General features: G+C 39.5%; 3 protein-coding genes across 4 annotated transcripts; 1 reads left to right on the forward strand and 2 right to left on the reverse strand.

Moving 5' to 3' along the window:
- Nucleotides 1-22798: 22798 nt before the first annotated feature.
- Nucleotides 22799-34973, reverse strand: LOC121973679. 2 transcript variants are annotated; one of them, XM_042525067.1, is made up of 5 exons: nucleotides 34700-34973; nucleotides 34491-34613; nucleotides 25518-25787; nucleotides 25255-25419; nucleotides 22799-23237 (listed from the first exon to the last, which is right to left on the reverse strand). In XM_042525067.1, exons 1-5 carry the CDS (start codon nucleotides 34826-34828, stop codon nucleotides 22953-22955), a joined length of 972 nt encoding a protein of 323 aa, XP_042381001.1. In that variant the 5' UTR covers nucleotides 34829-34973; the 3' UTR covers nucleotides 22799-22952. The 2 variants fall into 2 exon arrangements, with proteins under 2 accessions (XP_042381001.1, XP_042381000.1); XM_042525066.1 differs by having other exon boundaries at nucleotides 34491-34616.
- A 1793-nt stretch (nucleotides 34974-36766) lies between these two features.
- Nucleotides 36767-41283, forward strand: LOC121971233 (la-related protein 1B-like). Its single transcript, XM_042522393.1, has 6 exons — nucleotides 36767-37313; nucleotides 37404-37947; nucleotides 38045-38174; nucleotides 38252-38342; nucleotides 40213-40284; nucleotides 40544-41283. Exons 1-6 carry the CDS (start codon nucleotides 36936-36938, stop codon nucleotides 40814-40816), a joined length of 1488 nt encoding a protein of 495 aa, XP_042378327.1. The 5' UTR covers nucleotides 36767-36935; the 3' UTR covers nucleotides 40817-41283.
- A 7944-nt stretch (nucleotides 41284-49227) lies between these two features.
- Nucleotides 49228-53100, reverse strand: LOC121971235 (nuclear pore complex-interacting protein family member B13-like). Its single transcript, XM_042522394.1, has 3 exons — nucleotides 52880-53100; nucleotides 50650-51013; nucleotides 49228-50564 (listed from the first exon to the last, which is right to left on the reverse strand). The coding sequence occupies exons 1-3, from the start codon at nucleotides 52940-52942 to the stop codon at nucleotides 49375-49377; spliced, it is 1617 nt and encodes a 538-aa protein (XP_042378328.1). The 5' UTR covers nucleotides 52943-53100; the 3' UTR covers nucleotides 49228-49374.
- Nucleotides 53101-67728: the final 14628 nt, after the last annotated feature.

Here is a 67728-nt window from a genome sequence, read left to right on the forward strand (position 1 = left end):
GCTCAACTTCAAGATGGAATTCCAAGATAGACTTGGATTCGATACAAGGACCGTTCACCATAACAAGCTTCGATTCTTGGAAATCAAGAATCGAGAATTTTTTTATGATGGAGATAAAGCAATGGTTTGCTCTCATGGAAGGCTTCAAGGCTCCAAGAAATTTAAAGGGCAAAATCCTCAAAAAGAGCAAATGGAGCCAAGAACAAATTCAAAGGTGTGAGGTGAATGGCAAGGTAACCAAATTATTGGTTAATTTATTGCCATGCACCATTCTTTGTAAAATTGGAGAATTTGAAGATGCAAAGGAATTGTGGAGCAAGTTGGCCAAACTTCATGAAGAACCCTCCACTGTACCAAATCAAGATAAATCAAAAGAGGGCAACTCATTGGAGCAAGATCAAGAGCAAGAGAACTCCGAAGTTGAGAGATGCTCAACTTCCAAAGAATAAGAAGTCCAAGAAGCCTCATCTACAAAGGAATGCAATGAAAAGGGAAAAGAGGGAGCATACTCTTTGTTCCATGTATAAGATGAAGATGATGAAGCCACCACCTCTAGGATTGAGGGGGAGCGATCTTCGTTGACACCGGATCAAGAAGAAGAAGAAGCTTCTACATCCGAGTCTAATGAAGAAGAAGACAATGCATCCTCCACAAGTCAAGTCAAATCTATTGGAGGAGCATTATTGTCAGATCAAGAGGAAGTTTCTACCTCCGGATCAAAAGGAGAAGATGTCATCCCTACACATGAAAGTATAAATGTCTCAATTAAAAATAAAAATCATATTATATGTTTTGAGTGTAGGGAACATGGGCATTATAAGAGTAAATGCCCCAAATTGGCCAAGAAGGACCAAGTGAGACTAAAGGGAAAAGAGAAGCCTAAGGAGACCGTTCCCAGAATAAAGAAGAGCAAGGAGCACATTGTGTACTTCTTTTGCAATCAAAAAGGACATTATAGAAGTCAATGTCCTAAGGGGAAGAAAGCGGTCAAGCCTAAGGGAGGAAGCATGAGTAAAGGGGAAGCCTCCAAGGTAAAACGAAAGGTATCATTTATTGAGCATATCCCTTTAAATAATAGTAAAAAACATGCTAATTCCAATTTTTATAATTTTAATGCTATTTACCATAAAAATAGGGAGCATGATAGTATTAAAGAAAAACATATGGCTCTTCATGCTAAGACTACCACACCTAGGGTTAGGAAGATAGGTAAAAGTTTAGGCAATAACACTAAGAACCATAGTTATAAGCCTAGAAATAAAAATGCTCAAGGATTTAAGGAAAAATCAAAATCTAGGGATTTATGAGAAGAAAATCAAGTCTTGAGGTCAATGCTTGATAAAATGGGAAATACCCTAAAAAGGATGGAAAGTATCCTAAAAGGGTAAAATGAGCAAAACCTAAGTTTAGCACAACAAGGGTCATTATATTCAAGGACCATAAAGGTTTGGGATACAAACCTAAGGATAAGAAGGATGCAACTTCTTACCATATAGTTCCATATAATTATGGAACCAACCCTAGGTCAAATGGTCAAGTCAAAAATATAAGGGAAGTTATCCCTAGAAATATTTTTGCAACAACAAACGTGACTAGAACTTCTAAGAAGTCTAAGAAAGTCACTAAAAAGGTCACAAGGGAGACAATCCTTAGAGTTGATCTAGAAAAAGTGACCAACGCTTCTAAGAAGTCTAACAAGGTCACTAAGAAGGTATCTAGGGAAGTTATCCCTAGTGAGTACCTAGAGCATCCAAGGAGTTCTAATATGTTTTGGGTTCCTAGGAGCATTTTCTCTACCCCTTAGATGGGATAGAGAGTGTCAATTCCGATTAGAAGGGTAGTTAATCCAACTTTAATGAAGTTGACACTTGGAGAGCATTTTCAAGGTTATTATTAACCTTTGAAAATGAAAAGGATTATCATTTACTTCCTAAATGGATTAAAATGTGCCATAATTTGAGTATTTGGATATAATTTTAATTGGCACAAGAAATTAAGTGTAAGAAATGTCAGGTTGGGATTTTGGCATTTTATTGGGAAGTTAAAGGCAAATCTAAGTCTTATTTTAATTTGTTACTCTTTAAAAGAGTAATTTGTGCCAAAATTTGAGGAATATGCTTAATTTAAATTGGCACAACATAGGAAAAGCAAAGGAAATGTCAAAATTGAGTTTTGACATTTTCTTGGGAAATATTGGGCAATGTAGGCTTAAACTTTAAGTTAGCTAAGGTTTAAGGATACTTAGATAGTTATTCTAGATATTTTACTTATGCTAATTTGTCATGCTTTGTTTGCCCATCATATGTCATGACATCATGTTTATTTTTGCATTCATGCCTTATTATGAAAAATAAAAAAATACCATATCATGTCATACATGCATCATGTAATTATAAGAAATTTTCTTTTGAAAATTATTTATTTTTGATGTATGCCATAACACATCATGAATTATTTTAATTCCTTACAAATCTAAGGACAAATGACATTCATTAACAAATAACATCCTTGGTGGATGTTCATAACCTCAAAATGCCTAGATAGATATGCATGATCCCTATATTAGGGCAAAACCAAAGTTTACATCTCACTAAAAACTATAAGGTGACTTGTGTTAGGATCGGTTGAGCTAGAGGGGGGGTGTGAATGGCTCACTTCGTTTTCTTGATAAATTTGATCTTTCGCAGCGGACACTTGAAGGCAATGCTAACTCTTGTATTTACTTGGTATCCACCTCCTCAAGGAGGTGACTAGTCCAAGGATCCACACCACCGTCACCCTTTCCACTATCAAACTTCTCCTTCTCGGACTAACACCGAAGGTGGAGAAACCTTACAAGACTTACAAGCCTCCCTTTTCAAGAGAAAAGATCACACTCACAACAATGAGGAAGAAAAGAAAGATTACAAACTTGAAATGCTTCTTCCTTGTGACGTGAATCTTGAAAACGTGCGGAGATGGAAAGCTTGATCTTCAATTCCTTGAACGATCTTGAGAACTTCAAAGATTGATGACACTAGAGCAATAGAACAGTAGTTTTCTCAAGGATAATCCGTTTCTTTTTCTTTCAGCTCTTTTAAACGATGTGAAAACTAGTCGTTTCTCACATAACCGTCGTCGTGAATTGATTGAGTTTATATCCCAATCGATTCACAATTATCCATTGGAGGCCATCGCGTAAAATCAACGGTGCAGATTCTTTCATTTAACTTGAATCGATTGGGAGCAGTGCTTGAATCGATTCAGACACCTGCTCGTGAAATCGCAGCTCGGTGAATCGATCGACCGATCGATTGAGTAACCTCAATCGATCGGTTGATCGATTCAGGGGAAATCTGTGCTTCATACATAACCTTCTTAGATCGATCGCTCGCTCGATTGATTACCCCAATCGATCGACTGATCGATCCAGAAGCATTCTGTGCTTCGCACAGAACCTTCTTGGATCGATCGCTCGATCGATTGGATTACCCCAATCGATCGGCTGATCGATCCAGAAGCATTCTGTGCTTCACACAAAATCTTCTCGATCGATTGGCTTACTTCCAATCAATCGGCTGATTGATTCAGAGGCATTCTGCCTCATAGCCATGTCTAAATCGATTTACCAATCGATTCTTGCTAAGTGAGCTTAACACGCATCCAACCTTCTGACTTGCAGGAACTTCTCTTGCCAAGAATCTGGTCCTCGACCTTCTTAGACTTCTCTTGCCTTGCATCTGGTCTTCTGACCTGCAAGGATTCTTTTGCTAAGAATCTGATCCTCGATCTTCTTGGACTTCTCTTGCATCTGGTCTTCCGACCTGCAAGAAACTTCCCCTGCAAACTCACAATGCATGTTAGATCCAACGTATTAACCTAAACTTAAACAATTGTCAACACATTGAAACTCCCAGGGCATGATTGCACCAACAACTTGTATGTGGATTCGTACACATTAAATACAAGTGAGATGTTAGGATGATGAACAAAACTCAAGATGTTGATTTAGTGCATTCTTTTGAGTTTTAAGTTCATCAAAATATATAGTTTTGTGTTTTCCAATCATTGGGAAAGCTAATGTACAAGTCATGTGCATTGAGCTCAAAGAACATGATTGGATATTGGTTTTGAAAATAATTTTAAAATACTTTTGGAAAACTTTGGTGAAGACTATCTTTTGATAGTAGTCATCATTGAAAAGTTAGACACAAACTAGAAGAAAACACTAAAGTTTTTACAAGTTTTCAAGTTTGTGTCAATCTTGGAAAATAAAAAGTATTTTCTTAGAAAACTATTTTACATAATAATATATGCCTAAATAATGTCTACAATGATTTTCATGATTTTTATAATTTTGTAGAATTTTCTAAGGGTTTCTGAAGTTGATTGAAATGAACTTTCAGCAACTTCAGACCTTCAATCGATCGCCCGATCGATTAAAGGATCTCAATCGATCGGGGGATCGATTGAGGGTGTGTTTCTCGCAATCAAAAGCTTGCTGGATCGATCCACCGATCGATCCACATGGTTTGAATCGATCCATTGATCGATTAAATCACTGATTTCAGCTGGGATAACTTATTTTCAGTGATTTAAACCATTTGTGGTCTAGGTAATCATTCCTAACCCCTTGGAACACATTTGCACTCATTTAGGGGGAGTTTTTATGATGAAAACTAGGATGGATTGGTTGAGGAAGACTAAGTAGAGGTTTAGGTTGAGGTTTGGTTTCAATATTGAATTTTTGAACCTCAAAACTTCTAAATTTGGATTTTCTAAAGATTTAGGAGTTCCAAGTCATTGTTGGTGCAATTGACAGAAGTTAAAGTCATGTCTTTAGGGGGAGTTACTCTTTAAGGACATGAAAATTTATTTTTCATATACCTTGGAAGGTGGTTAACCTTCTTTCGTGAAAATGCTCAAGGTTGGACATTTGAATACAATGAAGTGTGGATATCTTCATTATTCAAGAGGTATATGCTCAAGGATGAGCATTTGATGAAAATGAAGGGTATGAGACTTTTATTTGAATCGTGTGTGAACATACCAAGTGGTATATGCTCAAGGATGAGCATTAAGAATAATGAAGGGTATGAGACCTTCGTTATTGAGTTGTGAACAACGTTGGGTAACTCTTCAAGGGGAGAGTTTTTGATGTATGCTAATAGGGGGAGAATGTGTGGTTAAGTTAGGCCTTCATTACCTAAAGAGGAAGTTTGTGCCCTCTAAGAAAGGGAAAGAATGAAGGGAACCATCATTTATACATTGACATGAGATTAGCCTAACTTAAAGGTATTGTTAAACATCAAAAAGGGGGAGATTGTTGGTGCAATATTCCCTAAGTCAAGGTTGACCTGGTTGACTAAGCTTGAGTTGGCTCAAGCTTGAGTCTTGATGTTTGGGGTTCGATGTTTGACAATACATGGAGACTGACAAGTCATGGAGATTGTAGGTGCAATCATCTATGTGGGAAGTCCTGGTGAGTGAAGCCAGGCAGATGAAAATCCTAGTGAATGAAGCTAGGTGCAAGTCCCTGTGAGTGAAGCCGGGCAGTTGAGAAGTCCTAGTTGGTGAAGTTAGGTGAAAGTCCCGATAAGTAAAGCCGGGCAGTTAGGAAAGTCCTGGTGAGTGAAGCCAGACAGGTAGAAGTCCTGGTGAGTGAAACTAGACAAGTGAAAGTCCTGGTGAGTGAAGCCAGACAGAGGAAAGTCCTGGTGAGTGAAGCCGGGCAATGGAAAGATCTGGTGAGTGAAGCTAGGCACGAGGAAATTCAGATGGGTCAAGGGTGACCGGACATCTGGTAGAAGGAAGTCCAAGTGGGTCATGGAGGACCGGACACTTGGCACGAAATGATAAGTCCAAGTGGGTCAAGCTTGACCGAACACTTGGCACAAGGAGAAAGTCTAGATGGGTCAAAAGTTGATCGAACTCTTAGCGGTCGTAAGTCCAATAGGGAGTTGGCATGGAACTAGGAAGTTCGGACGTAGTGAGCTTCCGAAGGCCATAACTTTTGACTCGGATATCGGAATGAGGTGAACTCAGATGTGAAACGAAGCTAATTTCAAGCTCTATCCAGTTTTCTACTTTCCAATCGATTGGCCAATAGATTGGGGGTTCAATCGATTGATCAATCGATTGGTTGATGCGATTTTGTGCAGAAATGGGCTGAATCGATTGGGTAATCGATTGAAACTTTCCCAATCGATCGGTCAATCAATTGGGAGAGTTTTTGAGCGAACAGTGAGCTTCTGAATCGATCAGTTGATCGATTGAAACCTCCAATCGATCAGTCGATCGATTGGAGCGTTGGAAATCACTCAAGAAACCTTGAATCGATCGGGTAATCGATTCAGGACGATTCCAAGAGGACAAAGGCGCTCTGGATCGATCAACCGATCGATCCAAAGCCTCCCCAATCGATTGGGAGCAATCCAATCGATTGAGATTCGATCGTTGGCGCGGATAAAGCCGTTGGCGAGCGTTTTTCTACGCACGACTTCCTCTCTTATCCACAGGCGATCACAGCAAACCTCCACAGCGATCCTTTCTTCCTCACCGCCAGTTCTTGAAGGTTCTTGGAGGCACATCCAAGTCAAGAGGTGAGTTGCAACAAGAAGAAGAAGAAGCTAGGATTTCATTGTAATCTTGTAAGATTTACTTGTGTTTTACTTCTTTCTTTCTCATTATTGTATTGTGAGTTTGTAAGGCTTCTCCACCTACGGTAGTTACCGTAAAGGAGTGTTTTCATAGTGGAGGGTGCGTGAGTGGGTGGATCCTTGGACTAGTCACCTCTTCTTGAGGTGGATACCAAGTAAATCCCTAGAGTTAGTGTTGTTGTGTTGGTTCTTGTATTTTCCGCTGCATATCTTCACAAGAAGCGAGCAACAACGAGCACGAGATCGCGAAGAGCTATTCACCCCCCCCTTAGCTACTTTTCGACCCCAACATGGCAAACCCCAACCATTAATAGATTTGGTGTTGTCCTTACCGCGAGCCGTTTGTTGTGAACTAGATAGATCAATTATGATGGATCTATTCACCATCCTCTCCCATGCCTCCCAACTCACATCCTCTCCCTATAGCTACTGTGTACAAATTACAGTACACAACCTCACACTCTCATCCCAACCCATATGATCCCTCACTGTACAGATACAATCTGTGAAGTTCACTCCTTCCCCTATCTCAAGCTCTCATAGAAGTGACTTCACCGCACACAACAAATGCAACCCTCACAAGTGTGACCCGTACCCCTCCATGCTGGTGTAGCTCCATTCCAGTAGCTCTTTGCCAAGATGCTACCCCATGTAGCCTCATTCCAACAACTCCATGCCCAAGTGCTGCCCCAAGTAGCAAGTCATTTGAAGTTTCGTGCCATGCATTCCAACCCAAGCTCAATCTGTACATTAAACATGAAACTCAATCTGTACGTTTTTTTCCCCTTTTTTTTCTTCTTTTTCCTTCTTTTTTTCCCTCCTCCCCCCTTTTTTTTAAAAAAATGAATACATGCCTCACTCACACCACTCCTTACAAAATATAACAGGCGCTTTCTAGTGGCGCATCAAGGCGGCTAGTGCAGTACATGGTCCTAATGGGTGTCCAAAGTACGGTAGACATGAGTCTGGATCCTCCTGAAGACCTGGTCCATGTCAAACGGCTCGCTCTCGAACCTCAAGCGGCTGCGGGCCTGCCAGATGTAGTGTATTAGCGCAGTCATGACAACATGACGTGCGTGCATGAGTATCCCTGTCCCTCGATAACGGCGCACATAGATCCATAACATCCTCCTGTAGGTCGTCATCTCGTGAGTCATGCACAACCAATCTCTGATGCGGTCCCAAAGCTGGTGGGTATGTAGACATCCAAAGAAGAGGTGTTCCTGTGCCTCCTCCGTGATGCCGAAAAAGACGCAGACTTGCTCAGTATCTCCAAGGTACTCCAACCGACCTCTGGTGGGCAACCTATGGTGTGCGAGTAACCATAGAGTGAATCTATGGTTGGACTGAATATGCTTCTTCCATATTGTCCCTGCCCACGGTGCACAGGCTCTAGTATTTCGGAAGAAATCGTATGCCTGATTGATACCACATCGGCTCAGACTATGCTGGCTAAACCAGCTTGCCAAGGTCTGCTGTGCCGTCACTATGGAACCAACTGAACTTATTATCTGATCTCGTATCTGGGCTATCCACTTGAGAAGTGGGGAATCAATGTGCTTGACCCTCCATCTCCATATATATGTGTCCTGTAAGTATGTGTGGTGAACCCATTGAATTCAGAGGACATCCTGCTTATCATGTATGCGTCATAGCCCCTTCGATAATAAAGTAGTGTTCCATGCCTTTAACTCTCTAAACCCCATCCCTCATTTTTCTTTGGGTTTGCACATGTCAAGCCAAGCTTTGGGGGGGGGGGGGGGGGCTTGGATGTCTAAAGAAAATTTCGACATAAGCTATATATGCGCTCAACAACTCCAATCAGCAAGGGCAATATCGACATCTAATAGCATTCAATCCTCTACAGAATAGACTGTATCAACTACGCTCTACCCACATAGGAAAGTGTGAGCTTCGGCTATACAGTGATCCTCCTATGCAAAACATCAATCAAGGGGCTATAGTATGCAATCTTCATCTTCTCTGAGGCCAAGGGAATTCCTAGGTATCTGTAAGGCATATGTCCCTCCTAGAACCCCGTGGTAGTGAGCACGTCCTGCCTCACGTCCTCCGCCAGTCCAACCATGTAGATACATGATTTGCTGAGATTCGGTTGCAAGCCACCATCATCCCAAAATTTTCCAAGCAGCCCATGAGAATACTAGCAGAGGATCGGTCACCCCTAGAAAATAGTAGAAGGTCATCATCATATGCAAGGTGGGATACGCGGAGTCCATGACACTTAGGGTGAAAATGAAAGTCTGCACGCTGTGTCTGCTGACTGGGCATCCGGGCCAAGTATTCCATGCATATTCAAAAATGTACGGGGAGAGAGGATCACCCTGTCGTAGCCCTCTGGTACCTCGAAAGTGGCCATATATGCCATCACTGATTGACAAGGAGAAACTGGTAGTAGTGATGCACTCCCGTATCCAAGCAACATAAGTGGGTGGGAACTGTAGTCTTGCTAGTGCCTCCAATAAGAAACCTCAATGTACTGTGTCGAAAGCCTTCTGGAGGTCTACCTTCATGATGGTTCGAGGAGAGATCTGCTTCATTGTGTAGTTTCGCATAAGTTCCTGTGCCAAATGTATATTATTCGTGATGATTCTCCCTTTGACAAATGCAGCCTGCGTCGGATGAAGAATGTGCCCAACAACATCGGCAAGTCGAGAGGCTAATAGCTTCGAAATTATTTTGTAGAACACCATGTAGCATGATATGGGTCGAAAATCCGCAAGTCTACTGGCCGAGGATACTTTCGACACTAATGAAATGAGTGTGTGATTCCATTGCTTGAGGAGTTTCCCATGTCTAAAGAACTCCTGTATTGTAGCCACCAAATCTCCTTTGATAGTGTCCCATGAGTGCTTGAAGAATTTGGATCTGTATCCATCCGACCCTAGGGTTTTTTGGTCTCCAATGCTAAATAGGACTTTCTTGATGTCCTCTTCCGTAGACATGAAGATCAAGACTGCTTGTTGTTCAAAATTTAAAGTTTTCCCAAATGTAAGGCATTCGTCTTGGAGATGTATTCTTGGGATGCTAGTGCCAAGTAGCCCGTTATATGTTTCCAAGAATTCAGTTACAATCTCATCCAAGTTAGTTGTGGTACCCCCATCTCTTTTCTCAAGCACCACTATTTCTCTCCTCCTATTTGTTCGTTTGACTAAAGCATGAAAGTAAGTTGTGTTCCTGTCCATGACTAAGAGCTCTTTCACGATGGCATTAGTGGTGGTGTATGGTCGTTCTTAGTTGGTGGAGTGATTTATCTGGTTAATTTTGTTAACGAACGAGACCTCAGCGTGCTAACTAGCTACACAGATGCATCCTTTCGTGGCCAGCTTCTTAGAGGGACTATGGCCTTTTCTTCCCTTTTTTGCATGCATACATAACGTATGGATAACATTTTATAAGATTTAATTAATTTTTTATAACATTTTAATATATTTGGAGAAGTCAAAATAAATAATGGATAACATATTTGAACTCCTTGTAACACCAAAAATTCATAGGAACTGAAGTGGATGAAATCTGAGATCTCTAGGTCCATAAGTGAATTTTGATCGAAATCCACTGATGGACTTAAAGAACTCCGATTGCACCCATTTTAGTTCCTGTAAAATGTAACAAGGAAGAATCATAATAAATCTCCACGTTAAGTCTGATATGGTATTATATTAGACCTAATGTGGAGATTTTTGACGATTCTTCTTTATTATATTTTAACAACTTCGAAAAGCTAAAATAAATAATAGATAGCATATTTAAACTCCTTGCAACCCCATAAATCCACAGGAACTGAAATGGGTGCAATCAGAGCTCTCTATGTCCATTAGTGGATTTTGGTCAAAATTCATTGATGGACCTAGAGAGCTCCGATTGCACTCATTTCAGTTCTTATAGATTTTTAGGGTTGCAAGGAGTTTAAATATGCTATCCATTATTTATTTCGACTTCTCAGATTTATTTAAATATAATAAAGAAGAATCATTAAAAATTTTCATGTTGGACTTGATATGGAATTATATCAAACTTAACGTGGGTCTGATATGAAATAATATCAGACCCACGTGACCATTTCAGCTCTTGATTTTTTACTTTCAAATTGGTGCAAGGACGAGGTAAGTGATGGAGGTTTGCAGCAGAACTTTGATTAAATTCTTAGTTTTATCTAGTTAACAATTAATAGCATGAAGCTCTCTGATCTTTTATTCTTCCTCTTCTTTAATTTTCTACCCTTTTGTAAAGAATAAGGTTATGAAATATATAGATTTTGTCATCCCAAACAAAAAAAAAATGGTTCCAACTTAATTATATAGTATTATGAGATTTTGTAAATAAATTCCAACATTGTTAATGATGAATTAAAGTTGGAGGAGTTGTTGATTCATTCACTTGCTGATCATTGTGCAGATAAATTCATAGTTATTGTTTTTGATTTTTTTTTTCATAAACAACTAGTTTTGGGAACTTTTAGTAAAAATTCTTGATTCTTATAAATATTTAATTTGGTATGGTAGAATTATTATTCTATTATTAAATTAATGAAGAAAAATGTCAACTCTATTTTTAAATATTTTTTTAATATAATTCTTTAATTCATTGTCAACTCAATCATTGGACTAAATTTTATTATATTATAAAATAGTGTTAATGCTTTATTTTTAGAAAATATCATTACTAATTTAGTATCAGATTTTGATATATAATCATTTAATAATTTATTTAATTGAAAGTGTTAATGGGTTAAAACAATAGTTCCGCTACTACTTGATAACAATATTTTATTAAAAATAGTTGTTGACAAATCGAATTACAATAATAAATAGCTATTAATACTTTTATTCCAATTAATTAATACATTAATGCTTAATGTATTTAAATATGATTATTAATTTTATTTTATTTATTCTTCATTAATTAAAATTGCATCCCATTTAATTAATTTACTCTCTTTTGTTGGTTGGTGTCAAGCATCAATGCAGTTGTGTGTGAATGTTTCAATTTCAACGTTAATATGTTTCATAAACACCGAATTTAAGTAGTGTGCTGATTGAGATTTAGACCAGTAAAAATATCGCCATGAAACAAACTCATGAGATGGAAGTTTCTCTAAGTTATTAAATGAAGATTGAATACAACACGGTTAATGGTCCTTTCCAGGGTAGATTTTTTATTTTCTTGAAAGGAAATTGATCCATGAGCCTGATATGAATCATATCAGACCCAATGTGAGCATAATATGATATATATCAGGTCCAACGTGAAAATTTTTGATGATTCTTGCTTATTACATTTTAACATCTTTAAAAAATCGAAATAAATAATGTATAATATATTTAAACTCCTTGCAACTCTATAAATCCACAGGAACTGAAATGAATACAATCAGAGCTCTCTAGGTCCATCAATAGATTTTGGTCAAAATCTACTGATAGACGTGAGAGTTCCGAGCGCCCATTTCAGTTTATATGGATTTCTGGGGTTGCAAGGAGTTCAAATATGTTATCCATTATTTATTTTGACTTCTCAGATATGTTAAAATATAATAAGAAAAAATCGTCAAAGTTTTTACGTTGGACCCAACATTATGCCTAAATTTTTTGCTTGATACATCTGATGTATCTGTTAGTTTCAGAAAACTCTTAATTCTATAGGCCTTTTGCTCCAAAGGAGAAGAGGATTCTCTCTCATTAAGATAACAACCAAGAAAGATTGTGACTAGAGACATTAAGATAAATGCACTAACACTACAAAAAAAAGTCGCGAATAACGACTGAATATTCCGTCAGTAAATGCGTTTTCCGACGGAATACCGACGGAGTTTTATCTATCGGAAAGAAGGCGGTCAATTTACCGACGGAAATATAAAATCCGTCGGTAAGTATTACCGACAGAAAAGTTTCCCGTCGGAGAAAGGGCCAACGGCGGGTAACGGAGTTTACCGACGGATTATTATTCCATCGGCAATATATCGACGGAATTAATAATTCCGTCGGAAATATACCGATGGAATTCATAATTCCGTCGGCAATATACCCACGGAATTATGAATTCCGTCGGTGATGTATCGTAAATGAGTATTGGGAATTCGATAGTTTCCGACGGAATAGTAATTTCCGTCGGTGATTGTATCGTAGATACCTGTTGCGATTCGATAGATTGCCGACGGAATGAATATTTCCGTCGGTGATTTCCGACAGAATTTAAATTCCGTCGGTAATATCCAGTAAGTTTTGAAATGTCTGCTCTGCATTTTCCAATTATCATACATACAAATTTTATACAATAAAAACCATCACAAATGATGGTAACACAAACTCAAATCATATATAATAACAATCCATACAATACACAATCAACACAACATACAATATGCTCACAAACAAATAATAAAACTGTCTAAAAAACAATACAAAACATAGTAACAAGTGCCCATATCTCCAAAATTCCAAATATCCAAAACATACTGACAATCAAAAATATCCAAAAGTACTAACAAGTTAACATCAAATACAAAATATCCAAACTTACACTGATACATCACCTACACATATATCCAAAATATAATCCTGTAAAAGTCAAATATAAAAGATTATAATCAGACCGAATCGATATAAATGTAATATATACCTCAAGAATTGTAATATATAAGTAATTTTGCATGTAATAAAATACCTGGATTATATTGTAGATATCCAATGATAGTACGGTGGTGATTGTATCAATACGAACTCCTGCAAAATGTAATACAATTTAAGATAAATATCTAAAACCTAATAAGAATATGAAATTGTTATGACTACTCTATCTTATAAGAGATAAGGAAACAATTAATCATATTCAAGCATTAGTGGAAAGCAAGATGTATGCAACATGCTCATGGTAGTGTCAGATTTATTTTCAGCATGCATTTGGTATTTGAAACTTGAAAATACACAAGACATAGCAAAAACTTGGAAGTATGTATCTTGATACAATAGTGCTATCATTAATGAGTAATAATAGCTTTGTTAGCAACTACTATATATACCATAAAGCAATTGAATAAGCTTACTATAAGTTTTAATAGTTGTGTTATAATAAGAGCAATTTAACTTTACAGATATTTTAGTTAGAGGTGATGGGATTTTCAAATCCTTCCTTTACAACAATATGCAAAACTGAAAGTGATATAAATTAAACTCATGCTTTAACTAAAAATGAAACTTAAGTTGTACACTACACATTATTGGAACATGAGAAGAAAAATTAAAAATACAATAAATAAACATTAGAATAAGACAAATGACAGAAAAAATACTATGATTTAAAAATATAAACAATTAATCCAAATGGTTATTAAATGTTTATGAGAAATTTTATGATGGGGAAAATAAACCATATGTTCGGTTCACAATCAAACAACACTAATATTGAATTAATAACAACTAGAATGATTGCACTAAGAAAAAAATTTAGTTGTAATTGATTGAATACCTCAGGAAAATCTAATCATCAGCAGTGTCTAATGGATCTCGAGTCTCCTGTGACTCAATACCATGCTCTGACTGGGGATCCTGTGACTGGGGCGGCTGTGATCGGTCCCATCTAGCAATGACTGCTCGCATCTGGGACAATGCCTGCTCCTGAGCAGCCCATCTCTCCTCCCACCTCTGATCCATGGTAGTCATCTGAGTCTTCAATTCTTTATTTTCTTTTCTTAATGACTCCACCTCAGATGAAGAAGAAGAAGAGGAACTGGCACGACCCCTAGGAGTCCTCAAGCGATCAAATACTACCTTGTCCTGGGAGCCAAGACCGTAGTGGGAGGAGTTCTTTGTCCTTCCACCCACAACATCATAATAAATTTCATTTATTTGCTGGGTGGATAGATCCTGTGACTCCCCTCCCTCTACTGGTGGCTGAGATGCCTGAGCAACCCTACTTGTCATTTCCTCCTGTTTAGGAAAAAAATATACAATTTATATATTGTACACAATTACTAGAGTTATTTAATAATGAATAACGATTAATTATAATAAAGTTAAAAATTCAAACCCCAATGTTCTTCGATCGAAGATCTACGTATGTGTCATCCTTTCTCTTGTGAGTCTTAAGAAAGACCTCCAGGCAAGTGGGTTGTCTTTCTAAAGAACGCTCCTGCATGCACAAATAAGTTGGTTCACATATATACAAGCTTGTTAATAAATAAAAATATAATTTACAAAATATTAAATTCAATTCACCAGATCCATGGCGTGCTCAACAATAGATCGAGATCCTGATGTATGGCGAGCAGATCCGGTACTCGGGCCACATGGCTCTGTATTCCTATTTTCTCGATCTTTTAGAGCCTTTGATTGCCATTTTTCTGCAGACCAAGTGGCTGTCCATGCACTCCAAATCTCCTCGGATACATAAGCTGGTCTAGTGCCATCCTTTCTCATATAATATAAAAGGTCCTTGTATAACTTGGCACAGTAAATATTCCAAGTCCCTACAAATTTTCCCTCCTGTCCTTCCTCCCATGTATATTTTTTCTGCAAATAGAAGTTAAAAATTTAGTATATTAAAGATTAAATATATTGTACATATTCAACTTACTTACCAGAAATTCATTAAAATAAAAATCTTTAGTCGCATTATCTACATGTCTCCATGTAGTACCAGCAATGCAGACTCTTTCTTTAAATTTTTTTGTAATATATGTGGATACTCGATGGCCGTCAGGAGTAAATCTGCATATAAACAATTTTAAAACATAAGCTATATGTTTAAAAAAAGAAAATGAATTAATAATAATTAAAAAAATACTTACGTCTCTCCAACAACCCTAAGAACTGTAGATCCACGAAGTGGTGGTGCTGGATGATCTGTCATGAGTATCTACAAAATAGCATACAATAAAGTGAACAAACATGGTAATCAGACAATAAAACAGGATTGAATCATAACTTACTTAAAGATCAATAATGCTAAAATTTAATCAATGTCAGTCTCTGGAAATAGTTCTACTCAACATCAACAGTTTGTAAGTCGTCGTCGCTAGACTCTGTTATGTGAGCAAAATCCTCACTGCTAGATGTCTCTACATCATCTAGCTCCTCGTCACTGGCATTAACATCTACAAGTAATTGTGATGTAGAAGGGAGCTGTGAATCAACTGAATGTCTCTCTACTCCATCATTCTGAAATGCATCATGGTTTTGAGCAGTAATGGTGTTCGACATTTCTATGATCGAACGAGGCTTCATTCGACAAACAGACAACCATTCACTAGCTCTTCTTCTCTTCGTAGGATATTCAAGATAAAAAACTTGACCCGCTTGTATTGCAAAAATGAAAGGTTCAAACTTATTGAACCTTCTATTTGCATTAACCTCAACTAAATTATAATTTGGATGTATTCTGGTACCTGTTCTTGGGGTCGGATCATACCATGAACATTTGAATAACACACACCTTTTTATAGGTAATGCTGGATATTCAATCTCTATAATTTCCTCAAGTCTACCATAGTAATCAAACTCAGTGTTATTTGTGTCGATAGATCCCTTTACACAAACACCAGAATTATAAGTTAATCTCCGTGAATCTCGTTGTGTCACATGGAATTTTAGACCATTAACATAGTAACCAGAGTAGACCATTATTTGGCGAAGGGGTCCTGATGCAAGATTCAATATTCTATAATCTTGCACATTTGATATTCTGCTGTCTTTCACCTATCAAAAGATGTATGATATAAATTAGCTAGGATCGATCTTAATTTTATGAAGAATTATGAAAATTTCTCTAACTTACATAAATTTGAAACCATAATGCAAATTCAGTCTCTAACTTGTCAGCAACTTGACTTGCACTCATTGATGGATTTTGTAGATATAATTGTTGTTCATACAAGCTGTGAACAACAATGGTTAATTTGAGGCATTTCGGATATTAAGAAAACAAATACAGCAAGATTAAAGTTTGAGTGGGTAAGTTAACTTACTTGATGTATGGTTTGACTTCATCACAATTTAAGAGTATGTATGTTCTTGCAGCATGATATTCTTGTTGAGTTAACCATCTAGAAACAGATGCACCCATTGGTTTACCAGCAAATTTGAAAATAGAAAGCATCGATGGGTCAATATTCTGAGTATCATCGGAATTTCTAGGACATTTGTTCCTTCTGGTTTTAACATGATCAGCAAAATAATAGGAGCAGAAGGAAGATGCTTCCTCAACCAGATAAGCATTACTTATTGACCCTTCAACTTTTGCTTTATTACGGACATTATTCTTTAATTTTCTCAAAAACCGTTCAAATGGATACATCCATCTGTATTGAACAGGACCTGCTATTCGTGCCTCATATGGTAAATGTACTGGCAGATGTTCCATTGAATCAAAAAAACTAGGTGGGAATATGCGCTCCAGCTTACAAAGTATGAGAGGAATTTCTGTTTCTAGCCGAAGCATATCGGTCATCATAATACAGCTCGCTGTCAAATCTCTGAAAAACAGACTTAACTCCGTAAGTGCTTGCCAAACATTATTGGGAAGTAAATCATGAAAAGCTATTGGAATAAGTCTTTGCATGAACACGTGGCAGTCATGACTCTTCATTCCAAACATTTTTAACTTGTTCATATCAACACATCGAGCCATATTCGAAGCATATCCATCTGGAAATTTAATTTCTTTTAACCAACTACATAAAGCTCGTTTACTATCTTTGTCCAATGTATAACACGCTTTGGGAAACTTATTGGTTGTTTCATTCTGATGTAACTCTGGTCTGTTGACTAGTTCTTTTAATTCCTCACGTGATTTTACAGTGTCCTTAGTTCTTCCAGGTACATTCATCACAGTGTTGAAGATATTATCAAAGAAATTTTTCTCAACATGCATCACATCTATATTGTGTCGAATGAGTAGATACTTCCAATAAGGCAACTCCCAGAATATGCTCCTTTTTTTCCAACCACACTTGCACATCCTAACAAGATATTTATTTATCTCATCAGAATTAGGCTGAGATACTGGGAGAAATCCATAACTATCTATTTGTTCAATGATTTCTTCACCTGAAGCATGGACTGCTGGAGGAGGTTTTCTGACTACAACGTTCTTTAGAAAATTTTTCTTATTTCGCCTAAAAGGGTGATCCAGTGGTAGAAATTTACGATGATTATCAAACCAAGATACCTTCCCACTGCAAGGTAATGAAAATGCATCGGACTCTGTCATGCAATGTGAGCATGCTAATTTACCCGCCGTGCTCTATCCCGACAACATTGAGTATGCTGGAAAATCACTGATCGTCCATAATAAGGCAGCATGCAATGTAAAATTAGTTTTACTTGCAATATCATAAGTCACCGACCCTACATTCCATAATTCATTCAGCTCAGCAATTAGAGGTTGCATGAAAACATCTATCTTATCTTTTGGATTAGCTGGACCCGGAATAAGCACGGTAAGGAACATAAATTCATCTTTCATGCACATCCATGGCGGTAAGTTGTACGGTGTTAATATAACTGGCCAAGATGAATATTGTTGTCCCAACTGGCCAAATGGTTGAAATCCATCTGCAGAAAGTCCCAATCTCACATTACGTGGTTCCATTGCAAAAGAGGGAAACACAGTATCAAGATGTTTCCATGCAGGAGAATCACAAGGATGACACATTATACCTCCATCGTGCTCATGCTCATGCTCATGATGCCACAACATGTGGCCAGCTGTAGCTGCAGATGCATACAAGCGTTGCAGTCTAGCAGTTAATGGAAAATAATACATCACTTTCCAAGCAATATTTTTCTTTTTCTTCCCTGGTATGCGAGTACGATGCTTAAAACGCGGGTGAGTACATATTTTACATTCATTCAAATCACTATCTTCATTCCAAAATATCATGCAGTTGTTTATACAACAATCAATCTTCTGTACAGGCAAACCTAAACCTCTGATCAATTTCTTTGTATCATAGAAGCTATCAGTCATTATGTTATCAGCAGGGAGCAACTCTGACATCAATTGACAAATGTCATCGTAACACCTTTCTGAGAAATGATGTTCTGCTTTCATATTCAATAACCTTGCAGTAGCTGATAGTTGAGAATGACCAGAAGGAATACCTTCCCACACTTCTCTTTCACTAGCCTGTAACATTTCATATAGTTGCTGATATTCAGGGGTTGGTATTTCATCTATATTTGAATAATCAACTGCATTTATCGCATCTTGAACCATTGATTGCATTGAAATATCAATATTATTTGATGTTTCAGGAGCGGTAATAGTAGTCCCAGAAGATGAACCAGCAGAAGGCTCAATTGGTTCATATAAATAAGTCTCTCCGTGACAGTACCAATTGTAGTAATTTGACACAAAATCATTTCTACATATGTGCATTTTTACAGTATCTTCATCACGAAATGCTCTATTTTGATATTTTTTATGATTGCAGGGGTACCATAACTCAGCACCATTCATACATTCTGGATGACTTTTAGCAAAGGTCACAAACTGGTCAACTTCAGCAATAAAATCCTCTCTAATAAAACCATTATCTAATCGATTGTACATCCAAGCTTTGTTCATATACATTGTTATAACCTAAAGAGAATATAATTTGAAACATTATTAAACTTATATCACTTGAAATAATTTTAAATTCGCACAATTTCATCTCACAATCATCGTATCATATTACAATAAATCTCCTCTACACTAAAGCAAATAAATGAAACTAATATATCTCCGAAATGCAAACTATAAAGTAATGGCCGCTTCGTTCAAAACCAATAGGAAGGGACTTCTTATTGTTGTTGAACAACTAACATATCATATATCCGAATTCAAAGTGAAAGTTTAAGCAACATTTTCTTTCCAAGCATTAGAACTTTATACAACTAAAGAAAGAAATAAGGGCAGGTTACAATAAAACACTAGAACCAAGGAAGAGAGCTAGTGATCCAGTGATCCATTACATAAGCAGAATCAAATGATATATCATAGTGCAGCTGAAGATTTGCTACAAGACAACTTTTTCTAATTATAACATTAAAAGAGAATACAAGCTTTTGTGTACATATCAAGTTTGCATCAATTTCACTTGGTTTGTTCAATAGCAGGATAATTTAGATATGGAGGAGAATGAACAAAGTGCTTAACAGTTAACACTAACTTTATCAACTTCACTTGGCTGGCCGCGATTAGGCAGCGAGCAGGTGCCTGCGACCGCTGGGATGCCGCAAACAAGGGAAGCTGGGCTGCCGCAACTGGCTGCCGCGAGGACCTGCCTGCGGTGGGTGGCCTGCCGCGAGCTGCCCGCGCCGGCCAGCTGGCCGCGAGCAAGTCGCGGCGGCCAGCTGGCCGCGATCAGGCTGCGCCGGCCACCTTGATGCTTCCCGCGATCAGGCCACACTGGCCCCGAGCTGGCCGTGGCACCCCGCTCGCCGCGAGCAGGCCGCGACGCCCTGCTCGCCGCAAGCAGGCTGCGGCGGCCGCCGGCTGTGTGAAAACAAAGAGAGAGAGGGGCACGGAGCATACCTGACTGCTGGTTGCAGATGCCGGTGAACGGGAGGAGAGGACGCGCTGGGAAATCGCCGAGTCGTGGACGGAAATCGCCGAGAGAGGAGGAGGAAGCAGATCGCGAGAAGAGGAAAGTAGCCGATTTGGTGCCCTAATACTGAAATACCGATGGAATTATAATTCCGTCGGTAAGCAGTAAAGCTTATCGGTATAAAATTTTAACGGGTTTAAAATTAGCGGGTGCGGGCGAAACCGAATTCTAGGGCCGTCGGTAATTCACGAAGACCGCTAACCCGGATCTTCCAGATCCGTTGCCTATCGTTCGTATTCCCGACTGAATTACATTCTGTCGGTAATTGCCGACTGATTATTTATATCAGTCGGTAATTACCGACGGAAGTTATATTCCCGTCGGTAATTACCGACGGAATATGAATTCCGTCGGTAATTACCGACGGAGATATATTCCGTCGGTATGTTCCGACAGAATTTAGTTCAGTCGGAAAATACCGACGGAATATAAAATCCGTCGCTACTCCCGTCGTTAATTACGGGTATTTTTGTAGTGTAAGTTGGCCTCACATGTGTGTGATCCTGCTCATCAAAAACATCTCCTTCAGACCTCTGCAATGCCACAATCAATTGCAATAGTAGAACACCTATACATATTCCTGATGCAAGCTTATCTCATACTTCTAAAAAGTTGATTTCATCTCTTGGTATCAAATTATTTGAAGAGCACAATTACTACCCTTACCCTATCTAAGCATCTTTGTTGTAATCTGATAGTTGTTATGGATGAAATTTATTAAAACTTGTATTAATCAGCACTCCTTTGAACCATTATTCAAATTCGCTGAGATTCTTATATCTTGTTTTACAAAGCTAAGTATTTGTGCTTTGTACTGCTGCTTCACAATCTAGTGTGATATAGTTTTGAGACAATATGAGCTAAAAGGTAATTCCAATGAAGAATAGAGTTATACTTTGAGGTTCATTTTATGATTGAATGAATAAAACAATGAGAGAATATAGGATTTATTACAATAGCCTATCTCCTGAGATTCAGTTTATAATAATCTAGGCTTGCTAGAAATAGTATAAATAAACAAATGAAATTGTTGCTAGTATTTGATTAAAAGTTAAAAGTGATCAGTTGTCCATCCAAAGCCCTGCTGGATTGCTATGTACCATTAGGACAGACAAACATGAATGTTCTTCATGTTCATTTCAATTTCATATTGAAATGATTATGCACTTGGTTTGCTATGTGGAAATTGCACTTGTTCTTACGCCTCTTGATTCTAAAAACTGGCAAAATATGCAGGTATTCCATTACAAAAGCTTACTGTGTTGCGTTTGTATTGACATTCTTAGTGTGCTTGACGTGCCCGTGCTTTGGCCTATTTTACTCCTTTACTAGTTAGTGCTCTTCGCAGCCACAATGAAGAGGCAAATTCTTCACATGATTAAGTACAAATATGTCCCCTTAACCTTCGAGAAGCAAGTAATCTTGAAACATTCAACTATCGAAATCACTTTCATCTTTAGTTGTCTAATCAGTAGTCTTACTTATCTCAGCGTTACACTTGCAAGAAATCGGTTGAAGATGCAGATCTTTCTAATAACTGAATACATGATTACTTCTAAAAGCCATGTTAGAAGAGGACCCTTGTTTGAATCTTTCTATTAGACCATGCTCGAAGAGCTAATGCAGGTTTGCTGCCTCAGACCAGACTGAGTGAAAAAGATGCTTTTGATGTACATTAGCAACAAAAGTTAATTATCATTTTTCTATATCAAGTGCACGTTGGACTTGATATGATTACATATTAGATCCATGTTGGACACATATCAGGCCTAACGTGAAGATTTCTATTATTCTTTATTATATTTTAACATTTCCAAGAAACCAAAATAAATAATTGATAGTATATTTGAACTCCTTGCAATTTCAGAAATCCATAAAAACTGAAATGAATGCAATCAGAGTTCTTTAGGTCCATCGATAAATTTCAATCAAAATCCACTAATGGATATAGAGATTTTAAATTACATCTATTTTAGTTCTTATGAATTTCTGAGATTATAAGGAGTTCAAATATACTATCTATTGTTTATTTCAGTTTCTCTAAATGTTATAAAAAATCAATTAAATCTTATATTGTTATCTATATTTTATGTATGCATGCAAAAAAAAAAAAAAAAGGGGGGGGGAAAGAAGAGAGGAAAAATAAGTGAGAAGTTGCATAGGAGAGAGGAAAAAGAAGAGAGAGAGAAAATGCTAGAAAAAAAATTTCAAAAAATTAAATTTGTTAAGAGGATAGAATAGGAAGTACATTTGAAAAAGTATACTTGATAAATACCAAAATAGTATGTAACTTTTAGTCAATTCAAAAACTTGGATGCTTCATTTGGTATATTACTGAAAAAAAAGTTATAAATGATCAAATTTAAAAGCCAACAAAGTAGCCCCCAATAAAAAATATGTAAAATTGTTATAAACGATCCTAAGCGATCCTAATGATTGTGTTGACTACACCACAAAAGACGATTTCTAACCATCCAAAAGCAATTGAGTACTTCCAGATCACGATTTGCAAACCATGGAATCCACTGCACGCCTCAACAATATGAAAAAACTTACATCAAAAACAATTTGAGGCAATAATTTACTTTACAGTTCTGAAAAAACTGTCAAGTTTATGCAAAAGCAATGGTAATCATCAAAATGATCGTGTAAAACGAATGATATATTTTCAAAAGGAATAAATTCTGTAGCAGATTAGTAGCAACACACTAAATAGTGCTAACTAATCTCTTGTTGGAGTCACGGGAGTTTCGCACTTTGCAGTCACTGTGAGCTTCATCTTCCAAGCCACTCTCTGACCTTGCCTGAGGAGATGAGAAATCTAGGCACATTCCATGTGTATCTAGTTCTTCGTCCGATGTCGATAGATCCTGAGATATCAATTTGTGATACTCGATCAGCTGGTGAAGGCACTGGTTCTCCCTCAGTAGATTAGCATTGTCATTTGCCAATCTGGACTTTTCAGCCAAAAGAGTCTCCAACTGCAGTCTAATCTACAAATGAGTAAAATTACATGCTGAGAATAGAGCTTAAGATTTCATATGTCAGGACAGATACAACTGTTAATCGAGCATGGAAAGAAAAAATTTTAAGTATCAAAACCACATTGGGGATAGCACAGGGTTCTCCGATTTAGTCCAATAAAAAACACAAGCAAAACGCAGCAAAGTGATCTGGATCTGACCTCCATTAGATGCAACAAGATACATTAATGTGACAGTAAGTAAAATTTGCATGAATACATTCAGTAATAAAGAAGAGTTCTTTCTTTCTGATTCTATGTAAGAAAAAGATTGACAAATCCTCACCCACTAGAACATTAGCTCTTGCAAGGTCTCATCTTCTTACCATGTAGACCATTTAGGTCTCTCAAAGCCAAACTGTAGGTACACTCATTCCTCTCCCTATTGGTCTCCACTCCTTATGTTATCAGGCAAGTGGCTTATGCTCATCAAACTCGTTCCTCCTCTACCTAGCTTCAGTAATAGCTAATTTTGTTTGAGATGGTATTGAACAAGCTTGAACATTTTTATGCTCAGTAAATAAACAAGTTTAACACATAAACCAAACTCTGATTAATTAATTCATGAATGAACAATGTTGGGGAGTAAATCCATCTAAATTTGTCATTAGTTTGAAGATATATTTAGTAAGCATCTAGGATGTCATTTGAATGATGAAGCAAAGACATCTAGCATCCAATAAAGTCAATCAGTTGACCAGGCTTTTCACAAACAGTAAGCAAAAGTCAGTGGGCTGGGTGAAGCCCTCCGTGATTTACCTCCTTGCCAAATCGCATGGGGAAATCTTGGAGGGCCCCCCGGTGGGGGTTATCACCTTTTGCTGCAACAAATAGTTAGCATTTTGGTATGCGATTCAACCAAGTAGGTTGATTAGGTGATCAGGCTGACATTGCCCTATATCAATTGTCTTTTGTGTGTGTCATATCTCCCTTTTTCTTAATCCTTTCAAAATTGTAAATTAGCATTTTGCTATGTTGTGCCTAGATATTATCATGGAGTTGCGTTTGCACTTAGATCAAGATGCAATAAGTTGACCTTTTGCTATACGTATAGCATCAAGTTGTTTTCTAGTATTTTTAAGTTCAAAGAGTTGTCATCATCATCAAGCCTCCGAGATTGAGTTCTATACAAAGCCAAATCCACAGAATTCTATAATCTGCCATTGACTTGGATCCAAATGGCGTCACTTTCAATTTGGCCCATCTAAAATTCCTAGTTACATGATGCAACGCTTTTGAGTTGGGTGCTTCATACTAGGCCAGTCCTATTTCATTTGGAAAACAAAGTTTGTGCTACATTTATCCTAATATAACCAAGAGTGTGAAACCTTATTTGGGTCAAAAGTAGGCCTTCCTATTTTACTTTAAAAGCATATACAGAATTCGTTAATCCACAAAAGTTTGTAAAGCCTCCAATCATTTTGACCTATATATTTTAGATGTATGATTTCTGGGGATTTCATTTTATTGCTGAAAATTCTTAGGACCATATTTGTTGATCATATGGGAATTTTAATACCAAGAAATTTAATAGATGCAATAGAATGTAGTCTACAATAGCATGAATGGCAATATATTGTCTACCATCCTGACCAACAATATATTTTATTCTTGTACTGCTACTAATGAAAAATGAAAGTAACGGGTTACTGTCTTTCTGAGGATGATTTACAACATCGTCTACACTTGCATGTATGGCAGTATATTGTCTACTATTCTGCAATATATTTTATTCTTGTACTGCTACTGAAAAATGAAAGTAATGGATTACTAAGGATGATTTACAATGAGCATACACTGGTGCAGTTAAAGGCTCACAAGGCAAGATAATTAACTAGTGAAATTAAAGTAGAAATTGAGAGAGATATGCTGTCGTAATCAATCAAAGAAGTCAAATTAAAATGACTAAAATATGGGTGAATCTCCCAATCTTGTTGCCAAAGTTAAATTACAAAGTTAAAGCAAAGGAAATATCAGTGAAGTAGTACCAGGTCATCATCTTCAAGTCTAGCACCATTGTCAAATGACTCTCGGAGTCGTATATTCTCCTCTTCAAGCATATTGCATCTTTCCTGCATCAACCATAACTCCAACTTCATGTTTTTAAGTTCGCACAAAAGGTATGATGTTTTAGTGACCATAGAAGTTGCAAGCTGCAAATGAGAAAAATCAAAAGAAGCTGATAAGAAGATGGTTCGTGAAGAATCTTTAAGACAAACTACACCAAAACTCAAATTATCTGTCCACTGACAGTTTTTGACTTGTCTAGTGCAGCAGTTTGGATCGCATTTGAAGAAATCTTGTCATCTTTCTCATCCAAAAATCCACAAGAATCTCCTACTTTGTTGTTGTTGGCATAGCTTATCTCATCGCTTGATTTATTACAGGAAATAGCTTCACGCTTGTTCAAAAGTTTATCAGAACCACAAAGTCTCTTAGCCTTTGGCTCCTCACTTGTTGTCTTTCGACTCTCTCTTAGTTGTTTTTCTGAAACAGTGATTTTGGTAAGATCACTAGCTCTCTGTTGAACAAACACACTGGATTAGTCATGATTAAAAGAATTTGCATTCTATTGTCAATCTAAAGTAGCCAATCTCATTATGAAGAAATGCTTGACATCTAGATTGCAGAAATTAATATTCTGAAGTACCACAATAATAAATATATCTACATGACAGGAAGACAAAACTATAATATGCAGTTGGTAAACATGCATAACCACTGATTAAAATGAAAGAATAGTACTCTAGTGCATTGTGATTTTATCTCCTTAGTGAGAAGGCAGTGGATTGATAATCTCATGAATAGTAGTTTTCAAGAAAACTATTTAGTCTTTTGTATAACAAAGTGTCCATTTGTTACGTCCTAGTAGAGCTCTGCTAATGATAGACAAAGATTGTTATGTTGTCTAGAAGCTAACTGGTCCTGTCTGAAATTAGAGAAGATGGTGCATTGAGCAGGTGGCTTTGGTGTTGATCGCGAGAAGACTATGGGCTGGAACCAGAAGACGTGTTGAGCGATCATGTGTGTCAAAAACAGAAAGTAGGGAAAAAAGCATCAGCCACCGGGCCAGGGAGGGGTCCCTAGCGCAGATACTCCGACACTCAAGTCAAACAGGTGGTCGAGAGGAAATGCAATGAATAGTGGAATCTGAGTGCCTTAGGTTGCCTAGTGTTGTGTTGCGTACCCACGCCTGTAGATGGAGACCCCTTATATAGTATTACTTTTCTTTTTTGCATGAATCTCGATGTATTACAAAAATAAGATCGACCCCTCTGACATTCTTAAACATTTCAAGAAAGGGACCCACCATTTCTGTGATTTGCAGAGTAGAAGCTTCCTTCATAAAGACAACACAAGAAATATTTATTTGTTTCTTTGATAACCATTACGCGAATGCCAAAAGGGAATATTAAGCTATTGGATTGATGAGCCCTTAATATTCTTTGCTAGCAGACTGACCGAGTCCCCTTTGTAGCCCGATTGGCTCTTGTTTGCAGGCGTGATCGAGTCGGATAAAGGATGGATGTAACTCTTAAGGACTTGGCCTGCGCTCGACCTCTACACTTGGATAAAGAGTCTGGTCCGATCAGGCCGTGTGTCTAGCGTTTCTGATCAGACCTCCGGTCCAGGTCAGATCGATCAGATCATTGACTCAGCTCTGAATGACACTAATACACCTCAAGGTTTCGTCGACTTTGAGGGACTCGAAATCCGATTGGACCAGCGGTTTGATCAGATAGATCACTCGTCCAAGACAAGTGATCGTGCTAGCCCCGACCTCCTTGACTTTGATCGCTAAGTTAGCCGACTTTATTGACTTCGACCCCGACCCCGGGGGCCCCACCTTATTCGCCATATCACCAACTGCTAGAGATGCAACACTCTTTTTCATCCATATTAGGACGACAATTGATCTGTTTACACCTTGCAAAGGTTAGAAAAAAAATGAAATGTTAAGAAGAGAAAACAAAAAAAAGGAATACAAGATTTTAGGTGGTTTGGTTGGCTTTGTTGCCAGTAGAAACACACAGATAAACACTTATTATGTCATTGTATTTGAGATGGTTAACCTCCCCTTCTATAACCCCAGAACTCTAAGGCTCATACACATAGCAGATCCTGTGTATTTTGAATCATGCATATATCAAAGCATATACACTATAATTAAGATTGGTCCTTAGCTTCTAGCTGGCTTAGTGAATATTGGATCAGTTCTTAAAAATCATATGACATCTTACATGGACCAATCATCTATGTTTCTTGTTGATCTTGCTCCGAGAAGCTCAAGGACGACTTCACAGGTGCACTAGCAAGAGAGTTGACACGACTGTAGCGATGAGTGAACAAGTAAAGGTGGAGAGGAAGAAGAATAACCAAACACAAGGAGTAAAAAAAAAAAGGCAGCCCGGTGTACGAAGTTCCCGTCATGCGAGGTCCCGGGGAAGGATCCATTGTACGCAGCCCTACTCTGCTTTTTGCAAGAGGCTGTTTCAAGGATTCAAACCCGTGACCTTTTGGTCACAAAGCAACAACTTTACCGTTGCGCCAAGGCTCCCCTTCAACTAAACACAAGGAGTAGAGTATTCCAAATTTTTTATCTATCCTTTATCTTCTTATCCTTTTATACATTTTTCCTGGACTTTTCATCTTCCTCCTCATTTACTGAGGCTATATTTATTAAAATGGAGTTAATGAACTGATGATTGGTATACTAATTACACAGGAACTTCGTTTTGTCTTCCTTTAGCTTTTAATGCAGCCTCATTGATGAGAACATCATAATTGAAGTAAATTCCCCTGACGATTCCTATTTCCCATGCATATACCTGTGATGGGCATTTAATATGGGTGACACTGAGAATTTATTAAGGTAGGCAGCTTAAATGTCCATTGCAGTGTTCCTCCTAAGCGATAGCTTGATAGCTCATACACCTGAGCGATTATGTACTACTTAAGTGGGGATGTTATCTGCCATAACCTATAAAGTGTACCCAAGCGGTATCATGGAGGGTTGCCCAAGCAGTGCAGTGAGGGCAAGGCGAGTGAGTTCCCATTCTCGACTGGCTTGATTATCCCTCGAGTGGTACATCTTCCTTCACCGAACTTGATTTTGACTGACATACCACTTGCTACGTTGACCCTTAGACGCCACGGGTCAACCTTCTAGAAACGGTTACATAACAAGCCTCCCCCTTTGGTCCAGTTGAAGGAGGTGCCAAACTGACTGACTAGAGGTATGACTAAGTAAAAAAGTACTGAATGTTGTTGCCATGTGGAGGGAAAGAGAAGAGAAAATCTCTAGAATAATCTTCATAGATTTGGTCATTTATAAGGCGTGGCGCTCATTAATGATGCATTCCATGTTCGATGACGTGTACCCATCATTGGACTAATAGCATAACGGGCCGCCTCGTGTTGAGTTAAGATCATATCGCTTGTTACATCAAGTGATGTGACCGGCTACTACACATGTCACTCGGTGATCGTGCTAGATCCGACGGTTCAAACTAAATCCTACCTTCCGTATCATCTTGCATCGGACGACAATTACAGAGGACTTGAAAGTATACCAAGGTTTTTTTTTCTTTCTTCCTCTAACGTCCACCATTGTCGTCTTTGTCTACATTGTCGTCACACTCATCTTCTCTTTTACCTTTTGTGCTTTGCGTTTCCTCCCTCTCATGTAAGTCCTCTCATGTAAGTCCTCCTTTCTATTTACTCTTTTCTACATGCCTTTTAGGATTTAGATTCCTCCTCAACCCCAGTGTATCTATAACTCCCATGGCATTTGCTCCTTGGTATGAAACCATTCTCGATTGTAACTGGGGAGCTTAGAAAAGAGCTTAGGATTGACTATGGTATTTTAGACGATTGTACAATCCGAGTACCTAGAAGGGATCAGGTACCTTGATGCCTCCTTCCTGTTTTACCACTTTTTTCATAACCAAATCGAGAGTGGTCTCCGATTTCCTATCCTTGAGTTCTTCAGGGATATCTGCACCTATTTTGGGATTTCCCTACACCAACTAGCCTGAATGCCATTAGGATCCTGTGTGGGATGACTGTGGTTTTCCGTCTATATAATATTCATCTTACCCCACTTGTTTCATTACTTCTTTCATCCCAAGAAGGTCAAATTAAGAGCCTTCCACTTCATGTTCTGAGCGGGATGCAAGTTCTTGGAAGGCAACCCATCATTGCATAAAGGTTGGCAAAGTAATTTTTTTTATTTGAAGCCGCTGATGCCCTTCATATTCCCGACTGACTGAATAGGAGAGCTTCCGAATCCACCACCGCTTGGGAAGTACAAGAAGAAGCCCGAGCATCTCCAGGCCTCAGAGATACTTGTTGGCATGTGCTTCGACTGTACTGTTATCATTCAAAATGAGGATCTTCTATATCAAGCCCGTCTAAGCCCCATCGCTGCCGAGCTGAAAAAGCCACTCGGCAAGTTCTTCTTCTTCTTCTTCTTCTTCTTCTTCTGTGAGAATTGACTTTCCTTCTTGCTTGTTGGCAGAGGACACTATGTTGGGCGCTTCAATGAGCAAGCTTCTGAAGGCAGATCAAGCAACCTTTTAGACTTTGGCCACTCCCGAAGTTTCTTCAGACGTTGCTAGAGCGGCTTCTACTGAGGTTGATCTGCCACCCTTGAGAGTCCTTAGGTACCGTGATAGAAATAAGCTCCTCCAGCCAAGTGATGCCAATAACTGAAGGAGCATCCCAAGCGACCTCTACTACCCAGCAGTCGAGTGGGTTAACGATCTTGCTACTACTGAGGATATGTCCAACACTTCGATCGGGGAGGCTACTAATGACCCGGTCGGGGAAGAAGAACCCGAGCCACCGACATCCCCTTTACGGATAAGGAGGTGTAAATGCCCCGAGCCACCTATACTAGCAGGTCCTTTGCCGGAAAGACCCGTCTCTCGCCTAAGAAGGGGCGTTCTGATTACTGAGCCTCCCAGGGTGTAGTTAGTGGGTTTCTCCTTCGCCTCTGAAACAACGTCGAGCATTCTGACGACCCTTACAAGAGGAGAATCGACACCCGAATTGGAGGTTTCTGCATGTTCTGCCTTCCCTCAGAGTCCTCCCAGTCCCAACCAATCGGAGTAGACCGCTTGACAGGCTAGCCTATTGCAACTGATAAAGTCCGGTAATTATGCTAAGTTGCTGCATAGTTTAGAGGTGCTGGAAGTCAGCCGACGTACCAACACCTCTATGCTTAAGGTGCGTAATTGTATGTCTGTTACCTCTGCTTTACCACTCGTGAAATTAGATTTATATAGGATTTTTTTACGCAGCTATGGACGGAGCATATGCACGTCCATAACCGAATCCCTGCTCTGGTGAAGCAGAACAGGCAACTACTGCAATAGGTCATCAATCTGCAGGTGCACATATCGGAGGTTACTTGTGCAGCAGATGAGGCTACAGCAGAAGTCGCTCGGGCTAAGGAAGAAAGCCTTCTACAAGCAAACTTGGCGACTAGGTTGCGTAAAGATTTGGAACTCTTCGGGATACAAGTATCCTCCATCTAGACCGAGCTGAACAAAGCCATATAGAGACAGAAATCTTCACAGTTCCAGGTCCACTCGCTGGAAGTCATTTGGAATGAACTTTTCCTACACCTGCAGATCATCGACCTATTACAGTAGTTGCACGATTTGCTTCACTAGAGCGGCGATTCGGTTATGAATGCGCATATGCTCGGTCCATAGCTGTGTAAAAAATTCCTATATAAATCTAATTTCATGAGTGGTAAGGCAGAGGTAATAGGCATACAATTACACACCTTAAGCATAGAGGCGTTGGTACGTCGGCTGACTTCCAACACGTCTAAACTATGCAACGACTTAGCTTAATCGCTAGACTTTATCAATTGCAGTAGGTTGGCCTGTCGAGCAGTCTCCTCCGATCGACTGGGACTGAGAGGAATCCAAGGGAAGGCAGAACCTGCAGAAGCCTCCAATTCGGGTGTCAATTCTCCTCTAGTAGGGTCCGTCGGAATGCTCAGCATTGTTTCAGAGGTGGAGGGGGAACCCACTAACTACACCCTAGGAGGCTCGGTAATCAGAATGTCTGTTCTTGGGCAAGAGACGGGTCTTTCAAGCAAAGGACCTATTGGTATAGGTGGCTCGGGGCGTTTATGCCTCCTTATCCGTAAAGGGGATGTCGGTGGCTCAGATTCTTTCCATGATCGGTTCATTAGTCGCATCCCTAATCGAAGTGTTAGACATATCCTCAGCAGTAGAAGGATCGTTAACCCGCTCAACTGTTGTGGCAGTAGAGGTCGCTCGGGATGCTCCTTCAGTTACTAGCATCACTTGGTTGGAGGAGCTTATTTCTATCCCGGTACCTAAGGACTCTTGGGGGGTGGCAGATTAGAAGCCGCTCTAGTAGCATTTGAAGAAACTTTGGGAGTGGCCAAAGCCTAAAAGGTTACTCGATCTTCCTTTAGAAGCTTGCTCATTGAAGCACCCGACATAGTGTCCTCTGCCAACAAGCAAGAAAGGTAAGTCAGCTCTCACATAAGGAAAAGGACTTACAGAGTGACTTTTGTAGCTCAGCGACAATGGGGCTTAGATGGGCTCGATATAGAAGGCCCTCATTTTGAATGATAACACTACAGTTGAAGCACATGTCGACGAGTATCTCTAAGGCCTGGAGATACTCGGGCTTCTTCTTCTACTTCCCGAGCAGCGGTGGGTCCGGAAGCTCTCCTATCCAGCCGTTCGGGAATGTGAAGGGCACGCGGCGGATTCAAATAAAAAAACTTACTTTTCCAACCTTTGTGGAATGATGGGTTGCCTTCCAAGAACTTGTATCTCGCTCGGGGCATGAAGTGGAAGGCTCCTAACTCGACCCTCTTGGAATGAAAGAAGTAAGGAAAACAAGTGGGGGTAAGAGGAATATTATACAAACGAAAAACCACAGCCACCTCACAAAAGATCCTAATGGCATTCGGGGCTAGTTGGTGTAGAGAAATCCCAAAATAGGTGCAGATATCCCTAAAGAACTCAGGGACAGGAAATCGGAGACCACTCTAAATTTGGCTATGAAAAAAAGTGGTAAAATCGAAAGGAGGCATCAAAGGTACCTGATCCCTTCTGGGTATTTGGATTGTATAATCGTTTGAAATACCATAGTTCATCCTAAGCTCTTTTCTAAGCTCTCTGGTTACAGTCGAGTGAATGGTTTCATACCGAGTAAATGTCATGGGAGTTATAGATACACTGGGGCTGAGGAGGAATCTAAATCCTAGGAGGCAGGTAGAAAAGAGCAAATAGAAAGGAGGGCTTACATGAGAGGGAGGAAACGCAGAGCACAGAAGGTAAAAGAGAAGCTGAGTGCGACAGAAATGCAGACAAAGACAGCAAAGGTGGGCATTGGAGGAAGAAGGAAAAAAAACCTAATATACCTTCGAGTCCTCTGTAATAGTCGTCCGATGCAAGATGGTACGAAAGGTGAGATTTAGTTTGAACGGTTAGATCTAGCACGATCACCGTGTGGCATACACAGTAGCCGATCACATCACTTGATGTAACAAGCAATATGACCTTAACTCAATACGAGGCGGCCCGTTATGCTATTGGTCTAACGATGGGTACACGTCATCGAACATGGCATGCATCATTAATGAGCACCACGTCTCATAAATGACCAAATCTTTGAAGATTATTCTAGAGATTTTCTCTTCTATCTTCCTCCACGTGACAACAACATTCAACACTTTTTTACTTAGTCACACCTCCAGTCAGTCAGTTTGACACTTTCTTCAAATAGACCAAAAGAGGAGGCTTGCGGCCGTTCGTAGAAGGTGCCACGTGGAATCTAAGGGTCAACGTAGCAAGTGGTATGTTAGTCAAAGTCAAGGTCGATGAAGGAAGAGATATACCGCTCGGGGATGGTCAAGCCAATCGGGAATGGGAACTCACTCGCCTGGCCCTCACAGTTCCTTAACCTTCTCGAGCGGCTATAATCACTGCTCGGGCAATCCATCGGGATACCGCTCGGGTACACTTTATAGTCATGGCAAACAACATTCTCAGTTAAGTACATAATCGCTCAAGTGTATGAGCTACCGCTTGGGAGGAACTCTTCAACGGACATTTAAGTTGTTTGCCTTAATAAATTCTCAGTGTTACCCATATGAAATGCCCAGCATAGGTATATGCATGGGAAATAGGAACCGTCAAGGGAATTTACTTCAGTTAGGATGTTCTCATCAATGAGACTACATTAAACGCTGGAAGAAGACAAAACGAAGATCCTGTGTAATTAATGTACTAATTATTAGTTATTAACTCCATTGTAATAAATATAGCCTCATTAAATGAGAAGGAAGATGAAACATTCAGGAAAAATGTATAAAAGGATAGTAATAAGAAGAGAAAAGGATAGATAAAAAATTTAGAATACTAAGTCTACTCCTTGTGTTTGGTTGTTCTTCTTCCTTTCCACCGTTACTTGTTCACGCATCCCTATAGTCACGCCAACTCTCTTGTCAGTGCACCGGTGAAGTCATCCTTGAACTTCTCGGAGCAGGATCAATGGTGTTGTCCGAATCACCAGTAAAATGATAAGACCCCCTCTGCACTCTCAGGACATCAATCCCGAACGTCTATATAGTACTTGAATCAAGCTGACCCTGCATTATCATTGTCAGGAACTCGTTCCCAGAACCATTACATAGCACATAAATGTAAATGAGGCTGCACTCCGGGAGAGCATATTTCTCTACCAATTGCTATTTCTTGTTCATTGTTACAATTACCCATTCTGACAACCAATGCCCACATGCCTTCATGATTAGCAACTTACAATGGTGGTTCGAGGTTAGTACATCAAGTCAATATTAGGAGGCAATGGTCTGTTGATGTTAAAAAGACTAGAAGAAGTTCACACAGCATTTTCATATTGGTTATTGCTCTTAGGACATTACGAGGATATTTGTGGTATTCCATTTCAGAGAGCCTGACAGTTTTCTGAAAACAAAAGTCAAGAAACCACAAATGAGATGTTGAAACTATCACGTCATGAGTAAAAAGGCACGAGAATCTAATTACGTGCACGCCAGAACTGAGTTAAGAGATAATGTATGTAGCTTCTAGCATCTGCTAGATCCTGTTGTCCGATTAAATCTACTACTTCTAAGAATGCACAAAGAAAAAAAGATATTTTGCTCTCAACAAAGGTAACTAACTAAAACAACAACTCTTACCTGTCGCATGGTGATTAGAGTGCTAGAAAACTGGGACAAGGACGAGGAGACCGAGTCGAACCCGCTTATCAGAAGCTCAGAACCCTCCCGTAACCTCTTCCCACACTCGGATTCAGCCCTGAACTGCTAAAATCTCAAAAAAAAAAATGTTTCCAAAATTATTACTCACTGAAGAATCTAAAAAACAAAGAAGATGGAGAGATCCGTACGCGCGAGGAAGGCGAAGAATGGAAGTCAGGATTCCGATCCAGGAGAATGCAATCGATGCTATCGTTGAGTCTGCTCCACAGCCGCTCGTCGGAGGAGGGACTGAGCGCAGGAGTTGGAGAGGCTGCCATGGATGGATGGATTGATCGGAAAGGGGGGGAAAAATGCGGCGAAAGATGAAGATCGAGAGGGGTTACAAGTTACAACGGCTAGCTGAGAGGCTTTAAATGGATCTCGGTTTTCCAACGTCTCGTCGCTCGCTGAGGTGCTCATCAGGCTGGACTCGTTATTGGGTGACGCGTTGCGGGCCCTACTGAGGCTGGGAAGACTGTCTACGTGAATCGATTCGGATTTTTTTTTTTTTTTGGTTTTGAAAAAATATGATTCGACCCAATTTGATCGAAGCCTGAATAGGTCTGGATCGATACGGTATACCGTATCCAAAATCGAATACCGTATATCGTACCGAAAAAATCGGTATTCTAAAAATTAATACCGATACCGTACCGATATTTCGGTATACCGAATTTCGGTATACCGAAATATCGGTACGGTATCGGTAAAATACCGTCATGCCGAAGTTATATATATTACATATAATATATAAAAAAATAATTATCTTGTAATGAAGGGCAGTGATCATATAAGAATAAGAGTTTGAATTTCGGACCCAAATATGTAAGATTGAAGATTAAACCAGTAGCTAATGGTCTCAGGGTGGTGACTCGCCGGAGACTCGTCGAAATTTTGCCAGAAATAACTAAATGCTAGCTGGAAAAATAGGGGAAGTATATAGGCTTCAATCCCTACTAAAAATACCATAAATCCACCAAAGAAACAAAAGCTAAAACTCACTGGAAAATCGGACAAGAACTTGCGCAAGCATAACTCTCATAACAGAGCTCGGTGATTAGATTTCTTCAGATTCAATGAAGGGAAAAAATATTAGGGCTGGAGAAGAAGTTTCTAAGTTGTTGTGCATCTTCTCCGGCGACTATGTGCGGTGGTCGACTGTGGAAGGAAAGACTCGCGAGTCGCGACGTGTGCGCCGACGGCGCAAGGAGAGAACATGGTTTGGGGCCGTTTAGGGTTTGGTTTAGGCTTTAGGGGAATCTAAATTAATCATTTAATCTATAGTTATTCGGTATTTCGGTATACCGAAATATTTTAAATCCTTACCGTTACCGTTACCGAAAATTTCGGTACGGTATGATACCGTACCGAATTTTTCGGTATACCGAAAATTTTGATATATACGGTATTTTTTCGATACGATTTTTCGATATTTCGGTATTTCGATATTTTTTTCCAGCCCTAAGCCTGATATCGATGCTGAGTTGTTTGTAAAAGTGCAATACTAGGGGGCGCTTTGTTTTTACCGAATAGTAAAGGGCTTTCTATATTGGTTATTTTTTTAATATAGGAAAAGGACATAAAAATAATATAATTATTCTCTTTTTATTATTATCCCGTCTCTTATTTAATAAATCAGATGCATAGTCGTTTTAAAATCGTAGGTAATATATAATTATAAAAGTTATGATTTTATAATATTTTTTTAAAAGATTATTTAAAACTTTTAAAAAAATTTAAATAATATTTTTTAGTTGTAAATTTTTAAATTAGTTCTAATTTAATATATTATGTGTTTCGTGATTTAATTTGAATTAAATTTATGATAAATCAAAATTTAGGATTTAATATTATTTTATAGTTGCTACATGAATTGATGACCGGATTTTAGGTTAAAAATATTATTTAAAGCCCAAATAGTTTGTTTTAAAACAATTTATGCGGGTTGTAACTATGATTCCTATTTGCTATAGGATGTAGATATAAAATTAAGAGATAATTATGTCATTTTACACCGATGAGATATTTTTTTTGATAAAAAAATAATATAAGCCTTGGACGATCCAGTAAAAAAAAAAGGGACATCTTTCTTACTTTTGCCCTTTTCTTAAAATAGGCCTTGATAGAGCTTCTCCTTAAAATAAAATTTTATTCTGGATGAAAATAAAAAGGTGTACAATTTTGGAAATGACTAGTAAAATTGGCTGTCTAAAAACATTAGGGAAAGCAAACAAAGAGAGTGAGAGACAAAGCGACGGCCACCAACAACGAGGACAGGCGACGGCGTGAGGAGGGAGCGGGCGATCCTCTCTCTTCTCTTTTCTTCTCTTCGCTTCGCTCAACCCACTTGCTCTCCTCATCGCCATCGCTCCTGCTGCTGCTGCCATGGCTGCCGCCGCCGCCTCCTCCACTGATCCTTCACCCTCGCCTTCCCCGCGCGCCGGCCGGGCCGCTCGCCAACCCTGGTCCCACGTCGTCCGCGGAGAACCGGACGGATCATCCTCCTCCCCGCCCTTGATGCCGTCGCCGGATACTTCCGATCGCAAGTCTTCCCCTCCTGGCGGAGTCACAGCCGAAGCCGCCGCCGCTGCCTCGCTCGGGAAGAAGCCCGCCTGGAACCGACCTTCCCTCAATGGCTCGACCGAGCCGGGCCCTTCCGTGATGGGAGGCTCCGCCTCCTGGCCTGCTCTCTCCGAGTCCGCCAAGCCCGTTGTCAAATCTCACGCCTCCGCTTCCGATGGAGTGCCGCTCGCTGCATCACCGGTGAGGGCTTCCGGATTAAAGAAAAAAATGATTTGAATCTGTGCGATCTGTTGTATTAGATTAATCTTGTTTCGTTTTTTCTGTGCTCAGGATCCTGCGACTTCGAGTTCTTTGCCGAAGCAGAACTTGATTCCACCTGGCAGTCCAAATTATGGGGCCTCTGAACACCAGAAATCGATTAAACGTGGCGGAAATATCAGCAATGGCGCGCTTCCTGTCGGTGTGGCGGCTGTCCCTTCCCCGCCACCAACTTTGGCAATCACTCCCCAGGCAAACACGGACGAGAAGACTCCTCGGGAGCAAACTCCCAAGATCACTACCAGTTACGAGCATAATTCCAGGGGAAGTTGGTCGGATTCACAGGTCCATGATGGTGGTGGTGACCATCGTAGGACCTATAGCGGCAACAGGAGGTGGAACAATGGTGGTGGTCATGGATCTCACCATGGCAACTACAGTAACCGCCGCGATCAGGAGAATGATAGATCTCGTAGGAATGCTTTCGGAAGAGACATCCAGATGCAGCACCAAGGTGTCCGACCCTACCTCAGACCTCCACCGCCACCAATGCCACCTCCATTCCCTGGACATATTCCACAGGTTCGGCCTTTCGGGAATCCCGTTGTTTTCCCGGGTAAGTTTTATGGCTTTATTGGATGGATTGTCTACAGTTTCGTTTGCTCTTGACTGAATATTCATTTTTCATGAGGAGTCTCTTAATCTTCTTTCAGATATGCAATCTCCTTTCTTTTATTTTCATAACCAGCCACCTCCTGGCCCTCTTCCGTTCCCTGCTATGTATTTCCCAGCTATGGATGTGCAACGTGCTACTTTACTCAAGCAGATAAATTTCTATTTCAGGTGACTGAATGAATTGCTATGCAAGCATTAGTTATAAATGATGATCACATTGTGTTTAACTTTTTGGACTTTCTCAGCGATGAGAATCTGTGCAGAGATGTTTATTTAAGGCAGAACATGGATGAACAGGGATGGGTTCCAGTGTCCTTGATTGCAGGGTTCAATAGAGTAAGTTGGTTTATCTGCTATGCTCTTGTATGCTTATCCAAATTTATAATTGATGCTTGAAAATTGTCTGAAGAATGTCCTCTTAACATCTGGGTAAATAAAATATATATTTTGTTCTCTTGTCTCTTTCTGGTGTTGATCCAGAGAATATAATTGACATTAAGAGATATTACATTTATTTCCCATCTAAATCTGTAATTTTAAATTTTAAATTTAAATTTCTTTGATCCACTTTGCAATGTTGCAGTTGGAACTATTGTTTGGTAGATTGTGAAAATGGCATTTTTACTAGTTTTCTATAGTATTGGCTTTTAATCAGTCACTTTGGTCTGTGCTCTGTGTTTTAAATGTTAGTCTGTGGACACATATTGGTGTAATTTTTGGATGCCATAACAAAGTTTGTGGAGATGCTTTTGGTTCATAAATTATGACCATCTAAACAATTATTTGTGTCATCCAAAAATAGAGAGAACAAGAACTATGAATTTGAATTATAGGACAAGATATTACATGGAAGGGGCTGGAAAGCATGGAAAGATTTTATTTCCTTATTCTGTTATAACCTCTACTGTGTGTTGAACTTCAATTTCTTTGATGCTGCCAACACCAATGACATTCACGATAGCTTTTGCTGCTTCTATGCCATGCTACATTACAGCACTTTTGCACTACTATAACTTTTGTATCTGAACTTTTTTCTTCTAGGAATAGGACATTGCCCAGACTAGATGACAGTGCTATTTTTGTGGGAGTGAATTCTCTAAGTTGAGCATGTTTTGAAAACAAAGGCTCTTGATCCTTGTCACTTCTTGTAAATCAGTTAGTTATCTTTGTGACTTCATCTCCTTTTCCCTCAGTTTGATACTCCCAACACCTTGTAGAATATAAGATGTATTATCAATTGACATGAGCTAAACTGAAAAGGATAAGGATCAAGTTCCAGTAGTTGTCTAAAGATTCTCTTGGAGGTGTATGCAAACTTATGTACAACTAGTTTTTTCTTTCTTATAGTCATTGTTGGACAATCATGTAAACTTGCAGCTGTTTTGATAATTTGTCCCATGCTTCTGTGAAGTATTGAATTTCAACAGCAAATATTTCAAGATGCACCAGGCTGTTTGTTTTCTAGTTCTTGTGGTCACATTATGGTTATGCATTGACAGACTTTGATTCGTGTTTGAAGTGGGTAATGATGACTATCACTCTACAATTATCTTACCATTTTGTGAATGTCCATCTTGGATAATAAGTAGTTTTAAATTGCAATTATGTGATAGGGCAGAATTTCAACCTTGGATTGCTAAAAAACTGATTAGCCAATTCTTATTCTTCACATTCTCCTTCGATCCACAGAGGATATTATTCTTAAAGGTGAAGGGTAGAGGGCGTTCGATGAATGTCACTCAATAAAACTTAAAATTAATTTGGATTATCTTGGGCAGTGGACTCTTGTTATTACATGTGATACAGTTTTATGCAGAGTTCATTGGGAATATGGACTTTTATCTGACTCCAACTAGGTTGGACACAACTTCTCGTGATAGGTACTGAACTCTGATAAAGTTGCAGTGATATTCAGATACATAACTGTGTGTATAGATTAGATATCTCATGCTTATAAAGTCTAACTAGAGAGGCATTAGGAAATACGTTGATGTTGATATTGATGCTTCATATACATCTCGTTTGTGACGATTACTTTCTTGCCACATTGGTTGTTTCAATGGTGGATCAATCTTTATGATCTAGTATCGCTATTGTGGCTCATAGTTTATATGAGTGCCCATTGGCTTCTGGTTTGTCAAATCTTTCTAATTTAACTATTGAAGTATTATAGTTCAGTATGGTAAATTCTCGTATATATTTACAGGTTCGACAGATAACAAACAACATAGATTTCATACTAGACACATTGCCACTGTCCCCTGAAGTTGAAGTACAGGTACCTTGTCAATTTCTTTTTGGAATTTATCATCTGCAATGCTAAATGGAATAATAAAGTAGGTGACGTTTTCAGAATGAAAGATGAAACAACATTGTTGAGCCCCCAATTGTTTGCAACGACTAATTGGAACTGTAAACTATTTCAAAGTTTCTTAGTGCCCTATGAACTTAACAAGTTAAACCCATGAAATCACACCGACTTATTTGTATGCTTTACTCATAGTGCAATTCATTATTACTGACACTACTTATCACAGGGCGATAGGATAAGGAAGCGTCAAGGCTGGATGAGTTATCTTCTCCTACCAAGTTCCAATCGGGCTGCTAATACTTCTGGTCAGTCACCAGTAGCACTGACACCTGATAATCTTGCTTCACAGTTGCAAGCTGTTGACTTGGAGGGGACAGCGTCACAGCCGAGAAGGACAATGATTCTCAATCAGTCTGCAGCTGGTGCATTGAATAATGAGTTACATGCTGCTACCGATCTTAGTGGCAGTGTTGATATTGAGCGAATGGGTCAAGAGTGACTTGTTTTTGAGTTCTTCACTAATGGAGAATCGAGAATGGAGAGAAAGCATTCCTTGTTCTGTGGGAGATTGCATTTAGCAATTGCTGTGCCATGCCAGAATCTCTAAGTACCATCTTAGGTTGCAGATGAAAGAGGGTGAAAAACAAAAACAACAGAAGAAAAAAAAATTAAAATCAAAAGAAAAGGCAAAGAAATCAAAAGTAAAGAAAGAGAAAGATAGAAGCTACAATTATGAGGTGCTATATAGATAGGCAGGTGAGATGAGCAGTTCCATGCCAATATTTATTTCCTTCGTGTTTATTTGTGGGTTTCCAGTTGTTTACTTTTGCGTACTGTTTCTTAGGAGCGTCTGAATTGTTCTCATTTTTGCATTTCGAGGATGATATTTGTCACCCTGAGAACTTGTCAAGTGGGTTGTTTCGGTTTTGTTTTCGTTCCTTGAATAAGAGACAACATTTCTCTTCATTTACTTGTGAGTAAATATCGCTTTGCGTCTCTGATGGATTGAGGTGCATGTTGGGTTAAGTAGGATGAGGCAGTAGGACCTTTTTGCCTTTCTTGAAGCTATTTATTGGCGAAAAAGTGCTATTTATTGAATTTGAGATGATGAATTTTAGGTTTTTGCAAATTTATCATGATTTTTTGTTTTAATAAATATATAATATATTTTCATTTAAAAGATAAATGATATGTTTTTTTAATACATTTTGCATATTAATGTCCTCGGACTATAATGCGACGGTAAAAAAATGGGATGAGCTTTCTTGGCAATGAGAGTTCAAATCTCATATATATTGGGGAAGTTTAAATTTTTTTCATGTTTTATCATAAGTTAGGATCCATCTGCTTCTCAATTTAATCAATAAAGATAAAAGATAAATGGTACATTTTTGAATACATTGTGCATTTTAATTCGATGATTTCAAAAGTATCCTTTTATTCGTAAATATATATATTGTACCATTAAAAAATCTAATAATGTGTCAAAAAATAAAATATCATGTGAATAACTTTGTGAAGAATTTAATCAAAACTTGATCAATCATTTTTCTAAATTATGCATAATGGAAAAGTGTATGATAAATTTATTAAAAAGTGAAAATATAGATATGTCAAACCTTCAACCTCTCCCTCTTCATTTGTTTTCAGATAAACAATTAAATAGATTATTTTTGTCCGAGAGTCAAGGTGACGGATGCTGAGGATGTGATATTCCTGTTGATCATACGCGGACCTCCGATGAGACTAGCCTGTAAGCACAAAGCGTCAGTGTCGAGCCAGGGAGTGGTTCCCCAGCGATGACCTTCCAATGTTCAAGTTAGATCTATGGCGAAAGCAGCAAGCAAACAAGCAAAGAAACGAAAGTGGTAACTTAACTGTAGCTATAGTAGGATGAACATACATTCGTCGAAGCTTGGGGGGTCCTTTATATAGGGCTCTTAGGGGTGCGTGTGCATGCTTCCCGAGGCGTGCACACATCTCCAAACTTTCCCTGATAGAACGTGTCAGAAAAGTGTACCTGACACCATACCTCAATAGTTCGAACATATCCTGACAAGACAGTGGAAACTTCCGTCGTACGATTCTCTGCTTGATCATGCCGCTGACTATGCTGTCTGTCTATGGCACGGGTCTCGAGGAGGATATCAATCGATCCTGCCTTTGTCTGCTAGTGGGCCGAGAGGGTGGGTCGCTTGGCTAATTCTGCTGTCTGGGCCGAGCTGGGTGGTCGCTCGGCTACTTCCACTGTCTAGGCTTGTTGGGTCGTGTTTCCGTTTTGTTGGCTGCGATTTGATCTTTGGCCGATCGGGATGTCCGCCCGGCACATGTCCTGCCGCTCGGCATATGCCTGGCCGCTCGATGCCTGATTTGGTGATAGCCTTTTGAGCGTCAGAAGCTCGGTGTGAGACCGAGCTGTAATAACGTCGGACTAACCTACAAGCACAAAGAGTCAGTGTCGAGCCTGGCGATGACCCTCCGAAGTTCAAGTCAGATCTCTGGCGAAAGCAGCAAGCAAGCAAGCAAAGAAATGAAAGTGACAGCATAACTGTAGCTACAGTAGGATGAACATACATTCGTCGAAACTTGGGGTCCTTTATATAGGGCTCTCAGGGGTGCGCGTGCATGCTCCCCGAGGCGTGCACACATCTCCAAACTTTCCCTGATAGGACGTGTCAGAAAAGTGTACCTGACACCATACCTCAATAGTTCGAGCATATCCTGACAAGATAGTGGAAACTTTCGTCGTACGATTCTCTGCTTGATCATGTCGCTGACCATGTTGTCTGTCAATGGCACGGGTCTCGAGGAAGATATCAGTCGATCCTGCCTTTGTCTGCTAGTGGGCCGAGAGGGTGGGCCGCTTGGCTAATTCTACTGTCTATGCTGAGCGAGGTGGCCGCTCGGCTACTTCCACTGTCTAGGCTTGTTGGGTCGTGTTTCCGTTTCGTTGGTTGTGATCTGATCTTTGGCCGATCGGGATGTCGGCCCGGCACATGTCCCGTCGCTCGGCATATGCCTGGCCGGTCGGCGCCTGATTTGGTGATAGCCTTTTGAGTGTTGAAAGCTTGGTGCGAGACCGAGCTATAATAATGTCGGACCAGCCATTCCTTAGTCCGAGCGGTTGATGGGGTCGCCCGATCGGACACTAGCCTGGGGCATTGACTGCCTTAACTTTGACCTTCCACGTGGCATTGACATCTTGCGGGGCGGGGCCCGACTGTACTTTATCACCGGATCACATGCCTCCCCCTTAAGTTTAGTCGAAGGAGGTTGCAAGTCCAACTGACTAGACAAGGTAGTCTGGTGATTGGTTGGCCGATCGGCCAGTATGCTGGTTGGGCCCCGACCGATCTATGTAGAAGCGCTATTCAAGGCCACTTGGCATTCTGAGGGTTTACACTTGGAAGATTCTTCCTTCGGTGTCTTTGGATGAGTGCGAACTACGCGATCAATGCTGGCGTAATCCGAATCTCTTCAGAATTCATGCAAATCACCCCCATTAAGGCCGAGCATGCGTCCACGATTAATAATGGCACCAATTAAATGTCGCCCTATGAGAGCGTACCACGTGTCACCGCTGCGGTCGCCGCATGTTCGAGGTGATAGCCGCCCAGTGGGAGCCTGCCACGTGTCACCGATGCGGTCGCCGCATGTCCGAGGCGATAGCCGCCCTGTGGGACCTGCCATGTGTCACTGCCGCACGTCCGAGGTGACAGCTGCTGATGTGACGCCTAGCGGTTTGAATTCAAGGGTTGGATTTGCGCTTTGATGTTTGTGACCTAGATCGGATGGCTCCTATCGGCCGAGCCTGACCTATAAAAAACCGCAGCACCGCCTTCGTCCCCACTTTCCTTCTCCTTTTCCAGCGACTGTCGACGACCTCGAGTGACCAGTGCTCCGGCGACATTGCGCTCCTTGACGATGATCCAATGTTCTCTACGACCCCCTTTCTCTTCCTTGTAAGCCTCCCAAACATTTCTGTCGTTGATCTTCAACTGTTCTTTCTCCGCCACGCCACTGTTCCGGCATCCGTTTTGCGTTTCTCCTTCCTTTCGCCTGTCGAGCTTTCTGTTTTTCGGTTTTTCGGTTTTCCGGCGATGGCGAGCTCTTCTCAGTCGTCCGACCCCACTTCCGGTCTTTAGTACAACACCATGAAGACTCAGTTCGATGTGGGTGACGCTGCGAGCCTTATAAATACCTTTGACCTTCCTTTTGGCAACGAAATAATCTTGGCCTCCCCGTCCGATCGGCCCCATAACCCGCTGACCGACACAGTCTGTTTCTTCCGAGACCAATTCGTGGCCGGTCTTCGCTTCCCCATCCATCCTTTCATAACTGAGGTCTGTAATTACTTCCGTGTCCCTTTAGCATAGCTCGTCCCCAATTCCTTTCGCCTCTTGTGCGGTGTGGTCGTTCTGTTCAAGGTGTACAATATTCCCCTAACACCTCAGGTATTCCATTACTTTATTATCCCAAGCAATCCGAGTTGGGCACCTACTTCTTCCAGTCCCGGGTCAATCTGGTCTTTTTCAATAAAATGTCGACTTCAAATAAACATTGAAAGGATTATTTTTTCTATATGCGACTCCCCGAGCGGCCGAGCTTCCGTACCAAGTGGCAGGTCGGACTTCCACCTCAACCGGACCTGCAAAAGTATTGGGGCCAGCCGGACTACCTTCACGCGGCTAACCTGCTGGCCGACCAAAAGTTCGACATTCACAAGCTGCTGCCAGAGGGGGTGATGTATATGTTCGGGCTGAGCCTCATCCGAACGAAGCTCCTGAGCAGCTTAGGTACGAAATTTCTCAACTTTCTTCTCTTGAGTTTAACTGATTCTTTCTTTCTTTCGCAGCTGACATAATGATGCACGCTCGGGCAACCAGTCTGATGAAGCTGAAGAACGCTGAGATAGAGGTGGCGGCGACAAAGGAGATGGCGAGCCTTGGCCTGACTCCGTCGGCTCTCATGAAGGTGAGAGCGAGGCGATGCCAACTGAAGGAGAAGGCGCCGCCGATCAGACGCCCCACACTGAACCGACTATAGACCCACTCCCTCCTGAGTCGCAGTTTGCCACCTAGGTCGAAGGCTCGGGGTCCTCGGGTGAGGTTCCTCTATCCAGGCGCGAGAGACGCCGAACGACCACCCTGTCCCGTTCGGCTACTTCGGTAGTGCATTCTCCCGAGCAGGGTACCTCTTCTCCGATCGTTCCCGAGACAGCGGAAGCCATTTCTTTCAATCGGACCCCCTCGCTAGCCGATCTGCCTTCGGATCTGATCGCAGCCCAGCCGATCGCGTCTCTTCCTCCAGCTCGGCGCAGGATTCTACGATCCGGCATTCTTCCAGCTTCAGCCGGTCAGTCTTCTAGTCCTGCAGCGTCGGCTCAATTAGTGGGCGCCGATCCGTGACATCCATTCTCCACCTCCCAATGGAGGAGTTCCTGGCAGCTGACGATCAACCGCAAACTCTCGAACATCAGATACTCATCCGCGGGCCGCTCGCTAAGGTTTGGGAGGAGGCTAGAGCACGCACCGCAACAATGCCGCCCGGGCTGCTCGCCAACAGCCACCTGCAAATGTCCACCGAGGTATGTATGCAATGATCAATTTGTGGTTTTACCTCCGTTCGGTACTAACATTTTTCAGCTCGGCGACAGTACTGGGTGGAGAGCGTAGCGATGTGCAACCGCCTGGCGTTTGTGGAGGAGGAGCTGAAGAAGCTCAAGATTTCTGGGGGAGCTTCTTCCTCCTAGGGGCCATCCGTTACCCAATTCAGGTCGATCTGGAGAAGGCCACTAAACTATTGGAGGCCGAGCGGAAGAAGTCTGCCAATCAGACCATCATGCTGGGTCGGCTCAAGACTCAGGTGAAAACTTATGACCACAAGATCGAGCTGGCCACCGACAGGAAGAACCGCGCCATAGCTGACCTAGAGCTAAAGAACCAGGAGGCTCAGAATTTAGCCGAGAAGCTCAGGGAGGCAGAGAACTTTCTGATCGCCGAACAGTCGTTAGGCTAAGGAGGCTGATCTTCAAGGGCAAGTGAGGACCCTTGAAGATGCTCTAGAGTCTTCTCGCGCTGCCTTGAAGACTTACCAGAACGTTGAACCGAGCTGCTTCGAGACCATGAAGCAAGAATACCTCCGCTCGGAGAAATTTACTGACAAAGTTGTTAATCGGGTTGTCCGGAGTTTCGAGATGGCCATAACTGGGACGTTCAACTAGTTGCAGGCAAACAGGCATATCTCAAGCTCTCTGACTGACGGCATCATCGACCGGGCTCAGTTGAACGACTCGATGCCGAATGAAGTCTTCGACTATCTTGAGTGAGGAGAGATTTTGTAACCTTTGAATGTTTGACTGCCGCTCGACAGCTTTTGGTTTGTTATTAATGAAGTTATCTTGCAATTCCTCCTCACATGTTTGCTTGTCTATCACAAATCTTTTGACTATATAGCCCCGAATGGGCGTCATGTTTGCATTTCAATGATAAATTCATCAAGGTCATACCTCTAGGTTTTAAGGTCGCCGCTTGACCCTAGGGTTTATAGTCGTCGCTCGACTCTAGAGTTTATAGTCGTCGCTCGAGTCTGGGATTTAATATCACCGCTCGACGATTTGGTAAAGGCCAGAGTTTAAGGTCGCCGCTGAACCGTCAGTGGAGACTTGGGTTTAACGTCGCCGCTCGACGATTTGGTGAACGCCAGAGTTTAAGGTCGCCACTCGACCGTCGGGGGTGACCTGGCTTTAACGTCAATGCTCGACAATTTGGTGAAGGCCGGAGTTTAAGGTTGTCGTTCGACCGTCGGTGGAGACCTGGGTTTAACGTCGCCGCTCGACGATTTGGTGAAGGCCGAAGATTAAGGTCGCCGCTCGATCGTTGGTGGAGACCTGAGTTTAACGTTGCCGCTCGACGATTTAGTTAAGTTTGGCATTTAAGGTCGTCACTCGACCGTCGATGGAGACCTGAGTTTAACGTCACCGCTCGTCGATTTGATGGAGTCTCAGGTTTAATGTCGCCGCTCGATCGTCGATGGAGACCTGGGTTTAACGTCGCCGCTCGACGATTTATGTTGTTGTTCGACAAAGACTTTAGCAAACATTTGTTTTTGATTTCAGTCCTGCACTTCAAAGGGCGCAGGGATATAGAAAATACATTAATTACATCAGCGCATCTCTCATCCGGCTCGTTAGGACTGGAGATGGTGTGCGCTCCATGGACGCTCGAGTCACCTCCCGTCCTCATCCTTCAAGTAATAGGCACCCGAGCGAAGCTTTTCCACGACCTTGAAGGGTCCGACCCACAGGGCTTCCAACTTGGTGACGTCGTCGACCGGCTTCGCCTTCTTCCATACGAGGTCGCCAACCTGGAACGACATCGGGATCACCCACCGATTGTAGTTCTGCCTCATTCTCTACCTATAGGTCATCAGCCGAACGACTGCTTTATCGCGTGCCTCATCCATCAAGTCCAGCTCCAGAAGCCTCCGCTCGGCGTTGTCTTCGCTATAGTGCTATATCCGATCGGACTCGGCTCCTACTTCCACAGGGACGACCGCTTCGCCGTCGTACACCAGGTGGAACGAGGTTGCTCCGGTCCCTTCCTTAGGAGTTGTGCGGATCACCCATAGCACACTGGAAAGTTCATCGATCCAGCTTCCTCCAACATGGTCGAGCCGAGCCCGTAGGATTCGCAGGATCTCCCGATTTGCAACCTCAGTTTGTCCATTACTCTGAGGGTATGCTACTAAGGTGAAGGCTTGCTGGATGCCGTACTCCTCACACCACTACTTGAGCTTCCGACCGATGAACTGTCTCCCATTATCTGAGACAAGTCGGCGAGGGATGCCGAACCAACAAATGATGTGCTACGAAATAAATTTTTGAACCATCTGCTCGGTTATTCTTACTAGCGGCTCAACTTCAACTCACTTGGAGAAGTAGTCCACTGCAACAAGCAAGAACTTCCGCTAACCGATTGTCATAGGTAAGGGTCCCACGATGTCCATGCCCCATTGGTTGAACGGCACGATACCGTGGAAACCTTCATTTCTTCGGTCGGTCGATGCGAGAGGTTGTGGTACTTCTAGCAGGACGGCAGGTGGCAACTGTCCGAGCGGCGTCTTCCTATAAGGTCGGCCAAAAGTATCCGACCAACAGAATCTTCCTTGCCAACGACCGGCTCCGGATGTCCTCCACATGAACCTTGATGTACTTCTTGCAGTAAGTAGTCGAAATCTTCTGACCCGACGCACTTGAGTAGAAGTCGGGAAAAAACCTTCTTGTAGAACTGCTTCTTGATCAGAGTGAATCGATCAATCCTTTTCCTAAGCAGTCGGGCTCCCCCCTCCCCCCCCCCCCCCCCCCCCCCCCATCGCAAAAAATATATTTGTCAAACCTTCACCCTCTCCCTCTTCATTTGTTTTTCAGATGAACAATCAAATAGATGTGGCAATGAAATAATTATTATTCCTGTGAACCTCACGCACCTTCACATCCAGGAAGTCATGCTCGTCTTTGCAAGATCTCCACTAAGGCTGTAATCGAGTAGCTCGAGCTCATGCCAGCTAGCCTGACTTGGGAAAAATAAATTAAAAATCTGTGCAAAAATACATGGAAAAATAAATTAAAAATCTGTGCAAAAATACATTAAATGACAAACTCTTTAATTTTAAAATAATAATAATTTTACTTATTAAAATATTAAATTAATCTGACTTACAAGCTCTCGAGCCATTAAATGAGCTCAGCAAACCAATTCGAACTAAATCAAATTCAAACTCGAGTCGATAACGAACAGCAGAGCTCATTTGTACTCCTAATCTCCATTTCATCGTTTCAGAATAATAAAAACTATAATATCTACACCAACAGATAGCCATCACACTGCGGCAAAACCCGTGAAAACAGTATTAAGAAAAAAAAGTGTTTTCTTTTTGTTGCTATTACAGGGGGAACAACTGTCGAAAGCGTGTCATCGTCAATGACAATAGAGTAAAAAAGGGGAAAAAAAGAGGAAAGAAATGAAATCTCATTTGCTAATTTCATGCCTCTTGGGTCTAAAACGGGACTACGTATGGTAGCTGATACATGTTGAACTCAGGAAGGTAGCAAGCTAGAGGTTGCACTGAAGGAACTGCATGATTTTCCTGGATAGATCCTGTTGCGTTGCTAGCGGTGCTGTCTTTTGCAGGACATCGTTGTTGCCTTGGTGCAGCAGCTAACCAATCATCATCCTCACAGGTAGCAGAAGTTTCGAAGCGTTCCATTGCAGCTGATGGATTCCAGTTTGCTACCAAAATTTCATACTGTTCCTTTTGCCATGTTCTGCCGCCGACTCTTTTTTTCCGGGAAGATTTAGTTGTAGCTGCAGCTGAGGCTGCTTCTGAAGGCCTGCTGGAGGAACACGGCTGCTCAGAGACTGCAGCAGGCTTCTTATCGAGTCTCAGCTTTTCTGTTTTCAAGTCTAATGGCTGTGGACAAATTTGTGTTGGCAATGGCACCTGCTGCTGCAGGGTTGTTTGCTTTGAGGAAGAAAGCAATGAGGCCCTGACTTGCCCTGCTGGCAGCAATGGTGGCTTCTGCTTTGTTTGCGTTGGCAAAGGCCTTGCTAGCTCGACTGGCTCCGGTTTTGGCAATGGTGGCTGCAGCTTTTGCCTTGGCAAAGGCATTGCTTGCTCCACTCGCCGTGATGGTGGTAATGGTGGCTGCAGCTTTTGCCTTGGCAAAGGCATTGCTTGCTCCACTCGCCGTGATGGTGGTAATGGTGGCTGCAGCTTTTGCCTTGGCAAAGGCATTGCTTGCTCCACTTGCCGTGATGGTGGTAATGGTGGCTGTAGCTTTGTTTGTAAAGGCAGAGGCAACTCCACTCGCCCTGATGGTGGCAACAAGGGCACTGTTGAATCTACTTGATCAGATGGTAGCAATTGTGTCTGCACCTTAATTTGCCTTGATACTGCTATCTTCCCAAGCTTTGACTGCGGCAGTGATGGTTGCGGCTTAATTTGCCTTGATGAAGCAGGTGGTAGTTTTACTTTCCCTGCTGAGGTTGACGGTGCTGGCTGGGGCTTTATCTGCCTTGATGACGGAGAGGCAAGTTCTACTTGCCCTGATGGTGGAAATGGCGACTGCAACTCTGTTTGCCTTGACAAAGGTGGAGGCTGCGGCTCTGTTTGCCTTGACAAAGGTAATGGTGATGGCTCCACAGCTCTTTGCCTGAAGGATGGCAACTTGATTCGAAGAGTACTATCTACATGATAATAATAGTCAACGTTCAGAACAAAATAAAGATCAATAAAGATCAACCAAAAGTGATAATCAAATGCTGGAAGTACCTTGAGTTTCATGGATAGAAGAGAGCACCAATTTCCTTCTCTTACTGCTGTCCTGAGAGCTCTCAGGCGAGTCAAGCTTATGCTGGATAGAACAAGGATGCTCATGTTCTTCTGTGAGGCCACTTTTCTCCAGTTGCTCAATTCTTTCGTTTGTCTTCTGGCTGCAAAGGTTCGAAACCAGTGGGAGCTGCTTCTTTTCAGACTTCTGCTTTTTGTGGCTCCTTTCATCTTCAGATTTCTCCTGATGCTTCCTCTTTTTATGCTGCTTTCCGTCATGATTTGAGTTTAGAGACTTCTCTTTCTGATGGCTTTTCTGCCTCTTTGCCTTTTCGTTATGCTTCTTTGCCTTTTCTTCCTTTAGGAGCTTCATCGCATTATAAGAATTGTCAACCCCAGCACAGAGGATTCACAAGTAAGGAGAAATAGCCAAAGATGCTGAGATTAGCTATACCAACTTAATCATAGTGTATCAAGGCTCAATTTGTAGACCACAATAATCAAAGATGCCTATTCCCTATTCCCAAACCAGAGCCTTATCCAAAATTTCACGAGTAATGACATTCTCAGTCCATGGTACCATCTTATTATGATAACTAAAGGATTCTGCCTAATATCTCGATAAGAAACTCAAAACCAATTTACAACAAAAGAATCTGGAGAGAATTTCTATTAATAAATATGGGACGTCACCTTAATAAGACCAGAAATTCTATTAACAAAAGTCCAACAACTTAAGGAGCTAAAAACTCTATAAAGGTAACCAACCACCCAACACCTCAATGCTAATGAAAATAATTACTGAAACAAATTGCTCACCTACTCTGTAGTTATATTTATAGACAGCACCACAAGAAGAAATTAAGTCTAAAGAACACAATTAAATGTCCAAATTGGAGCAGGCTAAGTTATTCCCACAGCCATTTGAGAGAATACAAGGGGCAAAATCATATGTCGATTAGGAGGGATTATAACTAAGGTCACATAATGTCTTGGGTCCATAGTCAATACTGGCCTAACGATATTTCATAAGAAATGTGGATCAATCATTATCATCAATCAAAGGCTAGGATTGCATAATAAAACTTAAACAAATGTTTCAAATTATAAGGTCCAACATATATGAAATACATTGCTTCATTACAGTGTATATGAAAGGTCAGGGCTCTTTTTAACTTCACAATCCTAATAAAGATGGTATCCATGGGATCAATCACATTGGCCTGCCTCTTGGCTTGGTTTCAACATGCATAGAAACAAAGTTTTAAAAAAACTGTGACAGATGGTCCACCACATTGCTATCGCTTGAAGCCTATTAGCAACTCACATAACCTTGTCTGTCTCAAAATCCCAAAACTGGGATTTATGAGAATCCAAAGTAGCATGTAAACAACATGATATTTAGAAAATTTTGCCTTCAAATCCCAGTCCCATGGAGCATAGTGAGAACATTCAACAAAAGAAACATATTCTGGCTAGTAGAGATTTTCATCGTCTCTCAAACTTCCTTCCTTTCCATAATATGACTAATACACAGCTTATCTTGAATTCACTCAATAAAGATATTATAACTCGTAATCCATTTAAAATTCCAGAATCAGCCAAGCACAGATGTTATCCATACACACTCCTTAGCACGATACAATGGTATTACACTTGCACTAAATTCTTATGATATCTCATCCCATTTTAATTCCTTGACCAACCTACAAACCTAGGATTTACAAATTTACTACCATCTGATTCAACTAAAATTCACAATACCATATCCATCCGTTCTTGACAATAGTACCACTCCATGAATAGATGGTGGACCGCTAGCATTCTAGACGTTTGTAACATAAGACTCACAGATTTGTTTAGATCCAGTTAGCAATAACCTTATTTAACCATTCCCTCACAGCTCATCAACACATAAGCTTATCTCTAATCACGAACAAAACATAAGGCTAATAACCACCACCATCTTCTTTGTTAAGAATCAATCAATGGATCAGGACCTAGACAATTACAATGAATTTCATTTTTTTGTCATATTGATACAAAAAACGTATACATATATTTCCTTTACACGAACGCCACCTAAACGTAGACTTCTTGGTAGAATCTTTAATCTCTGTCCGCTCCTAAAGAAAGATCAAAAGATGATCCGAGCAACCGATCCATCACCGATAAAGGAAGCCGAGCAAGAATGCAAGAAATCAACCACAGCAAGCATCGATGCTCAACAAACCTTAATGGATTCGATCTCGGCCTGCCCGAAATAAGGCGGTGGGTACGGAAAGCAACGCGACATGGCACTAACGGAGATCTCTTCCTCCTCCCTTTCCCCTCGATCAAGAGGCCACTCGGTGGGAAAAGAAGAGGAAGAGAAGTCGATCAAGAAAAAACTAGGGTTAGGGTTACGCCGCAGACAAGAACAAAGGGAAAAGAAAAGGTCTTGGTCTCGATTGCCATGAGGCCCAGGGGGCGTATTTATAGAGGCGTGTGAGAGGCGTACCGGATTGGTTAAAGCGGTGCGTTGTCCCGCGGTAGTTAAAAGGATCCTGTTTCTGTGCGCTGCTATTGGGTTTTGGAGCGGGCCCCACACGGCTTCTGGGTCAATAAGTCATCGACGGCCAATTGGCCAGTAACATAGGACGATGTGGATCCCGTGTTATATTATTTTGTTTATGTTTAATAATTTATAATACAAGTATTTATCAAAGCGCGCAATTTCGAATTGACAAAAAAAAAAAAAAAATACACTATCATTTGATATTTATCAAAGGGTGGAATCAATTTCTGCAATTCCCCTTCTATTTCTTCCACTAATCTTCCCTTTCCTACATATTTTTTTAAGGTATCCGAATCACATATTAAGAAATTCTAATTTAAAAGTAATTTATGTGGTTAAGATGCATGCCACCTTATCAGTCTCGTCCTCTATTTTCATCCATATCTCTTCATATTCTTATAAATACAACGTCATTATAAACCTCTTTACTTACCATATCTTTTCTTGAAGTTTGACATGATCACAAAATACTAAGTACAAAAGTTGGAGTATTATCATAAGATATTCAAGGGTAACTTCGAAGGATAACGTCATTCAAGAACAACATTATTAAAGAACATTGATATTAAAAGATAAATTTCAAGTAAAATTTGATAGAAGAAGAGAGATAAAGATTTAGTGTTGTACGTATTAATTACTATTGTAAAATTGATCTATAATGTAAAAAAATAATGTACTCTTTTATAGAAAAAGATGATTATACAAATTATGTTTATATTGTACGTTGATGTGTAAGGAAGATTTATGGAATAACGCCAATAATACGGTGTCCTGATATATGATAAATACGCAAGTGTATAGAGATATCATCAAATAATAAAGACATTAAACCTACAAGAACTGATGATCGAGTACTAGCTTACTAACCAAATTTAATTATCTAGACTAATCCATGGTATAAAGTGTCAATAATGAGAAAATTAAAAAACTAGGGTGAAGAGAAAAGAGAGAAAGAAGACTTGATCAAGAAGACAGTATAAAGACAGAGTGAATATAGATAAATTGATTGGTAAAGGCATTATAGGACTTCAGTTTCATCACTATGTTAGAAAACACTTTCTAATTCATCGCCTACAATTCAGAACGGTTGAAATTATGGATCACTTTCTTAAAAAGACCTTGTCACGAGATCCCACAACCCCCAAATAACCTTTCTCCTACTTTGTGACAATGAATTGGGATTGATCCATTAAAATCAATGGCAACTCATTATTCTTCGCAGCATACCAATTTACTTTCATAGTCAACTCTTCGCGTCTCGATTTTATATGGGTCAGAGGATTGTATTCTTCTTTTGGTTCATCCCCAAATCTTCATGGGATACGAATCTTGTGTTCTTGACATCGAGATCATGTTTACATAGTAAATCCAAGCCACAAATCAACTCATCATTGAATAAAAAAGATCAAACATTTATAGATCAATTAAAAGAGTGTTCACATCACAAAGAGTTAATCTCTAATCTTATAATCAAGAATCTACTACATAGATATGAACTTACAACCAGAAATCATGTTTAGATGGCAACAATTTAAATACAAATTAAAAAATTCAGAAATCGAGAAGAAAAGCTTAGGCTTGTCACGAGATTTTTCCTTTAGACGCTCCCGATCTCTCTTCCAAACATAAATGGTGTCAAATCCCTTCCAAATCGTCTTCTTAGATCCCCTTGGAGCCCTAGGGTGACTCCAAATCGAGATCCCCTTCCAAGGCATTGAAATCAGTCTTTTATAGTTAAAGGGCGCGTGTTGTGACATGGGTAGTGCCGGCGAGCATGAACGCCCGCGTCACATTCAGTGGGCATATATGCATATACAATAGGTTAAAAGGTGCATTAAAACATATCAAAAACCCTTTTTAAAATACACAAATCATGTTCTCCATTATATATTCGGCCTCTCTGGAGGTGCTCCACTGTGATGCTAAATTTCAGCTAGACCCTAGTCTTGATATCTAGGATACTAGGTCACGTTGAGCCTGATATGATATCTATCAGGCTCACGTTGGACCTGATATCCTGATACTAGGCCCACTTAGTTTTTTGATCATAAGTTTGGTTTGACACCATATCTACATTTTCCTCATTCAATCCTTATTACAAGTTTACAGAAATCCAAATACCCTAGGTCAATTAGTGGATTTTGACCAAAACTCACTGATGGATGTAGACATGTTCGATTGCACCTATTGCAAGTCTTGTGAGTTTCTGGTATTGCAAGGATTCCAGCAGTGTCATCCATTGCTTATTAGGACTCTCTAGAGGTACTCCAACGTTACGATAAGTTTCATCTTGAATATGGGTCTAATATGATCTTGATCAAATGATTTGATATTATATCTACCTTCTCCTCACTCAACCTTTCCTAGTGTTTGCAAGTTTCCAGAAATACAAAACCTATGTCTATCAATGAGTTTCAGTTAAAACCCATTGATTAATTATGAAAACATAGTATGTACATTATATTTATCGTTGCTTGCTCTTTGAATTACAACACCACTTGATTATAAAGTTGTAACTTTGCTAACTTAGTTTATAATTTATTTTTCAGGGATAATGCTCATGTTGCGGAAGAAATTCTCTCTGAGATATAGAATATGCTCAATACAAATTCTGTCGTGGGATAGAGAACTAATGTAGTAGAAGTATCCAAAACTAATATTTCATCGTCTTCTGAATATACTGGTGTGGGAAACACAAATAGAAATATAAGCAATTTGACATTTGATCTAAATGGAAAAACAAGTAACATAGAAGATGAGATTCTGAATCCTTGTACGACACTTGTTGAATACTTTGAGCCTACTTGAGTGAGGAGAAAGAATATTATATCTGGATTGTAGAGAAATTATAGGGCAATACAGATGCACAAGAATTCTTAGCTGATGATATACATATTGAACAATATGAATTTCCTCTAGAGCAGTACAGTGGCTTAGAGGAGGAGTTCTCGATAAATGATGATCCATATATTATGAATTTTTGATTGCTATAAAGGCTAATTAGAGAGGCAACAGTTGAGCATAATTTTTTTGTTGGATAGATTTTTTTATCTCGACAAGAGTTCAAGAATGAACTTGTAAGTATATTGTGATTAAACATATGATAGATAACCCAATTGATACTTGGATAAATAGAGTTAAAGTAGTCTGCTTCAATCAACCATATACATGGAGAGTAGTTGGCCGATGGATGTGGAGTTCACTGTTATGAAATATGTAAAGGAACACAAATGTGGTATCATTAGGGAAAGTGATGATCATCAAGTATGCTTTTCCTCATTTGTAGCATCTTTTGTTGAAGAACAATTTAGTTCTAATGAACAGTACAAACCAAATATATCATATATAAAAGTTAGGTTTGGAGTGACCATATCATACAAAAAAACATACATAGCCTGAGAAAATAATGAAGAAGATCATTGGAAATTATGATAAGCATATAGAGATCTTTCACTATATCTGGGTGAGTTAAGAGTCAGGGATCCTAAAACTTATGTGACACTACATAGTAATGGTAACAATTAGTTCCAATGTTGTTTTTGGATTTTTAATACTTGTCGAAGACTATTCAGGTCATATCTACACAAATGGATCAGAATTGATGTCACATATTTAAGAGGGAAGTATCCGGGTGTGTTGTTGATGGCTACATCGATCGATGGTAATGGCAATATCCTCCCTGCTTTTGAAATCACTAAAGTTGAATGTGGGTATGCATGAGAGTGGTTTTTGGATCATACGAAGAGATTTGTTATTATAAATGCATAGTCAATGAGCATAGTGTCAGATAGACATCACGATATTATGTCAGCAGTTAGGAAAGTTTGTTGGTGCAGGGAGCACTAGACGATCGAACTTGAGTTTTGATTATGACAAAGGATATAAAAGTTAAGATGTCTTGTGATCTAATAAGTGTAATTGAGCTTGTAGGAAAGTCCTAAGTGTACTTAGGCAAAAGTCCTAGTGGATTCTAGGCAGGTGGAAAACCCTAGGGAGAGGTAACCCTAGGTCCTAGGGGAAGGTAACCCTAGGTTATGGAAAGTCCTAGTTGCAGTTAGGCAACGAAGTCCTGGTTCGAGGAACTGAGCAGAGTCTTGGTAGGTTAAGGATGTTAGGAGAAATCTTATAGTCGAGGACTCTAGATGAAAATCTTGGGAGTCGCAGACACCAGATGAAAGACTGGATGAGTCGGGGATCAAACGTTCAGCAGAAAAGTTCTGAAGTCTCGGACGCTGAGCAAAAGTTCAGTTGGTCTGGAGGACAGGTCTAGTAAAAGGTAAACTCTCTTGAAAGGAGTAGGTGATGACGCATCCCCCGTTGAGGGAACAGTAAGTGTCAGTTTGACCTAGGATTTTCGGGAAATCAGAAAGTCAGAATCGGACAGTCCAAAGACTATCAAAATATCTTTTTGTCTATTATTCTAACTTTTTGTAGATAACTAACATTTTACAGGTTGAAGTTTATAGCCTTGATCGGTCGACCGAACCTTCGAATCGATCGACCGAATCTACGGAACGGTCGACCGAACCCTAGAGATTAAATCAGCTTGTGACTAAGTTTCGACCAAGGATCGGTCGACCGAACGTCGAGTTCGATCGACCGAGCGTCAGGTTTAGTCGACCGATCAATGGATAACAAGCGGTTTGATCGGGCCGAGTTGATTAGACTAGATAAGCTGAGGATCAATGGAAAATCGGTTGACCGAATGACGAGATTGGTCGACCGAACGAAGACTCATCTAAAACGGCAGAATCTAGACGGGAAGATGGACCGATTCAGGCAGGATCGGTAGGCTGATCAAAGTCGAGTCAAACCTGATCCTGAGATTAGTGGATTTGAATCAGGCTCAACTTGGCTATAAAAAGAGGTCTCGACCCAGCACTTCAGGACAATGAATTCCAAGCATCTTTAGTTTCTGCGCACCACTCCGAAAATCTCTCTACGACGCCAAAACTCTACTCTGACAATGACTACACAAAAGCTCCAACTTTCTAAGTCATCGGTATTCTTTTAAGTTACTTATATTCAAAGTGTAATCATTTTTGTAACTTTATGAATCTATAATGATTGCCCAACAAAAGTGATTAACGATCGCGAGCCTTGGAGTATGAGTCATCACAGGAACCAAGTAAAAGAAACGTGTTAGCATCGTTTTACTTTTCTTTCTTTATTCCATTGCATTTATCTTTGATTGTTTTAAAAACGTATGAAATAACCATGAGTGTTATTCACCCCCCTTTAGCACGTCTCGATCCTACAAAGTCTACCTGACCACTCATCATGCTTTATGTTGCTGCCACATGTCTTGCAATATGGTAACAGATATTAGCAGTAAGTCAGCTTAAGGCTTGTTTTAGGAGGTAGCATGAGAAAACACAATACTTCAATATGATCTCATAATACAATCCATACTTGGAAAACATTCAGATGTTAATAAGTGGCTTCAAAACATTAACCCTAAAAGATAAGCTAATGCATACTTTAGTAAGAGAATGCACATAATGCTAACCACTAATTGTGTAAAGAGTTTAAATGTTTTGTTCAAGCATACACATAAACTTCTCATAAAAAGATTAATTGATAATTCCAGAAGAAATGTAGCTTAATAGTTTTTTAACCGTAGGGAGAAAGTCTCAAAACGATATGTTGCTTTGACATCTCATGCTACCAAAGATATGGATTCAAGAAGAGAGAATGAAATGGATTCAAGAAGAGAGAAATCTAGACCATATAAAGTACACCCTACTCTCAATCTGAAATGAAAGTAGAGACATAGAGTGTTTCATATGTTGTTGATTTGAAAAGAAAATATTACAACTATAGGGAGTTTCAAAATTAAGGATTGCCTTGCTCACATACTATTGTCGTCATCATTCATCGGAACATGGATATACTTTCGTATTATAAGCATTATTTCATTCACAAAATTGGAATTCCACTTACATGAATCATATTTACCCTTGTTGAAGTAAAAAATTTTAGCTTAAAGGCATAAACAACATTATAGTTTTATGTTCTTGTAGCCTTATGTAGACCGATAGGCAAAAGAAGACATGGATTGAGTCAAAACATAACAGAAAGGTAAAAATCAAATGTAGTCATTGCAAACAACTGGGTCATAATAGGAAGTATTGTAGAATACTATCAGCCCCTGATTTTTGACTTACTGTTATATATATATGCAAAAATATTATACTTGATTTATATATTTTGTAAACAAGAAGAATGGATTCATACATTTTGTATGTAGTACATTCATAGTATTGTAAGAAAATAAGTTGTGTAGAGTGTTGTTACTGAATGTAGTATTAGTTGTTTAATACACGATGTTATCTATGATATGAGAATCAAGTATATACTAAATGGTCATGGGAATAATAACATGTTTGTCTAGTCTAATAGAAATCACAATGTTCAAATTGGCATGGTGGTGCTGATAAGTGAAAATCGTTAATGTAAACAAATTTCAGTAAGACAGAAAAGGATTATCTTGTTTCAAACTTTGTGCCAACTAACATTACATTGCTCAGAACCAATACATCAAACCATATCTACGTTTTGTAAATGAAAATTAAACCCTTCCTAGCGGTTACAATTTTTAAGAAATTCAAATAGGGTTGGTCCAAGAGTGGGTTTCAAATCTATAAGGTGTACTTGAAAATTTCAAATAATCTTGTAAATTGGATTTCAACTCTAAATTATAACTATAAAAATTGAGTATTGTTGTATTTGTAAATTTAAACTCGACTAGGTATGCTATTCATTGAAAACCATTAGTTGCACTATTCCATATCAACTAGCATGTCACAAGAACTTCATTGACAGTAGTTAAAACTAAAATGGATAGAAAAAAAAATACATTAAAATATAAATAATAATATAATTAATTAAATAATAAAATATTATTAAATATTTTTTAAAAATAAAAAAAGAGAAATAAAAGATATAGAGATTAAAAATCAATTAAATAAATTAAAAGTAAAAAATAAAAAGATTAAATACAAAAAAAGAAAATTATAAATAGATATAATAAGAATAAAAAATAAAGAAAAAAAATAAAATAGAAATAAATATAGTAAATAGATTAAAAATAAAAATAAAAGATTACAATAAATTATTTTTTAATAAAAAAAATTAAAATAAATATAAAAATTATTTAAAAAATAAGTAAAAAAGAATATAATTAAAATATGCATGAGAAAAGTTAAGAAATTAAAATAAAAATAATAAAAAAATATAAAGAGATAAAGAAAATAATATAAAAATAAAGAGATTAAAAAATAAAATATGATAAAGAAATAATAAAATAATAAATATATTTATAATAAAAATAAATAATTATAATATAAAAAAATTAATATGTAGAATAAAGTAAAAAATAAGGTAGAAGAATAATTTAAATTATAGAATATTCCCACATTTGACCTAACATGCAATCATATTAAGCCCACGTATAAATAACACTCTACTAGATATATCCGATAACTTGAAATCACACTCTCCTCCTACTTAGGACCATTGTGATTTTCGAGCACACTCTCCAAAGGCAATGCTTTTTTCTCCATTGGAATTGTGTCTCTAGCATGCCTATCATTCGACCATTAGTATTATACGTAGCTCCATTGTTTATTTAGTTTTTATTTTTATAATGGTTTCGCCTAGGGTTATCTTTAGTGTTTAGGGCATGGATGAATTCGAGCACATCCTTTTTTACGAAATCTAAGAGTTTTTTATGTTTGTGGCTCCTAATTTATTCTTGGTCCGTTCGGGATGACTTCAAAAATATAGTAGTCAAGTGGAGGTGTTGCTTGACTGAGGATGAACTAAAACAATGAATTAGAAAAGTATCCTTTGCCATTTTAGGAAATTTATTTCTTTTGTTCATCCGACGATAGAATAGAACAGTTGATTCGAAGCACACCCTTTTCGTGGGTCCTCGACCTCCCTATTAGTTCTTTTGTAAGAGGTCGGATCAAAATATGTTTGGTAATTGGGATCAAGAGGAGCACAACTTCATCTTCCAAGGGGAAAAAAACTTAAATTCACAAAGTTAGATATTGCACTGATTCTAGGTCTTCCCGACAATAGAGAAACAGTTCCACTCGATTTAAATGAGGCCTCTAACCCACTATACATAGAGTTTTTCCAAGAGTCTAATTATTCTGCCAAGCATTTAGAGAACTCATAAGGAAGTCAAGATCAACTGACAAATTATACTATCTAGAGCCATCAATTTAGATTGAGTCCGTCGAATTGGCCGACCCATCATATAATTTAAGCAGATTGAGTTAAAATTTTATCAACGCATTTAAAGGTGGGTCCAGGTGAACTGACCCACCTAGGCCCACGATCAGTGTGGATTGACCTACGACGGACTTGGGTTGACTCACGAGTTGAGGATAAAAAAAAATTCCCCAAAATTTAGAATTAAAATAAAAAATTCAAGAACTTCGAAGACATGAATTTAATTTAAATCGGATCAAACTCCGCCAACTTCTATATTCAAATCAAATAAAGAACAATTGTCAAAAGAAAGAAAAGCAAACGCTTTGAAAGACAGACTATCTACACCCCAACTCCCCAACTGAACTTTGGATATGAAGATACTTAACATCATCACATATGTGTGCTAAATCATGGGGTTGACCCCATCTAATTAGCAACCAAATTTAAAATTTTAATTTATTTATATATAATTTTATTTTATTTTATTTTTTACAGGCCCATGGGTTAGCCCACCTAACCTGCAACCCACATTGAGTTGGATTGAGTTAGAGATTTCCCAACTCGCTAAGATGACAGGTTGGGCCACTCCGTCCCGCCAAATGGCCAGCTCACCATGGGTTGGCCCAGCCCGCCATGGATTGGCCCATCTAACAACTCTAATATTGTTAGTATATCTTGTATTTTTTTTACAACTATTCTGTTTTTTGGTAGTAGCAGCATTGCTAGAATACCTATGTCATCCCTAATTGACAGCATAGATGATTTTGACAACTTAGCCAAGTTTAACTAGTGCAAAACCATAAGAGCAAAACCATAAGAGCTTAGGTCCAATGTGGACAATATCATACTATTATGGAGATATCTGAAATATTTTGATCCTACAATTACTATCAGAATCTGGACTGCCATAAGGTCTAATCGTAACTGTGCATAAGAGCTATGATTTAATTGAGCCATGTGATAAAATATTGACCTCGAACAAAGGAAGTGGAGGCTCCTATGTCAAATCAAGAAGACTAGACACCAGACATAAAGTCCTAGTTATAGCTAGGTAAGGCAATCATAATAGGTTGGTTGAACTAAGGGGTAGGACAACTTGGTGGGTCGAGAATCAGACGTGAGGGATCCTATGGTCCTTTGTTTAAGGGGGGATTGTTGGGGTTGTAAGGTTATAAATATAGTCTCACATTACATATATATGGGAAAGATCATGGGTTTATAAGAAAAAGATATCTCTATTGGTATGAAGCCTTTTGGATAAAGCTAAGAGCAAAACCATGAGGAGTTAGGTTCAAAGTGGATAATATCATACCATTGTGGAGATATCTAAAATATTTTAGTCCTACAATAATCACATTATAGGTATATATGAGTGAACACAACAGTATCATTGATCTAGACCATCCTAAATGATTTCCTAGAATCATTTAGTAGAGTTGGCCTAACTTGTTGGTGCAGGAAGCATCCGACGATTGAACCTATGTTTTGATTATGTCAAAGGGTTCAAGTTAAGTTGTTTTGTTATTTAATGTGCTTGAATGAGCTTTGCAGGAAAGTCCCAAGTGTTCTTAGGTAAAAGTCCTAGCTGCGGTTAGGTAGGTGAAAAACCCTAGGGGGTGGTAACCCTAGGTGGTGGAAAATTCTAAGGGGCGGTAACCTTAGGTCCTAGGAGGTGGTAACCCTAGGTGGAGGAAAACCCTAAGGGGTGGCAACCTTAGGTTCTGGGGGGTGGTAATGCTAGGTGGAGGAAAATCCTAAGGGATGTAACCTTAGGTCCTAGAGGGAGGTAACCTTAGGTGACAAAAAATCTTAGGGGGTGGTAACCCTAGGCAGAAAGTCCAGTCAGTCTGGAGGATCTGACTGAGATCAGGTATGCTCTCCTGAGTGGAGTAGGTGAGGACGGGTTCCCCGCGGAGGGAACAGTAGGCGTCGGTTCGACCTAGGGTTTTCGGCCGAAAATCCGAAGTCAGAACCGGACAATCCGATGACTGTCAGATGTTCTTGTTCATGTTATTTATGTGCTAACTTTATTTTGCAGGATATATTATTGTTTTGTGGACTAACCTATCATGCAGGGATAAAAAAGCGCATTATATCTCGGATGAACAGTACCTGAGGTGCCCTCCATGGAGCTTAGAAGCGCCTCGAGTGCAAGGCAGAAGCTGCGCAGGAAGCCACATTGGAGGCGCCCTCATGGAGGCTTGAGGTGCCTCGGACGGTAGGCTGGAGGCACCCTCATGGTGGCTTGAGGCACCTCAAACAACATTGGAGGTGCCTTCAAGGTGTATAGAGGAGGCGCCTTCAAGAGGATAGGCGAAGCCTTCTTCTCAGCTTTTCCACGCGCGGCTGACTCAGCGAATGGAGGCGCCCTCAAGGGACTTTGAGGCGCCTCCAACAACCTTTATATGAAGGTTTCGACCAACAGCTTAGACAATTCAATACCAAGCGATTCTTCTTCCATGTGTTGCTCAAGAAAGATCCAGAAGTGTTGTAGCAACACTCCGACGACCAGGAGCTTCAAATCTACTATTTCTGTTGTCGATATAATTTAGTTATTGTTGTACTTATACATCATACTTGTAACTTTGTGTTATTATAGTTGTTTCCCAAATAAATGCTCAACGAGCGTGGGCCTTGGAGTAGGAGTCGCCCTAGGCTCTGAACCAAGTAAATATTGGTGTGCTTCTGCATGTGTGTGTTTCATTTTAATTTTCGCTGCTTAACTCGATACATTTTCGAATACGATAAGTGAAAGTCATAAGCGCTATTCCCCCCCCCCCCCCCCCTCTAGCGCTTCTCGATCCAACATAACTACCACGTTAACACAGTCAAAAAGATGATAGATTGTGTGACTATAGAGCAAATTATTGTAAATTTAATTCTAGCAAAGATAGAGTTGCTTTTGGTACCACACTAGTCTCCTCCAACTCAAGGACCTAAGGTATTTGACTAAGGATCTTCACATCAAACCCAAGAAGATATACTGCAGTGCCCAAAGAGGGTAGACTATAGTGAGTGCAAGGAAAAGGGAGAACATATTGAAAATTTAAAGCAGTAATTATACACAGCTATTCAAATTTTGGAGGATGTTAAAAGGGACATGACAATGGTCATAAATGAAAAGGATAGTCTCTTAACAACAAAGGATATGTTAATTACTGAGATAGATTGTCAGCTTAGAGATAAAGATCTTCAAAAAAGAGAACTTCTTGATTTACAGGATAAGAGTGTAAAAAATGTTGACATCAGTAATGTTGAGGAGGACAGGACTATAGGTGAAAATGATAGAATTTTAGTTGTAAAAGATAAAATTAAAGAGCTTCAAAAACTACTATAGAGCAAGGTATCAAAAAAGTTATGAGCAACCCCTACCACGGATAAAGAGGCCATAAAGCCTAATTCGCCAACACATACAAAAATAAAGAGGTGTTCTAGTATAATATGAAGTCACTACCGATAAAGTTTGGACAAAACCTCAAAAGAAAGAGAACTGAGATAAAATAAATATCTGAGGGCAAATATAGTTCAGCATGTAGATCCAGAAGCTCTTATCCCATCAAACATTAAACAAATCAAGAAATCAAACGTGCTAATATTCAAAAGGTCAAAACCAAAATATTGAAGATATGATTGATTTAATTATTTTATTAATCCTCAATGACATGTTTGTCTATGAACTTATTCAGTAAATGAACATATTTTTTAAGAATAATAAAAATGATATGATAGTAGATACATTATTGTTAGTCAATTAAAGTGAGTTAGTTAATAGCATAGTTACATAATTATGCAAAACAATGATGATTTTAGGAGTTCAAAAATAATAATAGTGCTAATATTATGTTTTTTGTTTGTTTATGTAGGGTTACGGTGCTTGGAGTATGGTCCAATGATAATTTCGCATTAGATATGCAATCTTTCATTACAATATTTGATTGGACTCAATACATTCATAGGGATTGCATAAATACATATTCGATAATTATAATATATTAAGTCAAAACCTCTAACACACCATACTACTCATCCATATTTTGTGGGGTTGAATTTGATATAAGTATTTTACCACTAAATCTTGTTTATTTGTTCTTGGATTTAGTTCGCTAAAAATTGATCTTGTTTACATAAGATATGTTTTCAATGATGCATGTCGATGCATTGAAACAATCTGTTAAAACTGATGAAGAAAAGTCAATTAGATATATCTTTTGTCTTCTTAATAATGAAGATGATCACTGATATCTAATGATCATAAACCTGGATGAAGATCAAATAATTCATTACAACTCTCTCGAAATTATAGAAAATTGCACTGCTATATTTGAGAAAACTATAAGTATTAAGTTCTATATTCTATTATAATAAGCGTTGAATATGTATTGATTATTAATGTCATTTATGTGTAGGTTTTGTTTTTAAAAAAGCTAAACTAGTCATACTTTCACATTTTGCATCGAGGTTTAGCACATATATCTGGGAGAGATTTTAAATTGATTCAAGTAAATGGGCCCACACAAAGTACATCGTAAGTATTTGCTTATGTTTCATAATCTTTTCCTGAAATTAGATTTTTACAAGTTAAAAATTATTTTCTTACAAGTTAGATTGTACTTTTTTTTATGATGCGCTATGCATAGAGTTTGATGTTTCAAAGATCAACTAAATTCAGAAAAACTGAAATGAATGCTTATAGATTTGGGGTTGGACATAAAATTATGATAGATAAAAACTGGATGGAGAAAATATAATTGTTGTTTATATAATACCAATGAACAAATTAAAATTGTATATTTGTATTTTAAAAAATGTGTGATATGATGCTATTGTTATGATATATTGTTCACATTATATTGATTTGATTGTATCAAATTTGAGTTTAATAGTCCAAATTGTTAGGACTCATGCGGTCGGCAAGAGGGGTGAATTGTCCTAAAAAACAAAATCAAACCTTTCTCGATCTAATAGCTTTATTAAGACAATCACTTTATTAAAATAAACTAAAATGTGTAAATTAAAAGAGGCTACCGATTTTTTACTTCGTTACAACCGGGGAGGTTGTTAATCCAAGACGTTGAAAGCACTAATCAAATCCTCCTTTCGTCATAGGCAAAGAAGTCTCTTACAAGCATTGGAAGCACACAATTGAAGTAGTAGAATAGAAAATGAACTCGTGTACAAGTGATTGTCTAAACTACTGAGATTAGGGCTCTATTTATAGCATGCTGGTCGAATCTGACAGTTTGCTAACATGGTAGATTCGGGCGCCTAGGTGCAGATAAAATTTTATCCACGTCGCAACGGCTCACAATGATTGCTTTGGATAAAACTTATCTGCCTCGGGTGCTTGAAATAACTCTGGGCGCTCAGACCGTGTTGACCAACCTTTGAACAAGATATGTCGAGGAGGCGCCTAGCGCTTCCCCCAGGGGGTCCGGGCGCCTGGACTTGGTCCAAGCACCCGGACAGTCAACATCTTGTTAACTGTCCGATTCTCCTCCGATCCAGCTCCTATTCGCTTGGGTAATTTAGATCATTCGAAATATGGCTCACCGGAACACATTTTTCGGCCTTCTCCTTGAGCAATCTTTAGCTCTGGCTTCTCATCCCTAGGAAACACCGCTCGTTCTCTTCTTATCCGCCAGTGTACTCTTCCGTAGCACCTCGTCTCTCGGATGCACCGAGTCCATCAACTCTCTCTCTCTCATGCTATCCTTCTCGCTAGCTGTGTCTTTCACTCGACTTCCTATGCTCCTATGTTCCTGTAAACTTCAACACGAGACATCAAATACACACAGAACCCAACCTAACTCGGTTGACCATATAAAAACTACCTCGGGGTAATTGCAATCTCCTCCTTTTTTATGTGTATCAACCCGAGTTAGAGTTTGGGGAGGGGGGATATAGTTTTAACAAAATGATAATTAAAGTTGGAATTTTGCAAACTATAAAATTACAGATATATCCTCCCCTTGACTTAAGCTCTCATCTCTTATTCTCCCCCTTTGATCACATCAAAATCAAGTCGAGAAAAAAAATAATTAGAGAGAAAAAAAATTTGAAACTTTTTCTAAGGGTTAAGGAAATAGAATGTAATGAAAATAAATTTTACAAAGTATTTTTCTAAAAATATAAATTTCCAAGAATTAATAATCATATTTGTAAATTTAATTTTAAAATAAGTTTAACATTTCAAAAAAAAAATTAAAAACTTTCTTAGAATGCAACAGAAGTATTTAAATATGCAAAAAAAATTCTAAATATTTTAGCATAGATAAATTATTTTGTACAGAATCATAGTT

Source organism: Zingiber officinale, chromosome 4A, assembly GCF_018446385.1.
Source record: "Zingiber officinale cultivar Zhangliang chromosome 4A, Zo_v1.1, whole genome shotgun sequence".
NCBI classification, from domain to species: Eukaryota; Viridiplantae; Streptophyta; class Magnoliopsida; order Zingiberales; family Zingiberaceae; genus Zingiber; species Zingiber officinale.

Coding starts and splice junctions, on each gene's coding strand:
- LOC121973679 (XM_042525066.1), bottom strand. CDS start 34,828: ATGGCAGCCTCTCCAACTCCTGCGCTCAGTCCCTCCTCCGACGAGCGG. Junction 34,617..34,699: donor ATTCTTCGCCTTCCTCGCGC/GTACGGATCTCT, acceptor TTGAGATTTTAG/CAGTTCAGGGCTGAATCCGA. Junction 25,788..34,490: donor CTCTAATCACCATGCGACAG/GTAAGAGTTGTT, acceptor TTTGTTCAACAG/AGAGCTAGTGATCTTACCAA.
- LOC121971233 (XM_042522393.1), top strand. CDS start 36,936: ATGGCTGCCGCCGCCGCCTCCTCCACTGATCCTTCACCCTCGCCTTCC. Junction 37,314..37,403: donor TGCCGCTCGCTGCATCACCG/GTGAGGGCTTCC, acceptor TTCTGTGCTCAG/GATCCTGCGACTTCGAGTTC. Junction 40,285..40,543: donor CCCCTGAAGTTGAAGTACAG/GTACCTTGTCAA, acceptor TACTTATCACAG/GGCGATAGGATAAGGAAGCG.
- LOC121971235 (XM_042522394.1), bottom strand. CDS start 52,942: ATGTCGCGTTGCTTTCCGTACCCACCGCCTTATTTCGGGCAGGCCGAG. Junction 51,014..52,879: donor CCGAGATCGAATCCATTAAG/GTTTGTTGAGCA, acceptor AATGCGATGAAG/CTCCTAAAGGAAGAAAAGGC. Junction 50,565..50,649: donor TTCTATCCATGAAACTCAAG/GTACTTCCAGCA, acceptor ATTATCATGTAG/ATAGTACTCTTCGAATCAAG.